The sequence below is a fragment of the Pelmatolapia mariae genome, linkage group LG5 (genome assembly GCF_036321145.2).
Source record: "Pelmatolapia mariae isolate MD_Pm_ZW linkage group LG5, Pm_UMD_F_2, whole genome shotgun sequence".
Taxonomy (NCBI): Eukaryota; Metazoa; Chordata; class Actinopteri; order Cichliformes; family Cichlidae; genus Pelmatolapia; species Pelmatolapia mariae.
In genome coordinates this window covers 14,991,475-15,052,422 of record NC_086231.1, presented here as the reverse complement: position 1 = coordinate 15,052,422, position 60,948 = coordinate 14,991,475, and the positions used below count along the sequence as shown (strand labels likewise).

General features: G+C 40.3%; 5 protein-coding genes across 5 annotated transcripts; 2 read left to right on the top strand and 3 right to left on the bottom strand.

Moving 5' to 3' along the window:
• Positions 1-7,766: 7,766 nt before the first annotated feature.
• Positions 7,767-13,823, bottom strand: pde12 (phosphodiesterase 12). The gene is made up of 8 exons (XM_063472944.1): positions 12,877-13,823; positions 12,121-12,548; positions 11,932-12,037; positions 11,086-11,230; positions 9,379-9,457; positions 9,157-9,279; positions 8,803-9,008; positions 7,767-8,278 (listed from the first exon to the last, which is right to left on the bottom strand). The coding sequence occupies exons 1-8, from the start codon at positions 13,446-13,448 to the stop codon at positions 8,159-8,161; spliced, it is 1,779 nt and encodes a 592-aa protein (XP_063329014.1). The 5' UTR covers positions 13,449-13,823; the 3' UTR covers positions 7,767-8,158.
• A 796-nt stretch (positions 13,824-14,619) lies between these two features.
• Positions 14,620-23,972, bottom strand: atp6ap1la (ATPase H+ transporting accessory protein 1 like a). Its single transcript, XM_063473791.1, has 8 exons — positions 23,841-23,972; positions 17,810-17,832; positions 17,348-17,421; positions 16,719-16,787; positions 16,457-16,611; positions 16,240-16,290; positions 15,907-16,144; positions 14,620-15,099 (listed from the first exon to the last, which is right to left on the bottom strand). The coding sequence occupies exons 1-8, from the start codon at positions 23,927-23,929 to the stop codon at positions 14,842-14,844; spliced, it is 957 nt and encodes a 318-aa protein (XP_063329861.1). The 5' UTR covers positions 23,930-23,972; the 3' UTR covers positions 14,620-14,841.
• Positions 23,973-26,044: 2,072 nt separating this feature from the next.
• Positions 26,045-28,078, top strand: rps23 (ribosomal protein S23). Its single transcript, XM_063472942.1, has 4 exons — positions 26,045-26,133; positions 27,164-27,323; positions 27,467-27,587; positions 27,890-28,078. Exons 1-4 carry the CDS (start codon positions 26,130-26,132, stop codon positions 28,034-28,036), a joined length of 432 nt encoding a protein of 143 aa, XP_063329012.1. The 5' UTR covers positions 26,045-26,129; the 3' UTR covers positions 28,037-28,078.
• Positions 28,079-32,853: 4,775 nt separating this feature from the next.
• Positions 32,854-39,320, top strand: LOC134627029 (dynein axonemal heavy chain 12-like). Its single transcript, XM_063472941.1, has 12 exons — positions 32,854-32,993; positions 33,292-33,341; positions 34,214-34,348; positions 34,435-34,593; positions 34,706-34,951; positions 35,107-35,278; positions 36,172-36,277; positions 36,568-36,747; positions 37,169-37,297; positions 37,385-37,513; positions 38,829-38,982; positions 39,069-39,320. Exons 1-12 carry the CDS (start codon positions 32,854-32,856, stop codon positions 39,245-39,247), a joined length of 1,779 nt encoding a protein of 592 aa, XP_063329011.1. The 3' UTR covers positions 39,248-39,320.
• Positions 39,321-44,146: 4,826 nt separating this feature from the next.
• ip6k1 (inositol hexakisphosphate kinase 1) lies at positions 44,147-60,318 on the bottom strand. Its single transcript, XM_063473789.2, has 8 exons — positions 60,214-60,318; positions 56,778-56,923; positions 56,378-56,504; positions 51,880-52,120; positions 51,400-51,581; positions 49,690-49,865; positions 49,041-49,274; positions 44,147-48,897 (listed from the first exon to the last, which is right to left on the bottom strand). Exons 2-8 carry the CDS (start codon positions 56,892-56,894, stop codon positions 48,418-48,420), a joined length of 1,557 nt encoding a protein of 518 aa, XP_063329859.2. The 5' UTR covers positions 56,895-56,923; positions 60,214-60,318; the 3' UTR covers positions 44,147-48,417.
• Between the last annotated feature and the right edge of the window lie 630 nt (positions 60,319-60,948).

Below are 60,948 nucleotides of genomic sequence, written 5' to 3'. Positions count from 1 at the left end.
GGTTGGTGGACGGCCACCATGTCGCAACAAGGTTGCGTCGTCAGCAAGGAGGTGGTGGAGTCATGTTTTGAGCCGGAATCACGGGGAGACAGCTGGTCGGCCCCTTTAGGCTCCTTGAAGGTGTGAAAATGACCTCTGCAAAGTATGTGGAGTTTCTGACTGACCACTTTCTTCTATGGTAGAAAGAGAAGAACTGTTCCTTCTGCAACACAACCATCTTCATGCAAGACAATGCACCATCTCATGCTACAAGGAATACCTCTGCATCCTTGGCTGCTATCGGCGTAAAAGGAGAGGAACTCATGGTGTGGTCCCCATTCTTCCCTGATTTCAATCCTACTGAGAACCTTTGGAGGATCCTCAAGCAAAAAAATATGAGGGTGGGAGGCAGTTCACATCCAAACAGCAGCTCTGGGAGGCTATTCTGACATCCTGCAAAGACATTCAAGTAGAAACTTTCCAAAAACTCACAAGTTCAATGGATGCAAGAATTGTAAAACTGCTATCAAATAAGGGGTCCTATGTTAATATGTAACTTGACCTGTTAAGATGTTTTTGATTGAAATAGCTTTTGATGTCAGTGAAATTGATCTACTAATGCTGCAAATTCAACAAATGACCAGTTTCAATTCTCTACAACCTATAAAATCTTTTGAAACTCTGTGTGCGTAATCATTTGGAACAGTGCATTTTAAGTTTTTTATTTTTGAAAAACATACTGTTTTCATTGGGAGTTTTGTTCAGTAACATTTGAATTATACTCTATTGGTCAATGACTCGAAAATTATTCCAACTCTCATGCGAATCGACTATTTAGGCAAAACAGAGAGAAATATCATTTGCATAATAATTTGGAATTCGGTGTAAAGTACAATGCTGTTAAAAGTGCTGTTTTGATATGTAGAACCAAGCAGGAGAAACAGCTAAATTTCCCTGTTTAAACTGTCCAAAAAAAACTCCTGAAGTTCATAAAAAGGTGAAATACCTCAGTCACTTTATTAATGATCAAATAAATGATGATGATGATACATATACAGACAACGGTGTAAGCTCTATGTGGAGGCAAATACTATTGCACCTAAATTCAGCTCTTGTGCACTTCCAGTTAAAGGGGGTTCTCAAACTGTGGTACGTGTACCACTGGTGGTACTTTTAAAGATTAAATGATATACCATTGTGGAGGTATGCAAAGACGACACAAGAGTTCCCGAGGCTCTTCTGGGAGCCGGAGTCGACCAGAGCGCGAGTCCTCTATGAAGAGCAGCCTTTCCTTATCGCGGCTGCTAGAGAGCACTGGTGGGGTCATTTCCCTGGGCAAAGGCGGCACAGTACTGTCACGCTGATGGTAAAAACACAGCCCTTTTCCGCGGTGCTGCTTTGCTGCGATCCCAGCCAGCATCGATGAGTTGGAGGCCCCCGGGGGCATCAGTGGGGGCGCGGGAGATGTCGTTGGTGAGTCGGGAACTATCGCCTGGATGTCAAAGCTCCTAGCCAAGAGAATGGGATCTGCTTCTTCTGTGAGTGAAAGGTAATCCTTCACGGCCAGCAGCGGGGAGTTGGCGGGGCCAGCTCACATCCGTTCCTAGCAAGGACAGCGTGCTCTCCATGAGCTTGAGAGTGGCCCGAGAGAGAGAGGAGTTATTCTGCGTCGGAGAGGGAGTAGCGCCACAGCAGCAGCGCCTTGAGAGCGGTGTGACTGTGTGACGACTGCATGGCTCTAGTAACAGTATAATTTTAGCACTCACAGATCCGACAGCGGGTGGTTCCCGTTAATTATCCAGTCCTAGAAAGCATTCGTTTAAGTGTTTGTGTATTTATTGATTTCTTCTAAGTAATTGTGTATTTTATGTATATTATGCTTTTGTATTTTTACAAATGTTTAATATTTTTAATATTTGTTATCAAAGTTTATATATTGAGTTTTGTCTTGTTTTTTATGGTCATAAGTCTGTCAATAAAGATTGAATTAAATTGAAAGATCTTTTTCATTTTTACCCCTCGACTGGAAAAAGGCTGATGAGGTGTTAGCATTACCCCACTATGCAGAACGGTGGTGATGACACCCAACTTTGTGAACACGATAACTCAAGAAAAGGAGATGTAGGATTTTCAAATGGATCTACTAAAAGTCTCTGACAAGTTTGAAAGTCTGTTACTTTGACATCAACCTGAAGGTGAAGGTCGAGGTTATAGATTTAGACTATATAGACTTTGTCGAGTTATTGTGTTTTAAATGTTATTGTGTTTTGACAATCTGGGAATGTTTTTTTTTTAATCAAAAGTGAACTTTCCCCAAACATCAGAAAAACTTTGTACACACACCGTTTAGAAAACGTTAGCTGAAGTGGGGTAGTGAACAATCACTGAACACTCCCTTGTTTGCTGGGATCTCACCTAGAATTAATACTGTAGGTCTATCTATTGAAAATCTCACATGAGTTGTCAGTGACTTTGACCTCACGGTCAATCTTGTGAATGTGATGTTTGAGAAAGATTTTTTTTAACTTGCTTTTTGTATCACTCAGCAGCTTTCACAATGTGAAAGAGAAAGCTGTGAGTGGAGTCACTCTGAAGTGAAGAGCAGTCGGATGGAGAAGTCTTCCACAAAGGGGAGAATGACGACAGAAAGAAAACTGACGTGTGAAACTTAAAGCCAGCTTTGCATCTGTTCATAAAAACACTTTAGTGTGATGTGTTGTGTAAATGAAGCTGCTGTTTAGTGCAGTCTGGCTCTGCTTCAACTTTCTGTTCATGTAAATGATGCTGCGAATAGTTCCTGCTTCAGTAAAAGGAAAAACAAATTTCCAAGAAAAAATTTCTTTGGCGCTTTGTTAGAAAGATTGCATACTCCTGATAACCCGACAGCTGAGAGGCAGATAAAGGTACTTTTAACTGCTCCTGTTTCACATCTGTTTGCCACAGCAGATAACTCCATGCGTTTTCTTTAGCAGATTTAACTTATACTTCCTGATGCAACCCAAAAGGGATTTGTGTCTCGTCTTGGTTTCAGACTTGGGATTTCACTTGTTTACATTGTTTAGATAGTTTAGATTCATACAGGTATTATTGTAAAATCAATCTAAGAACACATCTTTATTATAAAAGTTAATGTGGCCACTTGTCCTGAACCAGTCTGTCGTTAAGCTCGAATGTTTTAAGTGAATGTGGGAGGAGGGGTGGGAGTGGGAGTCCGAGCTTCAGACACTTCATAAACAACATTTAGTGAATTTTGCATTAATTTCTATAATTTCTGCATCCAATGCAATGCCTTTATCTATGGAAAGATGAGATGCTCTATAACAAGTAAGGCCAGAATATCTTGCTACATCTATCAACAGTGACATCATCTCCACACATTTTGGTTTCCATCATTGTGTTACAAATTATTCTTGGTTTCATCGGTGCAAGATCTGAGGAATTTTGAGGGGTTCTTTTAGATATTTCCTGGCAAAGTTTAATCTAGCCTTCCTGTTTTTTGGTTTACATCTTCTTGTAAACTTTCTGTATGAAGACAATTATACCTACTTCCCTAAGAGACTGAATGAGGGAACAGGCCTCTCTGGGCCATGATTTTACCCATAAATTGTCTAATTACTTTTGTGCCTCTGAAAATGACTGAATTCAAAAGTGACTGGTTTATGAAATTTGATCTTCGAAACCAGTGTCGTGAGCAGCAGTGGCACAGGTTTCTTGTCATGGATGAATCAAATGGGGGGAAAAGAAGGAGATCCAATATTAGGACTTTTATTTATTTATTTATTTGTTCAAAAAGACAAAGAAAAGGTTCGGTCACTAAACAAACAATGTCTGTGTTTAGAGGCATTGTTTAGGGGAATTTAGCTTCCAGAACAAACTTCAACTGATTACTGAAACTCATCTTTAAATACTGTAGATATGTGATATCAGTGCAGAAAGCTCCAACATGAGCACAGATCTTATTGAAACATGTTTGAGTTTTACTGAGAAATTCATCACCAGTTTGAAAACAAGAAAAAAAAACGTACTGAAAATCCTACAAATCACATTATTTTATGCTACAGTGGATACATCACAAGTAATTTGAGGTTAAGGCTCTTGCCCAAGGACACTTTGACAGATGTCGAGGATTGAACCACCAACCTTCTAACTGGCAGATGGCCTGCTCTATCAGCTGAACCATAACTGCCCTATAAGACAGTTAGGATGCACACAGTGAAGCGTCTGATGGTAAAATGTTAAAACATTTAACTTCATCTTTCTAACACCTTTTAAATGTGTCCTTTACCTGATTCATCAATCATATATATTGTTTTAGGTAATTCTTTGGTTCAATCATATATTTTTTTATTTTCATTATTTAACTTCAGTAAATCAATTAAATGCTTCTCATAATTTTTTCTCTGTTTAAAATCAAGCAGATTGGTATGGAAGCCCGTTTCCATCACAAAAAAAAAGTATCCATAACTCAAAATTTTGACTTATTAACTCAAAATTTTGAGAAAAGTAACTGGAAATTTCGAGTTAGCTCTGCCAATCAGTAATTTGTGCATTCATGACTGGCTGTAATACTGGTAGCTTAGCTGTAGCATTTGTAGCTGAGGGCTTCAGCTTACGGGTAACAAGAAAATGACGTCATTCAGGTAGATTACTGATTGGCAGGGCTAACTCAAAATTTCGGGTTATTAGCTCAAAATTTTGAGAAAAGTAAGTCAAGATTACGAGCTACTTTTCTCAAAATTTCCAGTTAATAAGTCAAATCGAAATTTCAAGTTATGGATACTTTTTTCTTTTTCTTTTTTTTTGCAGTGGCAGAAATGGGCTTCCATAGATGGGTCACTCCTGTGCAGTGTCATTAAAAACAATGGCTGAAATGAATAAAACTTCTTGAAATTTTAAGAAAAAAACACTGCAGTTGGAAATAAATGTCATTAAACACAAGATAAAACACTCATTTAAAATTATTTCTATTACTTTAAGCCTGAAATTTGAATTTTTAGCAGTTTTAAACAAACCTGGTTGATGTTGTTTCCATAAAGGAGTCTCTGTAACACATTTTGCATAAACTGATTCAACACACCCTTTACATTTCTCAGAAAAAGAAACAGGAAACAGGAGTGGGATTTCCCAGCATTTTTATTATTATAAAAGGTGAGTTTTCTTTCACAGTCCACAGAGCAGCATCATGACTCTAAAGATCCTGCTGGGTGTCCTCTGTCTCTCAGGTCAGTGAATTTTGCAGTGCTTATCAGTCTGATATGTTCTAATACATCCAGCTTTCATGTTCAAAGATGTTGATCAATCTTATTTCCTCACAGGGTGGCTCATCGTCTCCAGATGCCGTCAGTACCACTTTGTTAATAAGTCTTTAGATTGGGGTGCAGCTGTGAGCTACTGTAGAGAGAACTACACAAACCTGGCCAACTTTGAAAACGCTACAGAAATGAAACAATTTATCAAAACCGTTTCATCTGCTGGTTACAACTCTGAGGTCTGGATTGGTGCTTACCTATGGTTTGATTGGAGTTTTGTATCTCAGATCAATGATGATTTCTGGAAATGGGAAAATCAAACTAAAAATGAACCTTTCGTAGTTAACTATTTGTGTACAAAAGCTTTAGTGAATGCACCGTACTGGTCTTGGGATTACTATATCAACTGCTCATTGGAATACCCATTCATCTGTTACAATGGTAAGAAAATAGCAATTTCTTTTCTCATTAAGATTGTTTTGATTTGATTATTTTCATTCACAGAAAAATCAACATGACTTATTTAACCACAATTTCTAATTGCAGGAACTTACCAGAGTCGTGAATTTGTTTTTGTGAATAAAAGCATGGACTGGTTCAGCGCTTTGAGGTACTGCAGGGAGAACTTCACAGACCTGGCTGGCAGTTCGCTTTCTGTCAGTGATGCGCAGAGGCTGGTGTCGTATGGGACTGAAATATGGATAGGCTACATTAGACATCCTTACATTTACTGGAGTGATGGCAGAGACTCCTCATTCAGATACTGGGATGAATCAGAAAAAATATTTAGCATTTCAAATCCCCTGTTTAGTGTTGCAGATATGCAGAGATCAGGAAAATGGAGGTTCCTGCCCTATAATACACCACAACCATTTGTCTGCTATGACAACCTGCCAGCTCCTCAACCTGAAACCACAGAAGCTCCTAAAAAAGAAAATGTTCACAAAAAAGGTATGAAGTTACAGTTTTGATATCACGAAAATATAACTGAAAATTCATCATGACACCTTTTGTCCTCTCTGTCTCAGTAATAAAAATGAGGTTGAAGCTGAAGGACTCATCTGTGGCTCTGAATGACACAGCGGCCAAAGCAACACTCCTGAAAGAGGCAAGTCTCCACAATACTGCCTTAAAACTTCACCTCATCACTTTTGTACTTTGGTTTAGGTGCTGTGAGTTTTACCCATCTCTTTATGTGATTGCCTGTCCTCATCTCTTGTTCATATTCTATGAACAAGCTGCTATTTGATTAATTAAGGTTGTAAATTTGAATTTTTGAATGTTGAAAAGATTTCATAAAATTCTGACATCTACAAATGAAAAAAAACTTTTATAAATGACAGAAATAATGTTCATACTTTTCTCTGGAACAGCTGGTCCAATTTAAATGCAAAGGTATGAATTAATGTCAGAAAAAAAGCTGAGGGTTTTCATTTAATTTATTGATGTTTTGTTTTTCTAAAGCTGTCTTTTGTTTGTTTTTAGTCTCTGTTGAAACATGTGTGTAATGTTTGTATCTCTCAGCTGCAGGACAGACTGAAGGAGAAAGGAGTGAATGGAATCACTGTTCAGTGGAGAGAGCAGCCTGATGGAGCCGTCTTCCATAAAGACAGGGAAAGTACTCACAAAGAAGAAAAGTGAGCTGTGAATTTTAAAACCAACATTGCTGCGACTTATCTGAAACTCATGTTTAGTGTACATGAAACTGCTGTACAGTGTGGTTTTGCTCTGCATTTGTTTATGCAAATTATACCATTGAGAGTTGTCACCTTGGTGATATGAAAACAATCAGATATAATTATCACAGTTTTTATCATTTTTTATTATTATAGTTTTTAGTTTATGAACTGGATCAGGTGGCAATGGAGGTGCGCAGAGAGAGGCTGAGGACAATACAGAAAACAACAATGGAAATAATTTAAAATAAAATTAAATCACACTGTTCAGTGAAACATTTGTTATTGTCCTTTTTACCTACATTCAACACTTCTATGATTATTTAAAAATAAAATAATAAAAATTCAAAAAGCTGAATTGTATTGTTTGTTAGTTTCCATGGAGCGCTGCCTTTAAGTGCACGAACATCCTAAAACCAAGTGGCTCAAAACTGCTTTGTAAAGACATAAAACCAATCATTTTTCTGCTCTTCTAAAAAAAACAATGTAAAACTAAATGTGTGTTTATTTACTTTACTCATCTGAACTGTGAATGTGTGATATTGTTCATGTCTTGGATGCTAAATATAATTTGATGAATGAAAGACCTTTTGTGTTAACAGTGTCCCATTTTTACCCGTTTTTGTAAATAAGGCTTTAAGTTAAATTAAGAAGGTAAAAGTTGGACTACATTAAATTAAATCTAGATTTCGAGGATATTGTCACAATAATGAGCAAAGCATCACAGGATGTTCGCCTCTTTTAATGATGTCTGTAAGTACAAGTATATGACAATAAGCCAACAAGTGAGAGTCAGTATTGTAGACTTTATTTAAAAACTGAAAGGCCCACTGAGCAGCACCTTTGGCAACAATGATAATAAATACTTATTTAAAAGGTCAATATTTATCTATTAACCCAGAAATAAAGTGAATAACCTCAGAGTGACCATTAATCATCAAACTATTATGATGCAGTATGAATTTGTTTTTTCATTATTTAATGAATCCCCTTCTTAAATCCCTTCTCAAAATGTGCAGTTACTTACTTTTCTCATTCCAACACTGAATATAAATTATGAAAATAATTTATTGTCTAATAAGGACTTTGAATAATTTCACATGCACTTTCATTGTCTTGTGGTTTAAGTTCTTCTGTCTGATCCTCTGAGCTTCTGTTGACTTTGGTTCTTCTTGGTAAACCTGCAGGGACACAGTTTAAATCTCACACTCGTGTTTTTAAGCATCTCTGTCCATCATGGTTGGAGGTCAGGGGTCAGGGGTTCCACCGGAGGTCACAAACCAGAGCGATGTGGTCGGAGGGGTGAGCCACGCTGGGCAGAGCCTCGTAGGTGGTGACCTCCTCGAGGCTGGGCAGAGGGATCACCTGCTCCACCTGCACACAAACAATATATGTGTTACATCAGTTATTCACACAAAGAACACCTGACTCCATTTTTACCTTATCATCATTTTTTTTAAAATAACCAGTCTCCATTGAGTTTGTTTTCTGTTCTGTTCCTCATCTTTGACTTAGTGAAAATCTGAGAAATCTGTCGTTCTTCACACATTTTACAAACTCTTTTCTGATTTACTTCGAACTTAGCAAATGGGTCGCTCAAGTAATTAAAAAGACTGATTTCATTTGGTTGAGTGGTACTCATAGTTTGGCTAAAAGATGTTCTAAGCAGAGTAAGTAAAGCTGATGTATTGAGGGCTTTTTGTAGACAGTCACAAACCTGTGCACAAAAGAGAGTAAAATAAATATGAAAATTAAATAACATAACAGCCAACAAAAAGACAAAATAAGACAGTGAAATAAAAAATAGTTTAAAAATAAATAAATACTAATTCAGTAAGATTCCCATAAGAAAGCTTGTTAAAACAAAAATGTCTCTCTATATCCTCTGCCATCAGTACCTGCATGCAGTCCGGCTGTACGAAGATGTAATCCAGGCAGCCTTGAAACCCTCTCACATAGTTGGTGTAGGCCGGCAATCCGCAGGCGCTCAGCAGAGGGGGGATGTCAGAGAGCAGCTCCATGCTGCAGGACTCCTCCAGCCCCGAGCTGCTCCAGTCTGCATGCTGCGGAGGAACAGCAGCCTCACTGAGCAGCTGAAACACACCTGAGAGGGGACGAGATCAAGAAACAAACCTGGATAAAGACTGTGTTAAAAAAAACTCCAGACATGGTGAAGATGAACTTTGACCTGAGGGTCATTATGTTTTTGTAAACAGTCTCAGATTCAGCTGTAGGTACTATTCTGGAGTTACCTGCATTTGGGGTGGAGTTAAAGTCTCCACAAAACACCAGAGGGGTTCCAGGTGCGACCTTGCTGATCACATGACTCAGGTGTTTCAAAGCCACGCCCATCTGGACTAAGCGAACATTCCCCCCTTCAAAGGAGAATTAAATTCTCAGAAGTCTGTACTGACAATCTCTGCTGGTTAAAATGAGCAACTCAGGTGTTCATGGAAGTAAACAGGACACTTTACCTTTCGGGTGCCAGTACAGGTGAGTGTTGGCCACACAGACCTTCCTGCCGGGTTTATTCAGGTCCTCGAGGAAAGTGACCTGCAGGGAAACAAACAATTCAGTCATTAGACAAAGATTTCTTTTCATGACTGAATAAATTGCTGATTTTTAATTGTAGTGGGCATTTCTTTCACATATTTAAGAATCAAATTCCAGGACAAATCTCAAACAGACAACAGCCAACAATCAAACTTTAGCAAAACGTCCACGGACAATTCTGATTCATCTGCAGCAGCTGCACTCTCTCTTTCCTTTCTCTCCATTTGCTGTGTGAGCAAACAGCGACATCAAGAGTGACTGAGAGCAGAGATGATCTCCTGTTGTCTGTAACTCTCCCTGAATTATCATTTTACATGTAAATATAGCCAATTTGAGTACACCTTCACACACATACACAAGACAGGTAAGGTGAAATGTTAATGGCAATATGTGATGTTACCCTAAGCGCAATTAAAGTTTTCCAAGAAGTATTACACTGAACATAACAAGCCGCTGTTTGTGCTAAAATCTTTTTAAAAGTCTGAAAACATAGTATTGTGCAGAAGTCCTGAACCTCCTTAATTATTTATATTTTGCTAGGAAAATGACAAATATGTGCAGTAATGTATTGATACATGGAAATACAGTTAATTAAAAAAAAAAGTTTGTACAGTTTTAACAATCTTGAAAGTCAGCGTTTGGTATGGCCACCTGTATTCTTCAAAACAGCCTGAACAAGTATTCCTGTAATTTCTTTAGGAATAGCTCTCCAGACTTCTTGAAGGACATTCAAAGGACTTCTTTGGATGTTGGCTGTCTTTTCTAGTGTTCTCTGTCAAGATGATCCCACACTGCTTCAATAATGTTGAGGTCTAGGATCTGAGGATGCCAATCCATGAGCAACAATGCTCCAATGGGAATTTTTCTATCAAGGTACTTTTACTGCACTAGCAGTGTGTTTGGGATCATTATTAAACTGAAAAACTAAACTGTTAGCAATTGAATGCTTTCCAGACAGTATTGAACGCTGGATCAAATCCGATAGTACTTTTCTGTGCGCATGTTTACATGAATTTTTACAAAATCCCCAACACTGAAATGTATCCATCATATTTTACAAATGGCTGTAGATACTCTGTGTTGTACCTCTCTGCTGAACACCTCCATACATTTTTTCCATTTCTTAAATACGTGACTTTCAGTTACTGTAGACAGATTTTTAGACCTACCACTTCTTCTTTACTCCACTTGTCCAGTTTCCTCAGATTTTATGAACCACACACTGCACACCACATGGAGACATGCCAAGTTTTCAGCTAATGGACACTTTCAGAATCACCTTGTTCATGCAAAAATAGTATTTTTTGTCTGTCAAACAGTGTTATTGTCACAAATTTTCACTGACTAAAGAACTGTGAAGAAATTAATTTTTTGTGACAGTGGGTGTGTCTGCTGGTAACAAAAAGGAGCTATTTTAATGTATTTCTTTGACGCATTTTTCATGCTTGAAATGTCTTAAAACTACTTAAAAATTACAAGTAAGTCAAAACGTTGTGAGTGCAGTAGGTCTGAAAGACCTCCAGACTGCTGACCCAATATTTGGATGGGAGCAATAACAAAATGTCACATCACTGCTTCCCAAAGCTAAAATATAACAGTTAATCAGCCTTGATGGTGAGCAGCAGTACCTGCAGCGAGGTGGACCTCTGCAGGATCTTATTCTTCAGGGCACCGTTAGCAGAAACCTTCTCCAGAAGCTCAGCGTGCATGGGGTCAGAGGACAACGCCTCACTCAGCATGATGTCGTGACTGCTCAAGAGTCGAAACTTTGACCTACAGCACAACAGGATTCACTTCAATATCATAATCGTCATCCATCCACTTTTTCCGCTTATCCAATTCAGGGTCACATGGGGCTGAAGCCTATTCCAGATGTCATAGGACTAGAGGCGGGGTAAACTGTGGACTGTTGACCAGTTGCAGGGCTCATAATCATTATAGAATTAAAAGTAAATTTGTGATATTGCCATTAGGGCTATACATAAATAAAGAGGCCTTTCTGTTATGCTTCAGATATTCAATACTTTCTTCACAATCACTTATTTGTAGGTGCTTGCTACTCTATCAACACTGACTGTCACGTAAGACACACAATATACTAAAGTGCATTAAACAAAATTTATTTCATGTACTAAAAACTTTTTATTTCTGGCCTCTGTACAGACTGTAATGTATCTTAAAAAACTGAGACTTTATCCAACTCTCTTCATTACCTTTAACAGCCTGTGGAGTGAAACTGGGTTTGGCTTTTTACTCAAAAATCTAAAAAATGTGCTGCTTATGCTCGCTTCTAAGTGCATTAATGCCTCTCTCTTCTGCTCCAGGCATCAATAGTGAGCAACAGTATCTAACGTCCACTAATTATTAACTTCAACCAAACAAACACAGATGTGGCTCTGCATATTATTTTGCCAGTGATAAAGTTACCAAGCAAGATAAGGTTAATCCAGCTTCTGGCTGGTGATTGGCCTAACCTGCGGTAGAAGGTAGCAAGTCCTTCATGCTGCTTCTCTTTGACCTTGAAAACACCGTTCAGACCAAAGGCATCCAGCGCTGGAGTCAGACTGTCCACATACACTCCTGCAGAGGTCAGAGAGCACAACTAATGTCAAAGATTTATTTTTAAAAATCATCAGTATTTTTGTGTTTTTATCAGTGATTACCTTTATCGACCTCCTGCAGACAGATAATGTCGCTGTTGTACCCAGCAAGCTCCTTTTTGATCAGGTTCTGTCTGTAGTCCAGCTGCAGGGCGTAGGGGGCGCAGTACGGGTACAGCACCGTCTTGGAAAGGTCCGTTTGGGCGTAGATGTCGGCGAGGATGTTATACGACACCACTCTCAGAGTTGGCCAGTCCGTGACTTTGGCTGTGAAAGCGTGACGGTTGTCAAACAAGCACACGCCTGGTCCAGCCTCCACAGCTCCCACAGAAACCAGCTCCTTGGCCAGGCCACTGCGGCTTCCATCTTTGGGCGTGCAGCTCAGTTTGAGCCTGAAGCTGATGTCCTGATTGGATGGGATGTAAACTCTCTCACATCCAACCTGAGTCCAACCACTGTCCTGATCTGAGGCTTCACCAGGAGCTTCAGACCTGGAACAAGGGCAAAGAGAAGTAGATTGCAGGATGTCAAATCAATTTGATTATTAATGTGCCCAAACAATCACCTGATTTATAACAAAATCAGAAAAAGCAGCTGTACAGTTCTACACCCAGGGTGTTAAAAACACTTCAGTGTAAAGGTTTGTTTACCCTTATCTATGTTTTTGTGTCAATAAAACAGCTTGGTAGAGATGAGCAGACCTTCCTCAGACCCATCACTCCCCTGATAAGACCATGTAAGGCATGCAGTTCTTGAAACAGCTGGATTGCACCACACAATCTCTGCTTCACATTTACACCTTCTTTTCTGGGTATTTACCTCGTGTGTGGGCAGTTTTCTTTGAACCAGGTGAACTCGCAGTCCTGGACGTTCCCAAACTCCACCTCCAGTTTGGGGCAGACGGGGAAGCCGGCCAACAAGGACGCCGGTAGCTCCGCGGTGGTGAAGGTGGGCGCGTTCCTCTGCACTGAATATTTAACATCTCCCACCTGCAGCACGGAGCCGTCCTGCCAAGCCTCCGTGTTCAGTACCGTCTCCGGCACCTCTTCCCCGTCGTAGAACAGTTTCACCACGGTGGGCTCCGCAGCTTCATCCGGCTGCTCCTGACCCCGGTTCTTCTTGGATTTCTTTGCTTTTGATTGGTTCTTGGCTATCCCGTTGGAGATGCGGGCCAGGACCTTGCCCAGCGGCTCGTCCTGGTCCCGGAGCATGTGCTTGTGGCTGCCCTGCAGACAGAAGGAGATGGTCAGCTTGGGCTCCCCGGGGAGGCACCTCACCACGGCCGCTTCCATCCTGCAGAGGCGGCGGAGGACTCCGGAGAAAGTCCGTGGGGAGGAAGCGGGTAGTCGGCGGGTGAAGAGCGTTAGAGCAGTGGAGAGGTGGTTCAACATGAAGGCCCCGTCGGCAAGAACAGGAGAGCAGGGCTGAACGGGAGAGTACCTGGACAGGTAACGTTAACGGTTACCAGCAGGTAGAGCTGTCAGTAACTACACCGGTTAGCCCGATGCTAATCAGCTGGAAGCCAACCCCAACAGGAAACCGTTAAAATTACGTGTTTATTCAGCTCCGGCTCTGTTGATTAAAACTAAACATGACACGTGGTTCGTAGATAAAGCTGCTGGTTCAGATACGAGTTTCAATATTTACAATTCATCTGTAAGTTCAGTAACCGGCAGCACTTTCCTCAGCTCAGCGTGAAATTCTTCTTCTTTGGCTGGATGTTTCGTCTCACAGGCTTCAGAGCGCCCCCACTGGACAGAATCAGAATTACTTCAGTGCAGAGACTCGTTTACTTTACTGTAATTGTGATACTTCTGCTTCACCTCTAAGAAACATAAGCTATATATTTTTAAGGTCATATTATTTAGGGAATATGACAGAGGCAAGATTTAGGAAAATCTGCATAGGTCTTACAATGAAAACTAATTTTTTGACAAAGTCTTGTGTCATGTCCATCAAAGCCACATTTTACCCAAAGTAACAAATGCAAAAACTAATGGGATTTCCTAAAAAAAAAAAAATATTAAAGCTACAGAAGAGAATTTCAGCCTTTAACCAAATATATTTAGCTATTTAGTTATTAAAATATACATATAATTGCAGTTAATAATTAATTAGGTCTACATTCCTTATGTATTTAGTTCAGAGCACTTTATAATTGTGCATATATACCACTGAATTATAAACAAATGTAAATACTTTGGCATTTAAACTAACATGAAAATAAAGTATTAAAATAGTAGAAGAGTTAAAGTCTATATTTACTGGCAACATCGTACTATAATGATCTTGCATGTTTATATTTGTATTTTCCCTACACGTGGCAAGGGCGGTTGCTAGCTTATTAAATAATTTCTGTTGTTTTTAGCTGTCTTCGTGGTTCTTTTAAGTCTCGGTCTGCTCCTTCAGTACTTAGATCCTCTAACCAAATTTAAATTTTCTTTTTGTATTTCACTGAAGAGACTAGTACTTATAGCTGACATACAGCTAGCTTTATAAACAATTATTCTGCTACGTCTTCAAACTGAAAAGCAATAAATTTAATCAAACACTACAAATATAAAAGAAACCAGAATTTTTATTTTATATTTTTATTAAGACAAAAACAGAAATCCTCTCATGGGTAAATTACAAAAGTTTAGAAATGTCCGTTTAAAAAAAATTATCCTGGGCTGAGAGTATGTCACACCAGGTTTGGTGCCAGCTATCAGATCAGCTGCATTTCACTTTTTTTTTTTCAAAACTGTAACTGCTAAAAGTCTGTCCATCACCTCACTGCCTAACCTACATAACATTTTTCTCAGTGAAGTTTTCCACGCAGTACTGTTCCAAGTGTTCAGGGCTTTTTGGGAAGTAGACGTCGGCTTTGTGCTCCTCGTCATGCTCAATGTGTTTCAAGTGGATGAGCATGTGCAGGGCATAGGCCAGCACCAGCAGCAGGATGAGGGAGGTGACGAGGCCCATCAGGATGGCTGGCGTCAAGAAGGTGGTACAGTCGCTCGCAGGAGAAAACTTTCCTGAGGTGACGCTGAAGGCTTGAATCTGAGGAGAGCACAGAAACATTATAAAAAATAAAAAAAAATACCACAGGTAATATTCTCAATATGTTTCTGGCTTTATATCACATCACAGAGAGCAGGTACCCTTAATACCATCATCTCAGAACCTCCTGCTGGTCTAACTTTATCTTTATGAGGGGCACGAAATTTGCCTTAAACCGAGAGGAGCTAAAACAGCTTCTGTGAACTGAGGGGCTGCACTGTGGTCCAGGATAAGTCAAATAAGCCTATTCTGAACTGTGAATCATGCAAAGCAATTCTAGTAGCCCAAGTAGTCTGAGAGTAAAAACCCAGAGGTAGAATTTATTATGAACTCATTAACATGATACAACTAGCTATAACCTCAGGAGGGGGTGATTGCTTTTTTCGCTGTGGTGATTTAAATATTGGAAAACCGTTTCAAAACCCTTTAAAACTTGCATTTTTCATTAAATTTTGTTTGTTTCTATTTTTGCATTTGTCCAATTAGAAGCTGTTACTGGTCATTTTTAAACTGTATTGTGTCCTCTCCCCGCTCACCTGTGTAAATCTTGTATTCTGCCAGTCTCTGGGTCTGTGAGCTGACAGTATACCGCTGTTTTCCCAGCTTTGTGTTTGCTCATTTCGACATTTAAGTTCAAGATGTGTTAACAAAGTATTGAACTAGAGAGAAAATGACCCTTAACCACAAAATACACTGAAAAATTAATAAATGCTCTAACAAGACTTTGTTATGTCTTCCAGACACCATACAAGAAATGAAACACCGTCTTTGAAGAATCAGTCAAAGAGAGGGTAAAGAGACGGGTACCTGGAAGTCTGTAAAGGTGATGGACCAGCGGCGGGCTTGGTCAGTGCCAGGTAGCAGCAGGGCACTGTATCGCTCCAGGCTGCTGACGTGGATGCAGCGGTAGGAGGAGGAAGCTGGAGCGTACACCTCGCTGGCATTGAACACAGCCTCTTCAGAAATGTTGTAGAGCAGCGAGACGCTGTCCACCGAGAACCACCACTGCCCCGAAGACTCATAAAAGGTGTTGGACAGCTGCAGTCTGATGAAAGAGAGGCAAGAGGAGACAGTCAGAGCAAATGTTCATGTATTGTGTACAAACCGCTTAGCGTGATCATGTCTGGTGGCATAGCTAACCTGATGGACAGGCCTTTCAAATCCTCCACATCTCCAAACCTCATGACCAGCCTACAGAGGAACAAAGAGACAAGACTCTCATATGTACAGCACAACTGGACCTTTCCTTACAGGACACACTGCATTGTTCTTGTCTCTAAATTGGGATTAAAAGCTTCGTGTTAGACCCTCTGACATTTCTCATACAAGTAGAGAGACAAGTAGGAGGTGCACTTACGTGGCTTTGTCCTTGCGACAGACAGACTGACTGGTGTCGACAGGTTTCTGAGGAGAAAAGGCTCGCTCTGTGAGGTCCAGGTGTTTCTGCTTATCATAGCGGAGAGACAGTTTCCTGGCCTGGAACAAGAGGCACGGCTGCCCATCGGACAACACCTGGTGGGCAGGTACAACCGGTTAGAAAGCAGTAAATTTAAAAACCTTCTTTCGAAATTGAATATAACTGATTGTGTTGGAGAAAATGTTACTCATGCTCACTGAACCTTTAGAGGAGGGAGGGGAACTGCAGCTCCTGGTGTCTGAAGTAATTTCCTGCGTGATGCATCTGAAGACTGGAGGCAGGAAGAAGCAAACTTCAATCATGTGAAACAACTTCTGAAAGCCAAACTTTCAATTTTTATGTAAAGGCATTAACTGTTCTGCAGTTTCATGTCTGTCTGTTTTTTTTGTTGTTGCTTTTTTTTAATAAAACGTGTGTTTTTAATGAGAATTTTGTGCTTCATAAATTCCAGCATTTTCCTGGTATGCTTCTGAAAACAGGAATCATCAATTTCTCAGAGAGGACATGATTTTTCTCCCACTCTTACAACCTTGTTTCCAAAAAACTGGGAGGTTTGTTAAATTTAAACGAAGATTTTTCTTTTTTGATTTGTTGGAAAAGCAAGTTAATCTGCCAATATATACACTATGAACCTAACACAAAAATTTAAGTCATGTTTCAAGCTGGTACAGTTGAGATATGTGACATTGTGGCCGCACATTTTTAGATTAGGATTAAATTGTGAAACGTCTTCCATTTATTTACATTCTCAGCACCTAAATGGTTAAAAATCAGTAACACTTTAATAGAAAATTGTGGCGTTACGTTTTTCCCTCCCCACTCATATTTTACCTGCAGTTGTCCAAATCCTCTCTCTGCTGGTATCAAATATTGCTCTGCCTTCACCCTCTCATTGCTCCCAATGTCTGCAGAGACAACAGGATTTGTTTAACAAAATAAGCCATAAGAATATACATGTTATACCTTTAACCTTTTATACTAAAATATGAGAAATATAAACAAATCAAAACAGACTTCCAAACACAATGCTGCACTAGAGGGTAGCTTTTCAGATCTTCCTACACCCCTTTTCACAATGACCACTTCGTACACAGAGGTGTAGGAAATAGTTTACACCCCTGTTTCACATTGGTGTAGGAAGTGCGGTCACTGGCTTATCGGGTGGGGCTATTGTCCTTTTGTTCCCCCTATTCCCGCCCCCCTTAGACATCATCATTATTACATATAATGTTATAACTGAAATAAGGAGGAAGAAGTAAAGGAAGTCTTAGCAGATTGATAAATAGATCTCACCGTATTCCAGAGAAACAGCAGCACTGCAAAAAGAATTGAAAGAAGAATCAGTAAAATATTTATTGTTGTCATTTCTTCATATTTGTCATCAGCACAGTTTTTTTTCCACTAGTTATTTTTCTTCTGTAACTTTATTTTTAAGTAATGATTTCAATACATGAAATAAATTCATCATCTTATGGGGAAAAAATAAATCTTTATAACATGATTGTGAAATATTAAATAATTGTCTCATACGAATTGTGTTTATTCTGAACAAAAAAAAAATCAAAGAAAGTGAAAGTATGTTTAAAAGAGTCTGATTCACTCATATTTAACTGGTTGAGATACTTAAGCAACCATTAGCAACTTTTATACACCAAATAAAATATACACATGACATTGACATTAAACTAGTTTGTGCTCACAAAGGTACAGGACCGTCATAAAACCTTAATTAATGTGTCTAATGTGGACCATCAGCCACATCTAAACCACCAGCTGTCCTTCTCTGCCCACTTTGGTAGCCTAACACCTGCAGGCACCTTTTTGCCCCTTTTTGCTGATATGATGCCAGTGCCCAATCGAAAACCAGTTTTAAAGATTTGCACCAGTGTGACACTAGAAAACTGTTGGGTTACCTCATTAAATTCATCAGTGACCGATAGATGTAACCAGTGAATTCTGTTTCAGTTTCTCAGACTTCTGCTGGGAACATTGCATCATAATAAATTTTCAGGCCCGTCAAAATGTGGCCTGGTTCTCAAAAGGCACCCTGGCAGAACTGGTTCGGCTCCAGCTTAGGTGTGCTTACATTTTGCAGTTGAACTGGATTCAGAAAGTTTGAAAGAAGTCACAAATACACATCAGACACATTCAAGATAAAATATTCTTGATTTCACAAACTGATCTAGCTGCCGATTGTTTTGCATCTGACTCTATTCACGCAGAGTGTGTGGAGGGACTTATCAGACGGCTCTTGCTCCTTCTTGTAAAACATCAACTTTAAAAGCAAACTGATGATTGGTGTTATTCACCTTCATTTCTCAGATGCTGATTTGTGCATAATGCAAGAATGACACCATTCCAAATCACCCAATAGAAATCCAAGCTAAAGAAGGGAGGAACCTGTGAGAGTGTAAGTGCACCTGAGTGACCCGGCTGCTGACCTGCTGGATTAGTTAAGATAACAGTGATCAGTCTGGCACAGAGGTGGGTAGTTGTTGAGAGGATACACTCTGACCCAGATTACACACAGAGTCTTGTAGCAGAAACATAATGGATTGAGATCTAATGCTAGAATCAAATTAGCATCAGGTCTGATTGACGGTTTTCTTTGTAAAAATTGAAGGTTTTATATGATGACTCCCCAGCTGGTTCAGATCGATGTGCTGGATCAGGAAACAATAACAAGGTTAAAGCTACAGCTCATCCTCTTTTTAATCTGGAATTACAGAAAATATGTATCGTTACAATAAAAACTTAAAATAATAAAGAGAGAGTGGAACCAATCTGATTGATGTTAATGATTCATTTGCTGCCTAATAATGACCACTGAGAAAACTACACAAAGGTCATCACCCAGGGTTTAGTGGACAGCGGGAGAGATGTCAAAACATTGTCTTGAACCACATATACAACCACCTGCTGTGCCACCTGTCAAAGGACAACTGAGCAACTCCACCTGTATAAAGAAATCCTGAGATGCTGTTAAGAGCAGCAGAGAGGCGTGACCCTGTGCAGGCTGACCACAGCCTGTTTTAAACAGTGAAAGGAGCACAGGTGGAAAAAAATAACAAAGAAACCATTTTAGAACTGTTTTACATTTTTTTACATGAATAATTAGAAAACACATGAGGCCAAAAAAAGGCCCAGATTGAACTTTTCTATGTCACTTTACTGCTTTGCACTTTGACCATATTTGGTCAAAGTTAAGCAACTTACTTTGGGATTCAACCACAGAAACTATTTTATCACATTTTGATTTTTCCCATTAATATGTTATTACTGCTAGTAGTAGTATTGTTGCTGACACATGTATAACAACAATCGAGTACACTGTGGTCATAAAGGGATGGACACGTTTGGCTGTGGCATCTAAACAGTGCTCAATTGGTACTAAGGGGCCAAATGTGTGCCAAGAAAATATCCTATAAACCATTAGACCACTAGGAAGTTGAACAATTGATACAAGGGATGATGGATCCATACTTTCATGTTGTTTACACCAGATTTTGACCCTACCATCTAAATGTTGCCACAGAAATTGGGACTCAATGACTCAAACAATGTTTTTCCAGGCTACCGTTCTCCAGTTTTTGTGAATTCTAGCCTCAGTTTTCTTTTCTTTTCTGAGAGGAGTGGCACCCAGTGTGCTTTTCCTCTGATGGCCCATCTGCTTTAAGGTTTGATGTGTTCTTCAGTCACAGATGCGCTGCTGCATGCCTCGGTTGTAATAAATGGTTATTTGAGTTGCTGTTGGCTTCCTATCAGAACGAAGCAGTCCATTCATTCCCTTCTAACATCAGCAAAGCATAAAAAACTGTTCATTCTCTGTAAACTCGAGATATGGTTGCCATTCCAGGTTCAAAGTCATGCAAAGCACCTTTCTTTCTCGCTGTGATGCCTGGTTGTGTTGAGTTGCTACCATGTGATTGGCTAATTAGATATTTGCTTTAAGGAGCAGCAGAACAGGTATACCTAATAAAGTGCCTGGTGAGTGTAGTTGCTTCCTCATTCATGATTTAAAAAAGGAAAATACCAGGTTAATCAGTCTTGCTTAATGCTAACTATTTTAGTTAGCCGATCAATAGCTGTTATCTATATAGACCTTCCATGATTTATTGATTAGTTTTAAATAACACGTCTAAATATGCAATATGTAAGAATATATATATTTGAAGATTAATGATTAATAGTCAAAAGCTCTCAAATTAAGGTTTTACAGCTCAGCCACAAGCCTTTAATCTTTAAATCCTACTCCTTACTGATGCTGTAAAGCAGTGGTCAGAATATATGAGCAGAAAGTACAAGACAGCTACCAACAAATTAAAGTTTTGAAGTTGTATTTAGATTTTTTACATTTTCTGTAGATTTACAGTTTCACAGGCTTGTACTGCTTAACATGATTTGTTTGACTATTACAGGTACTGATGAGATTTTTCACACACAAGAGGACAGAACATTGCTGCTCTACATTAAGTGCTCTTAAGTGTCCTACAGTCAGGACTGCTAAAAAATTCTACTATATTAGTGTGGTACCAGTACTTAAGTAAAATACATACATAAGTGCTGCTTCTACCCATGAGTATGTTTAACTTCTCGGTCTGTTTGCCATCACTGTACACAGGCTAATAAATCTGCACAAATTTTCTGCTCAATGATTTTGTAATTTTAGTTTCTCTTTTAGTAAAAGTATGTGTATGTTTAGTAGTCGTTTCACATTATTTAACAGCCGGTATGTACAATACAAGCATGCATTTACTCTGGGCAGTGATTTTGTTTCTTTAAAGCTGCAGCCTGATTTCTGAATAATCTGCTAAAATTGTCCAGCTATGGATAATCTAATCTAAATGAGCCAAAATCACAGTGGATCTCTGTATGGGCACGCTCAAGATCAAAATCCTCTCAGAGAATGGAAAAAAAATGCAGCACATACTGAATGTATTTTAAATGTACATCAGATCAGAGAATCAGACAATAGAGCGATCAAATCCCCTTCACTCAAAGAGCCTCTTCAGCCACAAACAAGGTTTAGCTGCTCTCTTGTGCTGGGTCAGGGCACTGGGCTGTGGATTGTGGGATTGCACTGTTTGCATAATCATACAATCACAAGCACACAGACCCCGAGGATGAAGGATGGGGTGGCTTGCAGCCAGAGAAGACTTTACAGCTTCTCAATCCTTTACCATCAACAGCTGCACACTGTGAAACGCAATAAACAGCTGCTGATGCACACACTCAAAAGACACGGGGCAACGTAATCATCCTATTGGGGTCGAGTTTAAGGCAAGTATCGCCAGACGAAAGCAGACACTGAATGATTTCGTAAACATCTGCCATATGTTTAATGGCTTACAGGAGAGAAAATAACAGTTAAATCACTACATATGGCTGGCATGATTCTACACATTAGTTGTACTAAAACACAGATTAAAAACAAAGAAACAATCTGAAATAGATGAAACGGAGGTGCCTGAGTCTCCTCTGGCTTTTAGCCTCAACTAGGAATTACTAACAGACTTCTGCTGGATGAGCTGGAGCTCGTTAGCGTGTCAGAGATATAATAAGTAAGCTGGCAGGTAGAAGGAACAAAGAGGATTAAACAAACAAGAGTCAGGATAAAATCTCTGTGAGCAAGAGGCAGAAAACAAAGGCATGATTGCTGGTTTGTATTAAGAGGTGTTGTGAGGTCACTGGAAGCAAGTGAGGTGGATGACTGCTGACCATCGACTGATAGACTTGAATTAAAGCATTAGTGGAGGTGTCTTAAACATTTTGTTCTTTCTAATGGTCGACTCTGGCTGCAAAAGGGTATGAAGGGAAAACAGGGTAACAGTGACTTTGGCCATCTTTCATATACAGTCTATGGTATCGACTGAAAGGGATGAAAGGTTAAATAAGCCGAAATAAAAACAGGATATAAATAATTAAATATTTAGGATGTGCAGGAAGGAAGATTGAACAAATGTGTATAACGTGAGCTCCAACCCCTGTTCAGCTGACATAATACCCACTCTGTATACTATGTACTATGTACAGTTTAAAAACCAGAAAATAGCCATGTATAACATACTGAAAAAAATGTATTCATTTCACTCCATGTGACCACAGACTGTATAGAAAAGATGGACATGCACACCGTGATGTCACACACTGTAATGTCACTCATTGGCTCTAGAAACCACTTTTTAAAGTTTCGGCATTAGCGTTTTGGTCACCATGCTTTATTTTGGTAGCCAGAAGTGACCAGCATGACATCAGTGTTAAGAGGTTTGTTTAGAGACAGGCATCAATAAAACTATACGTTTGTGACATATACAAACTAATACCTGTTAATCAGTGTTGGACAGACTGTGGCACACAGTGGCACTGTATTATTTGCCATATAATTTCATTAAAAATGCTCCAAATGCTCAGTTTTTAGCACTTGTGCATTGCCTTCATTTTTACTTTACTTGTATTTGATGCAGTAAAAAAAAGAGTCTGTTACCATCAACGGCAAAGAAGAAGAGTAATAGAAACTGAAAATAAACAAACCGTGACCATCGGTTTGGAAATTCAAGTAATAGAGAGAGTGCCATGATTAAATGTGGTCCATTCAATCAGCATCACTTTTGCTAGATCAGTACTTAAACAACTTCCATATTTATTATCATTTAAAAATCTGTGTATTTTAAATTAATGGAGCTGAAAAAAACTTTTCCCACTTTAAAGAAACCAGGGGCTTTTAAATGTGAATTTAAATGATTCTGCTGAAAATGACTCCTGTTTTACTGCTGATGGTATCTCAAAGAAACATTATATGTCATTAGACAGTGTCATCATGCTTTATTGAAGTAATTGGGGACTTTGTTTGGCCACAAAGAATTCTTCCAAGCTCTGCACATCACCAAAGCGTTCCAGCCTGTTTTAGGTCCTGATTTTGGTTTGATAATGGCATGCTAACTCTCTGCTCAAGGCTCATTGTCTCCAGATTAAGCAGGTATCTCATTCTCAGGCTTTGGTGGAGCTAAAAGGAGAGTGAATGTGGGGCTTAGTTTAATCACATGGAGACACACACACACACACATTAGTACAAAAGGATGATAATGTTACTCTGTGTGTGCTAGATGTGAAAGTAGGTATCTGTTTACAGGAAAAGTTGCCGAGCTTGTTCCTCTGAGCTCAAATTAAAAATAAATAAATAAATGCTATACCATAGCACCACATGAGGTGTAGTGAGTAGAAAGTTGTGGGTGAGCATAGCACAAATCAAAGATTAGACAGTTAGGAGAGGTCAAAAACAAACATAAAGATACTACACCTGCTCTGTTTGTGTTTGTCCACATACCTGTCTGCTGGTTGTCGGTGGAGGCAAGCAGACGCCTGCAGATGGAGGAAGAGGAGGAGGATGCAGCAATGTTTCCCTGGTGAAGCCATCGCCGTGGTGACCAGAGTCTGATGCCAGCATGCGCTCTCTCTCCCTCCCTGCCCATCCTAATCTACTTTAATCTGCCCCATGCCTTTAAACCCCCCTGACAGATGGCAGAATTAGCCAATCACAGGACACAGCAGTGGCGAGCAGTGACAGGAGCCCCGCCCACAGGTCAAACATACTGTTGTTCCCTCAGTTTGTCATTTTCAGGTCAGCTCAGTCAAAATATATTTAATGTCTGGAGATTAAAGGCAGCAAAATGATGATTACATAAAACAAAGCACTGGTCAGCTGTCCGTCTGTAAATATGTTTGTCGTGTATGAAAGGTGTTCAGATGCACTGTTACAGGGATACCAGTGAATGAAATGTACACAATACAGTTACAATAACAATGCATTACCGGCAGGGAAACAGTGGCTTGTGGATCACATCTGGCCTTTCCGATTTTATTGGATTTGTTGCTGTATGTACCAGATTTAGTTTTATATCAACAGTACTTTAGTAAACAGTGTAGTAAAGTAAAGACAGAATGAAGTTTAAGCCTCTTATAAATAAACAAAAAATAGGTTTTGCGTTCGACTCATTTGTTGCAGATGCATTTTATCTGTATTTTTAAGATTCAACATTATTTATTTAAAGCTTAGAAGCTTAAACTTAATTCTGTCTTTACTTCACTACACTATTTACCAAAGTATTTACAGTATATCTGTAGCTACAGTTTATACAGTATTAATAATAACTGGATGAGTTTCACTGGCGGTCTAGTGTTTAGGATTTAGGCAGGCACATGCACAGGGTTTGTGTGGCAGAAGAGGATGCAAGAGATAGGATGAGATGCAGGAAGACGATGTGTGGTGGTGATGACTAAATGGGGCAGCTGATACAAGAATATTCACACATTCTATGGGTGAATCAGAAAAACTCAGGTATCTGTGAATTGGTGCTAATAAAATGCTAGAATTTCACTCACCAAAATCTTTACCTCACAGCAAGTGATTTTATTTGTCAGATAACGGCATATAATCCCCCAAATGGGACTAACAAGGTCACGATGTTCATACTTTTGTGTTATTGCCTGGTGATTATCTTCATGCATCGTTTTTTAAATCAGACTGACCTCTCTAAGGACATTTCCAGCTTTTCCTGGTAAATCTCACACCCAGCATTCTTGGTTTTAATCAACAGCCTGATCGTGTCCTGCACTGACCTTCTCAGTCACCTGCTTATCTCAGTAATACAGAAACATCATTGTCCTAACTGTTCACATAGAGCTAAATTTTGCTGCTGAGCAGACATTGTGAGTGAAGGTCTTGTCATCAGTGCACCAGAGATGCAAGGATCAGAGGTAGTAACAGTAGAAGAGTTTAAATACCTGGTGTCAACCATCCAAAGCAATGAACTGTGCAGAGAAAAGTGGAAGAAGAGAGTGCGACAGAGAGATTGAAAGGGGAGGTTTATAGGATGATAAGAGGCCTGATATTTTGTATGTTTTGAAGGTGAAGATGCTAAGATTTTTGCTGCAAGTTACTAGAATAATCCGGATTAGAAATAAGTTTATCAGAGGGATACCTCAGATACTTTGGACATGTAGAGGAGGGTAGTGGGTATATTGGACAAAAGTGGGGAAAGGAAGACCACAGTGAAGATTCATGGAATTCATGAATTGTGAAGGAGCCATTTGCTGAATTTGTCACTCATACCTAGACTCAAGGTTTTCCTTTAATTTGTCACATTTGTGAACTACATACTCTGTCCGCCAGAGGGCACTAACAAGACATCCATTAGCCGTTAATTGCAGGTTTAGATATCCAATTATTTGGTTTCGCTCTAATTTCAGTTTTTAAATAAAAACAATACAGTAAATTACTCAAAAACTGAGAAAACGGGAGGGTCGGGAGTGAAATATGATGAATAATAATAGTGTGACTGACTGAAAGGGAGATAAAACAGTGAAGACAAAAATAAGAGAAGGAAATTAGCGGCTCTCAATAATAAAACTACACTGGTTGTATGTATAATTACCAAATTCTAAAATGAGTCCAAATTCTTTGTTTTGCAAGAATTAAATATGAAAACATTGGCGTGAAATGGCATAATTTTAATCAGGCATATATCGTGGCAACGCCCGCCCGGGGGCCTCGGTGTAGACATCGCCGCGGTGCATCCTGGTTCCTTCCTTTCCATCCCAGGCTCGCTCAGCAATCATGGGTACGTCTGAAAGTTCATCTCAAATACCCCAAAAATGTGACGTCTGTGGGGGGTTTTCACAACAGTGCCGCGTATAAAGGTCTTACGAACAGATTTAAACTCGTTTGTGTCGGTAAAATTCTGCAGATTATTAATAAAAATCCGTTTTTATGCTTCTTTGAAACCGCAACGTGGAGCGGCCATAACATGTCTGAGCTGCTAGCGGCGTGTTAGCGGCATTAGCTCAGCACACCAAAGATTCCCGTTACAGTTTAAGCTACCTGTGCCGTATTTTTGTTTTGTACTTAAATAGAAGGTTTGCAAATGCCGTTAAAGTGACACCCGGTGGGGGTTAAGTGTCATTTTGAAAGCCGGAGGTTGTCTTTGTGAGAGCACCGAGCTTTAGCTGTTCTCTGCGGTTTTAGCCCAGCGCTTATCCAGCTCTCATTAATTTTGATATGTTGGCAAAATTCTATTAAGTAAAGCTTAACTGAAGCCCTGTCCTCACACCACGAGGTGGGTCTCGTGGGAATGATGCCTGACAAATCAGATTTCTGTTGAATAGGGATAGTGAAATGTTTCTGCCCTGCGAACAGCGGGCTGAACAGTTTTGAATGTACCCACCGAAGAGAAGCATCTGGGTTCCTTTTTGTCTTTCTCGTTAAGGAGTCCGTTTAATTGATCTGCAGCATCACTGTGTTTGATGTTTATCTCTTTTTCTCCACAAAGACACTTGTTGTATATTAAAGAGGTGGTTTGATGTTTATTAGAACAGCTTTCTGGGTTTACAAGGGTGGCCCTAGTAAGTTGTAATGAAGGGGTGTCCAGACTGGCTGCAATCTGTCCCTGGGCCAGACTTTAGACATGCCTGCTGTATAGGTTAATCCTCATTACCTGATGCACAAATGGGGATATTCTTAAATTACCCCTAGTAGGTGTCCAAGGGGGAAAGAGTTAAGCATGACTCAGGAAGGTCTGAAGTGCCATCTTAATGGTCGTACCTGACTGTGCTGACTTTGGCTTTTTTCGTCTTCTTTTTTCCCTCTTTCAGGAAAGTGTCGTGGTCTGCGTACTGCCAGAAAGCTCCGCAATCACCGGCGTGAGCAGAAATGGCACGACAAACAGTACAAGAAGGCCCACCTGGGCACTGCCCTGAAGGCTAACCCCTTCGGAGGAGCCTCTCACGCCAAGGGGATCGTACTTGAGAAAGTGTAAGTATTACAACAGCAGCTAACACGTGTAATTTAGGAAGATATAAAGCAGTTTTTTGGTCTTTTGAGTTCCTCTTTATTAAATCCATAATCAAGGGTGTTTGGGTTTAACTTGAAGAGCTTTGTACTTTTCCTCTGTGCAGTGGTGTGGAGGCCAAGCAGCCCAACTCTGCCATTAGGAAGTGTGTGAGAGTTCAGCTCATCAAGAACGGCAAGAAGATCACCGCCTTCGTCCCCAATGACGGTTGCCTCAACTTCATCGAGGTAAACGGCAGTGGCGAGTTTATTCTTTAGAGGATTGTTTATGTAGATTCTACAACAGAAACATCGAGCCATTGTGTCTGTAATAGTCGTGTTTATGTGGAGTTGAGTGTCTGTGTCTATGAAATGTCTAAGTTGCAGTAAACTACAGATTTTAACTTGCTCCAGTTTTTGATCTGTACATGTATCTACAGATCTCATTGTAATTTTCTTTTGGGTCCTTAAAAGTTCTTAAATGTATAATTTAGTTCTGTTCTCAATTTTCGCTCTTCTAACCTCTTTCGCTTCTATTTCTTGACCTACAGGAGAACGACGAGGTTCTGGTGGCAGGTTTCGGACGTAAGGGTCACGCCGTCGGTGACATTCCCGGAGTTCGTTTCAAGGTGGTCAAAGTGGCCAACGTGTCTCTGCTGGCACTCTACAAAGGCAAGAAGGAGAGACCAAGATCATAAACAGTCAACGAATAAAATAAAATAAACACATTTTCAATTTCAGCCTGTTTGCTTCGTGTTTTCATTTCACTGTGTTTTTAAGGCAGAGTTGTTAGTGAGTTAAATTGTTTTTGTTACTGTTAAGCAGTGAATCATGCAAACTGTTTTTGCTTGAATTTCAGGTTAAACTACATCAATATACCAGAAACTGGCTTACGTTTAACATTTAATTCAGGCTAATTATGTCAGTCTTTTCTGTATATATCCTCAAAATAAGGACTTCACGTAATTTTGTAAAATCTCATTAATGTGAACAGTAGCAAAAACAAGTTTCACATGAACACATTTTTGCGGTTTGGTCATTTTGCACTCATCCTTTCATGTGACATAAATGATTTAAAATATGTGGGCGACTCAACACACATACAGTCATTAAGTGCAGGGCTGGGATAATATAAAGATTCTGACACTGGTTTTGAATGTAGACAGTTATACCTGATCTCAGATCAGAAAGCTGGGTCATAATACTGTGGATCAAAAACAAGTGAAGACATACAGACCTGCCATTGATGTAAAAAGAACATGTTTTTGGGTTATACCGAGCAAAGTCCTCCGGTGGTTTATCCCCCAAAAGGAGCTTTTGAGTTCACCAGAAGAAGAAAAAATCAAAAAGTGCTGCTGACCTGGTTGTAGTCCAGTTTCACAAAATGATGGCATTTTGTGGCCCAACCTGTGTTATTATTATTTTTAAGTTTAAAAAAAGAGTTTTCCAGTTACTTTGGTACTATCAATCAATCAATCAATCTTTATTTATAAAGCACTTTTCATACAAACTGTAGCATAAAGTGCTTTACATGGTTAAAAGCAGCCCACCTCACCCTCCCACTCATTCCCCGCACTGTCATTAACAGAAGCGGTCATGATACACACATCCCCCTACCCCCCCACCCCCACACACACACATACACACACACACACCTAAAGAGTAAAATTGGGCTGGGTACGTATTAGCCAAGTGAGGAAACACTATCACAGGGAGCTGTCTGCACCGGGAGCCGGTCACAGACCGCAGCCTCCAGGCTGGGCACACAGCAGGAGGGAGGCTAAGAAGCCCCCCCAGCCAGGCTCAGAGGACCCACAGGGCCCCAGCAGCCACGGTCGATCACAGCCCCGGTGCAGAGAACCCCCTCCGAGGAAACACTGGAGATACGAATGTTACACAATTAATACAAACAAATCAAAATTATTTTAAGAAGTGAAATAAAAAAAACTACACTTAAAGGTACTTATTCTTTTAAAAATGGTATAAAAGCTGCCTCTATGACTTAATTTACAAGGAGATAAACTAAAGCTGTCTCTGTGCTGTCTGTGGTTTTAGTCTGATACCACTTTGTAACAGCAGATGCTGCAGTGAGTGTGTAATTTTTATTTAAGGAGGTCATTAAAAACACACGTTCATTGATGGTGGTGCCCTGGAGAAATGAAATACCTCTTGAGAGAACGAGCTTCAAGCTAAAACAGAAATAAAATTAAAAAAAAGAAATGCCTAACAGTAACAGCTGATAAGGTCTCAGTAAACACGGTAAAACGCTGCCCTCTGGTGGAAAAAGGTCGAATTACATTTTGCACTGATTAAAATAAATAAAAGTCACAGTATGACACCAAGTCGTTTAAACTTCATGGATAACAAGTTGGTTCCAGAAACCATTTTGAATCCATGACCACCGCTCTCTCCTTGTCCTTCCTGACTGATTTGTCTGTTTTGCTTTATGCTTGTGTCCTTGGCACTGATAGTGTGAGGTGGTGCCTGCAGGCTAGTCCAGCTCCTCCAGTGCCCTCAGAATGTTTACTCTGTCTTCCAGCTGAGTTTTAAGAGTGTGGAGGAGTTGCAAGGAGAGCCGGACAGGGCCATAGAAGGTCATCAGCCCAGCAGCGGGACCAGTATCTGCTCCTTTGTGCCAGGTCCAAAAGCAGGAGCACTGCCAGAGCCCTACAAACTGACCTCCAGCTGACAACCTTTAGTGAGGTCTGTGCTCACTGCTCAGCGTCGTGAAGCTTGCCAGGCAGGTCCACAGCTGGAGCCCAGCCACAGTACCAGATATTTGCTCTAAACAATTTGAAGAACACAGCTTAGAATGTTGTCTTCAAAAAAAAACTAAAAACCTAAAAACAGTCATATGACAGTAAGGACCTGAAATTTGGGATAATCCCTAGCTATTAGCAAAACCTTTCAGGCAAATCTGAGGTGTGTTTTTTTTTAAACTGGGACAATCTGATGACAAAATTCAGGCGAACTCTGATGACTGTGTCAACAGACTCTGATTGTGTCAACAGTTTCTTTTTAAATTCTAAATTGTCAACAAAATCAGGCAGACGAGCTGACAATGAGAAGCAGACACCAAACAGACTGGAGGGTGGAGGTGTGTCAGGGTAAACAGCTCTAACCACCCTGCAGTGTCACGCTGTCTGTCTACAGCAGGTAAATATAGTAACTGGTGTCAGATCCCCGTCCTCTCAGCCAGAGTGTTGTAGCTGCACAGAGGAAACATGACAGGCCCTGAGCCTGAGCTTTGCAGGATTGTCACACATGTGAGACGTCTCTGATGCAGATGTGTTAATCTGGTGAGTAAATCGCATGTGTGTATTTGGAGTCATGCTGTATGAACATATTGTTGAAGGACACAGGAGCTGTGGAGCTTTATTGAGAGAACCCGTGTGGACATAAAGCTCTGGTTTCACAGACCTCCTCCTCCTTCTGCCAGCTTTCAGCAACAACAACTTTGAATCTGCAGGGACTCCTCAGCCAACCCAACACCAAACCACAAGGTAAAGGAAACAGGTGACATCTGATCTGTCAGCTCCGAAACCTACAATGAGATGATGGTTTTATTTTAAAGTTTTAAACTGGTCTGGTGAACTCAGGCTTCCTGTCTCCTGAACATGGACCTATTCTGCTTTGCATTATTTCCTAACACATATATACTGTTACGTTGGTGGGTACTCATATTAAACATGACCACAGTTTCAACTAATAAGGTCCAAGTAATGTACAAGCAATCCCTGTGAGCCAAGAACGCTTGTTTCACACTGTAGTACACACTCAGTTCCAGGCTGTTGTTTCAACTCTTGGCTCTCTATGATGTCACAGAGAGCGGGCATTCCTAATATGCTCATCACAGACACTTCAGCCCTCAGTCACCTGCTGTGGCTTTTAAACGTAACATTAATAAGGGGCAGCCAATCAGTAGAAACGTGGATTAAAAGGGGGAAGAGCTAAAACAACTTTCAGTCAGGTGATGACAGGAGGGGATGCACTAAGGCCCAGAAAAGGATAAATAAAGATTATTTTGATCTGTGAGTAGAGTCCAGAAATAACAGTGTGTCTGAAAATGAGCATAATATGTTGAGTAGCACCAATTTTCAGCTCTCAGGTGACTCAGAAACAAACAAATAAGAAGGAAGGAAATCTGTGTTCCTGAGGACACAGAGGATTATTTTGAACTTTCAAGAACTTCCAAGAATAAAAACACAGACCTGGAACAATCACTCCACAGCACGTCCTGCTGCATTTTGTTCTGAGTATTTTTCTTAGATAAGAACCTTTAATTTTAGACCACATCAGTGGTCCCACCTTGTAGCTTTATGACTATAATGTTTTTTCTCCCATATTTTAACACTTTAATCACTGAAACTCTGAATATTTTTTCTTGGAATATTAGCCTCCACAGCTCCAATATTATTTTCTTTTACCTGCAATGACCTCCAAAAAATTCCATTGTATCACGTCATTGAATCTCAGTGTTCCTGGGCTCAGGCATATTTTTGCCTTTTACAAACAAAACACAAAAAACTGGGACTAACAAAGGGTGAAGACAATAATAAAACATAAGAAACTTAGCTGTGCCTCAGGTGGTAGAGTGGGTCATCTACCAATTGGAAGGTCAGTGGTTCAGTGGTTCCTCCAGCTGTGTACCAAAGTGTCCCTGGGCAAGATGCTGAACCCTAAGTTGCCCTGATGCATTAATCAGACAATTAGAAAGCACTCAGGCATAGATAAAAGTGCTGTATGATCGGATGAATGAGCGCTCCAGTAAAAAGTGCATTGAGTGCTCCGCTGAGTAGAAAGGTACTATATAAATACCATAAACTCCATTTAGCTCACAGACAGACAAAAGCAGGATTCTCAGAAGACAAAATCAATAATTAAACTGAACATTGAGGCCAAACAAAACAAGAAAAATGTAAAGAAAAGCTGAGTTAAAACAACTTTTTGTGGAGAAAAACTCCAGATCAGCAACAGCAGTCGTACCATAACATCACTGAGATTTATCAGTTTCTCCTTGTGCTGCCACATGCTGCATGAATAAGCAAGCATACACCTGTTGCTAATAAACAGAAAGGTGAGTGTATGTGAAAGGTTAACACTGTGAAAAAGCTTTAATTTGACAGTAGACAGATGGATGACCTTCAATAAAAGGTCCACAGCTTGAGTCGAATCTTGCATGTTTTAAATGTAAATGATGATATTTTTTTTTGGATTATTTTACAAAATCAAAGAGCAAAGTGTTTGCTTCTAAATTTCTTGCACTAGTTTCACAGATTAAGTAATCTGATTAAGTTCTCAGAAAAGTAAGCTAGATCCAAGGTTTCCTTAGAGCCTTGGCCACAGGCTCGTCTTTGGTGTCTGGAATGACCTGTGTAGGTTTCTTTCCATTAACATGACCTCTTTAACTCAGCAGCCCGGTTTCAACATCAGGAAGTAGAAATTGACTAAACGCTGACCCGATTTAAATATGCAGGTTTCACCTGGTCTGACCGTGATCATTTATTCTGGCATCATGGAGCTTGATCGGTTCGGCATTCACGATGAGGATGATGAAGACGATGCAGCCACTCAGTACATGATTGAACAGAGTCTGCTGGAGAGCAGCAAGCAGAAGGAGACGCACAGAAACGCCACAACGCGGGACGACAGGAGGTCAGTCCAGCAGATACCTGGAAAAATCAGATGTTTGCCATGTTTTAAGGAACTTGTTATGCTCATATTCAGCTTCAGTTTTTTATTTTTGGAATCCTTTATAGCAACTTTGCATGATTCACTCTTTAAAATAATACTGAACCATTGTTCAACCCCTCAGCAGCTTTCTTGTGATTGATGTGACCATATTCAAGATCTGCTCTCTTTGACATCACATAGCGCCAGTAAAAGAAAAAACAGATGGAAACCGAGTGTGGTGGGAGTTTTTGTTTTGTTTTGTTCTGTTTTTTCTTTCCAGCAGCTCAGAATCTGCAGACATCAGCAAGATCTTCACTGCTATTAGACAAGGTGAGACAAGATGAACACTTGTGATTTTATTGTTAAATAATAAAAATAAGCTAAAGCTTTGTTTTCTTTTTCAGAACTGGACTAAGAAAAAGACTTTGACATAATGCAGTCTAGCATGTGACTGCTTGAACAACATCAGTGAGCTTAGTTTTTATGCTAAGAATTTCCATCTTCTTCCCTGGCACATAAAAAAACATGTGCCACATCCTCTCTTCCTCCCTCCTCTCCTCACCTCCTGCCTACAGGCCATCACCACTTGGATGACGCTCAATTAGCCCAGACTCAGTCGCAATAAAAGTCAAGTTATTCTCATTAGCTCTGAGGTCTCACTTTCCAACATACACCCTTTTGTTGTCTGTATGGATTGTTGTCAGTTCCAAATTTCCCATAATGTTAAAAGTCTCTGAATCATCTTGTCTGCTGATCATTTTACACCTATCCATCCTATCCAGCTTCATGGACTCCCCATTCCCCAACATACCAAGTATCCACCTTTCAGTGATTTGGGTCCTGCATATCTTCATCCTTAAACTCCTTTCTGTTTCCTACGCTCAGCTTCAGCTCTTCTCCTTACTCCTCCTTCTTGCTTCAGACCCAACACAACCTTCTGCACGTCGTCTTTAGAACTTATTACCACTTCACCTTCTTCAGCAAGACCGTGACACCCATCTGTTCTTGTTGTTAATTTGGTGCTGCAGATGACTTTGAGGCACCAACATTGTTGTTGTTTTGTTCTTCATCTTTTCCTTCTTCTTAATTTTTCTTTCTATGAGGACATATATTTGTTGAACCACTGTATGCTTCACATTAAACAACAAAAAGTGGTTCTGATGTTTACATGCTGCAGACTGTACCAATGTTCATACCTGCAGGTAATGAGAAGCTCCTGAAGGATCTGTGTGTCAGACATAAAGAGAGCTTTTCACTGGCAGACAGCAGAGGCTGGACACCTCTCCACGAAGCAGCATCTCAGAGCAACCAGAGCATCCTGGAGCTCACATACAAAGGTTTGTGTCAGCTTCAGTGTTTCTGTGCAGATGTGTGGTAAGTGATGATGGCCTTTATTTAAACTAATCTGACACCTGTTTTCCAGCTTCAGGCCCAGACTCAGTGAAGTGTTGCACGCTACGAGGTCAGACTCCACTCTTCCTCGCAGTAGAACATGGTCTTATAGAAAATGCCTCCTTCCTCCTCAAACATGGAGCCAGCCCAGACATCCAGGATGACAACCAGGACTCCCCGCTATTTGTGGGTAAGATGCATGGCATTTCCAGACTTCAATACCAAGAGCTGACACTGATCCAGACTCTAACTCACAGCTTTTTCTGTGATGTTTGTTGTTGTCCGATTCTGCCTGTCTGCAGCGATCCGCTTAGACCGCCTTGACTTGGTGAAGCTGCTGCTCCTGCGTGGCTCCAACGTGCACCAGGAGGGTTGCCACGGCCGTCGGCCCCTCCACGAGGCCTCACGGTTCGGCAGAACGGAGATGGTAAAGGTACTGCTGGAGGCCGGAGCGAGGCCCGACCCCCGCAGCCACTATGGCCTCACGCCGCTGGCTCTTGCAGCTCAGGAAGGTCACCTAGAGGTGGTGCAGATTCTGCTGAAGAAAGGTGATAGAAGCTTCAACTAGTTAATGGTCCATTAGATGCTGGAAAGTCACTGTCAGAGTTAGATTCAGCTGAGAAAGAAACTAATCTTGGGTTAAAGAGAAGAAAACACACCATGACTTTAAAAGCATGTTGCTGGCATGTTGTTTGTCCTGCAGGTGCTGACGTCTTCTCTCAGGCACAGGACGAGGCATCCATCATGTATGAAGCATCAGCGTCTGGTAATCCAGCCGTCATCAGCCTCCTGCTGGAATATGGTGCCGATGCCAACGTTGCCAAACACACGGGACACATGCCAATCCACCGTGTGGCTCACCGAGGACACCTGGAGTAAGTGTTCAAACGTCTTCTGAAAACATTTAATAAAGCATGCATTTATGATTATGTAAGCAAAAATCATCTCAGGGTTTCCACATTACAAAGAAATGCTGCTATAAATTATCATAGAAACGACACCTAAGATATAAATCCTTAAAACTATAGAAAAAGTACTGGCACCTCATTGTCTCATAATTGAAAAAAATAAAATAATTTATTAATTCACAGAAAAACAAAAACAAGAAACACAGGAAAGTAGAACCAAACTCACATGAGACAAAAGACTATCAAAATAAGACAGGAAATAACACAGAGACAAGACTGGAGGGACAGAATGGGAAAACCTAAGGGGGTTATTAAAAACGTATTATCAACTGAAGCAATCAGGCAACTAAAGGAACAGAAACGGGATCAACACAAACCCCAGGAATGTAAACAGAACACCATAAACAGAAGACTAAATAACACAGGATACAGAACCAAAATACAAGATTATGAAAAATACAAAACAAGACAATCCATAAACATCCCCAAAACTCATAACCACGGGTCCAAGACCCAAGGGGGTAGTCTTATTTTACTCAGACTGAAGGTTAATGCAGTCATCAGCAAGGGTCAGAGAACAGAACAAAAGGCATCCAACATCCAAAGAAGAACTCTTCTCCATATCAAATTCTGACTTTCAAGCTCATTGGAGTTGTACGAACAGAGTTTTTACCATATTTGCATGTGTGTTTAGACATGTTTCAGTAAATCGCTGCACCTGTTTCCCATTTTCCCAGGTTATGGTAAAGAAGTGGAGGTGGCTCAAGTCTTTTGCACAGTACTGAATGTCACCTTAATTTGAACTTGGCGAATAAATCAACAAGCATGAAAAATGTGTATCTTTGTGTGTTTGCTGTCAGAGCTCTGCAACTGCTGCTTCCTGTCACCTCTATGAGGGATATAAATGACAGTGGGATGAGTCCCCTTCACTCAGCTGCTGCGGGAGGACACACAAACTGCATCAAGGTGTGTGTGTGTGTGTGTGGGTGTGGGTGTTTCTATAATCAATAAAAGTAGGTTTAAACAGCACGTGTTGGTTGCTCTACCATTTAAATAGAGAGATTTCTCCTAAATGAGAGATTGTTGGTGACAGTATAACATTTTTTGCACAAGAACTTGACTCAAAGCAACTTCATTTCATACTGTGAAATGTCTGGGTCTGTTGGGGCTAAATCATCATGTTAGAATGACTTCTTTTTATTACTCGTGCAGAAGTTCCCAGTTTAGATGTTCCCTCATCTTCAAACTCCTATCAGGTATTGCTGGACGCAGGATATGACCCCAACTACATGCTCCACCCCTGGGTTCGCCGCAGCTACGATGATGAGAGGAAGTCAGCTCTCTTCTTTGCCGTCTCTAATAATGATATGCCGTCAGCAAAATTGCTGCTGGAGGCCGGAGCCATGACCAACCAGGACCCGGTCAAATGTCTGCAGGTACAAATGCGAGCACAGGTGCTGATCTCAGGGGTGGGGTGGGGGGCATGTGCCCTCTACATTCTTCTTTCTCAAATTAAAACATCAAAGAAGCAGCAGAATATCAGTGTGTGTTTATCATGTGGTTTCTTTACATTAGAAAAGGCATTTCCATCATAAATTTATGCAGAAAATGAACACATTTGCCAGAAATTTATGACACTGACTGTCTGAGGATTAAAATTTCCTCAGGGATGACACCCAGATATCTCACCTAATGTTCTTCCCTAATATGCAAGCAAAACCTCAATTTCTGGATGTGGGCGTGGCTTCCTTAAAGGTTTGGTACAATGTCCTGAGCTGGGTGGTTGAATCTGGGTCTGTTCATCAGGAAAAAAAAATAACACCACCGTTTATGAATCAGCGTTCTGTTTTTTTTTAGGTTGCACTGCGCATGGGCAACTATGAGTTGATGGACCTGTTGCTGCGGTTCGGAGCCAACGTCAACTATTACGCCAGGATAAACACGACTCACTTCCCGTCAGCACTGCAGTACGCTTTCAAAGACGAGGTGAGCAGCCGTCTTTATTCAGTACATCTCTACTGCAGATTCAACAGCTTCACTCATGTTATTGTGTTTTCATGTCATGTGTGTCAGGTGATTCTCAGGATGCTGTGTAACTATGGTTACAATGTGGAGCGCTGCTTTGACTGTCCCTATGGAAACAAACCCCACATCCCTGAAGACTATGAGGGATGGAGCGACAGCGTGATCAAAGACACTATGGTAATATAAAAGGTGACATGTAGGCTGTACATAAAAGATGGAAGTAAAACCTGCATGTTTCTCTAGGTGACCCAAGATATTTAAAAATCTCACCACCAAAATAGTTCTATGATCAGTCGAAGTCATCACCAGTGATAAATGAGATAAAGATTTCTGACACAACTTCACCTACTAGTTGTGAGAAGTTTATACACACACATCATGGGAATGAATGCCATGGTAATTTCAAGCTTTTCATGATTTCTTTGAACTGTTGTTTTTCCAGGGTGGAATGATTGTGCAGCATAAGTCTTTAATGACGTAAAAAAAAAAAAAAAAAAAAAACCTGAATTAGGTGCACAAGTTTGAATTCATTTTGGATTTTCTCTTATCCACACAGGGTCAAAGTGCACATACAGATTTGAAGCTTAATGTTAACCCACTTCATCCATCCCAAAACCAGTTCTGATGTGTGTTTGGGATTATTGTCCTTTTGGAAGACTCAGTTATGCCCAATTTTCAACCATCTAGCTCTGTATTAGAGATGGAGTTAAAGAGTGTGAAAGTATTTTTCCCTCTTTATTATTCTATCCAACAGTCCCAGACCATAAAACTTTTCTCCACAAGGTATTTAGCTTGTCCATGTGGGTAGATACAAATTTCAGTTGAGCTTGAAAGTGTCAATTTTGGCGTGAACACATTTAATGATGACTATTTAAATTACCATGATTTTTGCAATCTACAGTAGTTCGTTAACACAATAAAACAAGGCTTTCAGCTTTTCGTGTATTTTAAAACTTTTTTTTTTTTAGAGAACTGGAATGTAAATGTGCCTGTCTCTAAGCCACTTTGGTCAAGTTTTGTTAAATGAGCTCTAGACTATAAATAAAATAGATGTGACACTTATCTCTAAAAGGACAGACATTTTAAGGTATATTTTAAAGTATACCCCACACATGTCGTTTTTAAGTGCCGTCTGCAATATATTGCTGATGACCTAAGGCAATAGGCTAAAACGCATGTCAATCAATAAAGTTGTTCTTTATACTACAAGCTGCTGGAACTTCAGCCTCTTTATTATCAGTGAAAACCCCAAGCCCAAGCAACTACTAGGTCTATATGTAGATTTTTGTTGTTGTTGTTGTTGTTTAATTGTTCTCCAAGGACACATAAAACGATCAGGAACATGTTACTTTCCACAAAAAGCCAATTTTTCCTTTCTCCAGATCACAGGTTTAAGGTTCATCACCACTAATGACTCAGACTCAGAAGGCAAACCTTCTCTGTTTGTTTTCAGTGATAAAATAAAAGCTCTTCCGTTTGTCCGTCAGCGCAGTTCTGCGAGGTGATCACAGTATCCTGGCTGAAACACCTGTCGGGCCACGTGGTTCGTGTCCTGCTGGACTACGTGGATCACGTGACCATGTGCTCCAAACTGAAGGCGGTTCTGATGGAGCAGAAGCAGTGGCCGGACATCTGCAGACTGCAAGGTGACTGAAATTAGATGTTGTCTCTTAGCTCAGAGGGAAAATCCTGAACTCACCGATGGCCTTCACTTCCTCCGCTGCTCTCTCAGAAAACACCCGCTGCCTGCAGCATCTCTGCCGCCTGCGGATCCGCCGGAGTCTCGGCCGCCTCCGTCTCCGGTCCCAGGTCTTCATGAGCTTCGTGCCGCTGCCGGAGCGGCTGAAGGACTACATCCTGTACCGGGAGTACGACCTGCTGCGGGGCCGGTGGGGTGGCAATCCGGGCTGATAATTTAGGGGCTAAAAGAGGAGCGTGTTAGGCTGACATACACATGTGCCTAGTTAGTTACAAATATAATGCAGTAGGGGAGACCGGGGATAGTTGTAACATTTTTGACATTTCTGTCTGTAAATTGGAGCTCTTTTAAGGTAGTGGATTCAAAATGTAATGCAAAGTATTTACATGTCTCTGCTATTAAATAGTGCAGCTATTTTCTCTGCAGCACAATTACCCATTGGATGGTATGGTCTCAAACACATAGAGTGAAATGTTACAATTAACCCCATAGCCTGGGTTAGTTGTAACATATCCTGGGGTGAAATGTAACACAATGAAATAAGGGTACTGACAAAACATTAACATGTAATCTTTTTTATTCAACACATGAATGCACTTAGAGCCATTTATGTAGCTATGTGTGTGTGTGACAGAATGCAGAAATCTAGCTTTTGAACATATTCCAACCCCCCCAAAAAAAGACAAATGATGGAATTTTCTGCAACTGAATATTTCATTAATTTTGGTTGGTCTTCCTTGAGTTTGGCCTCATTGGCTCAGTGGGCATTGTAACCTACAACTCTTGCACCAACTTTTGAACATAACAATGAAGCTGAAAAAATGTAGTTGTGCACCAGCATCGCAATTCCATTACTTTTTATCATGGCTTACCTTGGTGTGGTTTGCAAAGTGCTTCAGAAAGATGAGGAAATCTGTTTCTTGCACCCATCCTGATTTATTTCCACTACCAATACTTCCTACTGGTCCATCTCTGACACAGTGGTCTGCATAATGTATGTGTGGGAACACAAACAGTGGAGGAATTGTGTTGCCAATGGCATTAACCGGATATACAAAGGTGACCAGTGAACCTCTCTCTGCTGATGTCGTTGTCCCAACTTGTTTAATATAAGTTAAAGTAATAGTCTGGTAAGTTGTAACATCTGCATTATTGTTACAACTAACCCAGACTGTTGCTGTTACAACTGACCCAGACTCCTAGCCATGAACTAGCTAAGATTACAGCCAACGGCTAAAACATTAGCACTAAAGACCTACACAGAATACATCCCCATAGACATACAAATAACATAATTTAAGTTTGATGAGTTTAACTGCAAAGCAGATAATGCTATTAGAAATTGAAATAAAGTAGAAAAACTTACTTTTTGGCATACAAATTACTTTTTTTCGTGTTAAATTCTCTGTGTTTGACAAAATGTGCTGATTTTTCACATGTGATAGCAGAACTGAATTGGGCATGCACAGGATGAATCACATAATTTGAAACTTAGCCCTGACTGGAGAAATTGGAAGTGTTACAACTGACCCACGTTACAACTATCCCCGGTCTCCCCTATAATATTATATAATAAGCTCGAGTTATTCATGACAAGTCATTTACAAATCAATACCAATCATCCATTACCAACTGATGCATAATGTTTTGTTTAATCATTTACATTTAAAAACAACAAACAAACTGAAGATGTAGAACATACTATACTATTCCCTTAAAAGTAAATACTGCCCCGAGAGCCAACTGTGCGAATATGTTATTGTACACATGCATATTTTTTAAACAAAACAAAACAAAACATTTGCAGATTTAAAAATACAAATAATAAAAAAAATAAATGTTTTCTATATCAAAGAAACTATAATATATTATTAAGTCATTTTAGAATTATTGTATTTAAGTTTACGTTAGAAAAAAATCTAGCACCATCTTGTTTTTGTAAGTTTATTTATTTAGAAAACAACACGTGGTATCTGCTAAAGCAAGGTGTGATACGGGTCCCCATTGTCTTTACTGATGCTACATAGGTGTACAGTAAGGTTAGAGATCTGTTTATATTGTATTGATAAAACAGCAGTTTCCACAGTGTTTTTAATTAGTTTTAATATTTTTGAATATCAAAATAATGTGCGGGACTATACGAACATATTACCACATGTCCTGGATATTTATGTTATAATAGCCCGTCAATATAAGATTACATGTTTTATATACATATTGCTTAAATTGCTAGGTGTACATTTATAAAATGTGATGTAACAGTATAAAATTGATGTCAGGTAGTCCTCACACGTCCTACCACAGCTTGTCTCAAAACTAGCTTTTTATGTTTCCTCATACCAATTTATTTTAAAGCTTTTAAAATATTAGAAAACACCACTACCAACTAATACGGGAACTTAATTTACAATTTGTAAATACAACAAAAGAATTACTTACCTGGTGGAGGGAGGTGGAGGACAGAGAGAGATGGAGAAGAGTGGTGACCCAATGACCATAACAGATATCAAGCAACAAGTGACATAAATGCAGTGGGTAGGTGGAAAGAATTCACCTGATCTTAGATCACAGGTCCCTGGAGGCAGTACACAATGATTTTCTGTATTCAACATGATGATGTATGACAATGACAGCAAAAATAAACATAATAATGCTGTAATTTGAAAATAAAATTAAAATTAAAATAAACTGAGTCAGAGATTATATTTTGAAACGTTTGAGAAAAGACTTGATAAAAAATTTCCATAAGCAGTCTGACGTCTGCTGAAGGACCTTATGTAACAGCAGATGTGGAGTAGAGGTGACAGGATGTCTCAGAGGTCACAGAGACCAGCACCTGGGATAACCCCTGCTGAGGTGCTTTGATAAGAAGTCTCCCACTTCAGTTAAGAGATTTTTCCCCCCTTTTTTGGGAAATTCTATGTCACACCAGGAAAGAAAAAGTCTCATCTAAAGACTGCTGCAGAGTTTGAAACATCAACGCAGGTTTAACTGTAAAAGTTTGGCTGCACAGAAGTGAAGACAAAGTACCCTAAAACTAAAGCTTCTTGATGTGGTCAATTCTGCTGGCTGAGGCGCACACACAGTTGGTGCTGTTATGTAAATCATCAATCCTCACACCTACAATCTGATGACAAAATTTAAATCATGCAGGTCAAGCGGGCCTTTGCGTACTTGTGGATGTGTAAAGTACAAGCTTCAGGGTGTGGCTATCTCGAGCATAACAGACCTGATGACATGCTTATGGGTGAATTACATATCTGTATATATATTTTTCCTTGTATTATTGCTGGCTGTAAGCAATTTTAGTGTTTTGAATAGAAACAGTGCATGAAAATATATTTTAAGGGTTATGTATGGAATCGCATGTGTCACATCACAATGGCTATGTCCAGCTTTTACAGCTTATATAAATGCAATTGAATATAATATCGAATTAAAAAAGAAAATATTTCTAAATATTAAACTACAAATATGTGAAATTTAAATTTTCTGAGTGCTACTATTTGATTACATTTTATTTTTTAAGTTAAAGCTCAAAACGGTCACCTCAGGGTGTTTTATTCATATCCAACAATATTAGAGACTACTTTAATTTGACAACATTTTTATCACATTGGAGCAACGTTTTTCCATGTGCGGCTCACTTTCCTGGAGTGGAAGCCGATGTGGTCTTCTGCTACTGCAGCCCATCTGCTTCAAAGTTTGGCATTTGCACTCAGAGATGCTCTTCTGCATACCTTGGTTGAAATGAGTGATTATTTGAGTTAATTTTGCTTTGCTAGCAGTGCCACAATTCTCGGTTTTCCTTTCATCAACAAGACATTTTCTCCCAGAGGACAGTCGCTCACTGGATATTTTCTCTTTTTTGGCCCATTCTCTGTAAACCCTGCAGATCAGAAGTTTCTGAAATACTTAGACCAGCCTGTCTAGCATCAACAACTATACCATGTTCAAAGTCACTTACATCACCTTTCGTCCTGATTTTACCTTCAGTGGGTAGTCTGGAGCATGTCTACATGCCTCTGACTGGTTAGAGGCTAAACAGGTGTAACTAATTAAGTGGCCAGTGAGTATGTAAATGGAGAAATTTTGCTTTCAGTTGTGGTACATTTGTTTTGGGGGGGAGCGGTTCTCTGATGTTTGCAGAGAATTTGAAGGTTTCTCTTGTTTCTCCATTTCATGCCTTCTTACCCGCTCTGCCCTTCTGCCTGTGACCTGAAAATCTATCTCAAGTACATAATTTTAAAGCAAGTTTCAGCTTCTAAAATGCACCAATAGACGAGAAGATGCACAGGTGCATCTTTTGCTGGAGTGTTTTTACCCTCCATGTTTACAAGAGCAGTGGCACAGCTGGAATGTACAAAGCATGATGAAAGGAGGACTCTTACCCTGCATTTTATTCTACTTACAAATTTAATTAAAAGCAGGGCTAAATATAAGAGAGTTATATAGGAACATTGTTGCACTCACACACTGTAGTTTGGCTGCACTAAACACCATTATTTGACATAATTTTAAAAAGGGCTTCAAAGCAAGGATTTCGCTTCACTAGAAAAATTAAAGGAAACTCCAAGAAAGTGTTGTAGCAAGGTGTTAGGCCTTACTGTAGTTGTGGAGATTTTTCCTTTAATTTGTCATTTTTGTGTGTAAATCAGACAGAATATTGCTTTTCAGCCACGTCAGCCTGCCCAATTCTCTATTTTCCATGACTATCAACAGACTCAACACTGGCAGTAAAATTTTTCTTTACCACCCTTTTCATTAAATCCCCACTTTTGATTGTTTTTCTTTTTTGGGTCTCATTTATTTAAAGCACCTGTTGCCTCAACCCCTGTTTTCTTTTTACTCTTCCTCCCCTGCTTTCAAGTCCAGGCGGAGGAAATAAGATTTGAGAGGATGAATTGTGGATAAACTGTGACTGGAAGGCATGAAAGCGTGTTTGTTTAGTTGGATCCTGGTCCCAAATGCCCAGAGGTGAATTTTTTCCTTGATTGTTCACTCTGAACTCAGACACTGGATGACGTGAGTGAGTCTTTACTTTACTGAGTCTTTTAATTCTGACCCCCTCCCTCCCCGAGTGTGCTTTCAAGAATCACAACACAAGCCCAAAAGCTTCTGGAAAGATTTAATCTCACTTATTTTCACTGTTCTAAACAAACAGTCAGGACGATGGCAGAGGCAGAGAATGCTGCTAAACAAGTCCAATCAATCACTGAGGCTAATATCCATGATGAAATCTCATGATCTGAGAGGACGCGTGGACCCATCGCCGCTTGAGACTCAGAGACGACTGGAACGAGGGCGGTCTGATGTGGTGGTGAAAACAGACTCAAACAGGAGGGCGTTAATGTGCATGCAGTTCTTCACCAGCTCCCTTAACATGAAGTGAAACAAACCGAAGACTGAAGAGGACTCTAACTCTTTCTCTCTCTCTCACACACACACACACACGCACACAGCTGAGCGTCCCAGCAAACAGCTCAGGAGCTCAGCGAGCCGACTCGAGTCTGGAATCTGGTAAATAAATCAGACTTCAGCTGGCTCCAAAAACACTGTTAACAATGCTCCCAACATCTCTCTTACACACACCATGTCTCAGAGTCACTAAATTTCTTTAAACTTTTATACATTGAGAGGGGGTGGGGGAGCCATGTAAAAGACAAGATCATGTACCCACAGATTTTAGGTAAAGGCAGGATAAAAAAATAAATTATCACCTTCATAAACCAAAAATAAAATATTCATATTTGCTCACTCTCTCTCTCTCTCTCTTTTTCCAGCTCCTGGGGTTAAGTTCCTGTGGCCGTCCAGCAGGGGGCAGTGCTGCATCAAGCCCAGCCTCAGGTACCAGTTGGAGAAGCATAAATGGACAAATACGATTGGCTATCGGTAGACCAATCAAAGGGAATAAATATATATATGTGTATATTTTTTAATATTATTTTTGAGGCAGAGCTGGGTGATAATTCAGTGTTTTCATTTATAAAAATATTTTTTATAGAATAAAAGATTCAAAAATAAAAGTTGAAAAAACTAATAGCTCAATGAACATGAATTTAATACTTCCGTGTGATTTTGCCTGTTTTCTGTGTTATGAAATACAGAAGGGTGACAAATTAAAGGAAAACCTCACTAAACCTCACTCACCAGATCTTGTAGGTGTGCAGATTTTTCCTTTTATATGTCACTCATCTGTGTATAATATATGCTGAATATGGTTATTCAGCCACATCACCCAGCCCTAACTTAAAGAATTAGGCTGTTGTCATTCTTTATTTTTCATTATTGTCAACAAATTAGCGAGATTTGTGAAGTTTCTCTTTTTAGAGCAACCAAGCCCATGAGCATTAGTTTTTTATTTTGCTTTAGCATGTTCAGGCCATCTTAAGTGTTATGTGTTATGAGTAAAAGTTCAAGTCTTGACCCCTTACACACAAGACTGGACCCTGTGGGGACATCATTTTAGGCAATCAAAAGGTTGTAGGTTCGTATTTAAAACATCAATGAAAAGTTCTTAAAATGAGAAATCAGCAACCCCATCGTCTGAGGAAGCTCAAGAATAGCCACTAAACTACTACTACTACTCCCACATTTACTATGTTTTTAAGGGGAGGCGTGCAGACACTTGAGTTCCTTCTAAATGTTACTGTAACTGGTGTAAACAGCGCTGTTGCTGGGGACGACTTTCAGCAGCATGTTAATGCTCATTTCTAGCTGTAGCTGCAAGGGTGTCAAACATGCAGCCCGGAGGCCAGAACAAGTCCGCCAGAAGGTGCAATCTACCCCAATTTTACTGCTTTTCCATTGAAACGATAAATAAATCATCTACTCCTGGAGTTCTGATGACATGATGTCTGGAAAGTGAAAAATGTGTTTTTGTTTACAAAAAAAAAAAAAAATCTCTAAAACTTTTTTTTGTGTAAAGAAGTAAAATTTTAAAACCAAAAATCACTTATTTTGCTTAAAACATCTCATCTGTTGTCAGAATTGACTTCTCTTGCACTTAAAAAAAGGGGGGGGGGGCCTGCAGAAGAGCATGTATGGTCTAAACTGTTTGGCCCCAGTTGAGATCAAACTGGGCTTTATGTGACCCATGAACTAAAATGAGTTTGACACACCTGCTGTCGCGAGTATCTACAGGATGAGGAAGGTGTGTCTCAGTGTTTTGGGTATTTTTTTCATGACATTTGTTGACAATAATAAATTAAGAATACAGATCTGAAGCCCCCTTTCAGACACTCACAGACGAAGCGCTGAGAAAGTCCTGTATGTGACTTTCTTAGCGCTCAACAGAATAACTTAAACAGCTCTGACATGTAGATAATGTCTCAGTTTATATAATGTAGTAAGGTTAAAGAGGGCCAGGGACAGCTTTCTCAGCAGTGCTCACAGATGCACAGAGAGATGCTGCTCTTATGGAAGACGGCAGTTCAAAGTGCGATTACACTGCTCACAATACTGGGTTTTTCAATGATGCAGTAAACATTGTGTGTGTACTTTTAGCTCTCGCCATCATTCTAGTGGGAGTGTTGTAAAGAAACCGTGAGGAACACTCATGTTAAAGCGACACGTGTCTGAAAGGGGCTCAAGCATCACCAACACCAGATTTGGAAAAGTGACACTTATGCTTCCAATAACCCCGAGGATGATTTCACAGGACACCAACTATTTGTGTTTTTCCTGATTCAATCTCCCAAAAAACAAAAACGAAAACGAAACAAAAAAAATAATACAAAAATAAAACAAAAATTAAAAGAAAAACAAAAAAAATGGCCATACAACATTTTGAAATGCATCTATGCTCTCTCCCTGAAGCCTACTTCTATGTCTCTTTTATTTGTGGGGGGTGTTTGCCATCTATTGCTTTCACAGATTCTTGGGTGTTTTTCTGAGCATGAGGTCTGTTCACCTGTCTAGATTTGGTTTCTGTAGAGAAAGAGGAGTGAAGACAAGGAGGTGATGGGAGGTCAGGGAGTGAGGGAAAAAAATGTGTTCAGTGGGAGGGCTGTGGGATTCAGCTGATTGGTCAATCAGACAGGACGCTGTGTCCTGGGACGCTGTCAAGCAGCTCCAAAGACAACTGTTCCCAGGATGTGTGTCTGTGAGCGTGTGTGTCCCTCTATCTTTGTGAGGACATCCTTCACATTTTGTTATGGTTAAAGAGCGACTTTGGTTTATTATTTCACTGTGCAGAACGTGTGAGAAGGCAGTTTCAAAACTGAAAGGAGGAAAGAGGAACGTTTCTCGTGTTTAGGGGTGTCAAACATCTGTTCCGCACAGAGGATGGACTGCTGTTTAGGTCCGAAATCCTCTACATATGAAGGTTGTTTGTTTAAAAAAACACTACTGTTAAACTGTAATGCAAATGTAATGACATGAAAGACGAAAAACTGATACACACTGCTTAAATTGCACTTATTGTTTAGCTGTAAATGCACAGTTTGAAAAATGTGAGATAAAACTGGGTTGAGCGAACTAAAATGAGTTTGACGCCCCTGCTCTAGTTTCCAGATTTGTACCAAAGGACATTAAGTACTCCGCTCTGATCTGGTTTTACCTGTTTCCCCTTTTTTTGTTTTTCAAACTAGTTCACTTACAGATTTTAGGCGAACACAGAGAAACCGTCCTCTTCCAACTATGCACACTCATCATTCTGAAAGTGATGGTAAAATAAACAAAGCTCTATTCAGACTTGACTGTTCTGTAATTTGAATCTTTCCCAGAAAGACGTTCCTGTATTTTAAAGTGGATCTCATCCACAACTTCATTCCTTTTAACTTATTTTTAGCCTCCTGAATGACTGAAATGAGACAGACATGTTCCTGCTGACAGAAACTTGTGAATGTCTTTAAAAAAAAAAAAAAAAGTAAAGCCACCAGGAGAAAGCTCAGGAGGAGCTCCACCACATCCTGTAATTTCAGAATGATTAAAATGGCGCCCAGAAAGACAAAAGTTACTTTAAAGATGAGCATGGCGACTACAGGGTTGTCATTTAGCTGTGGTTACGTTCAGGGAATGCATTATGTCAAAGGTCCTCACAAGAATAGAAGCACAAGCTGTGAGTGTATGTGTTGGTTCTCCGTATCATCTTTATTTGGCAGCCATTTTGGCTCCAATGTCCCACTTCCCTGCAGTTGCACGGCGATGTCCTGGAGAATCATGTTCCATATTTACAGCCGATTGTTGCTGGAAACACGGCTAGACAAACTGCACTGACAGCACAACCTGAACTATCTCACAACCAGCTGTGTGTGTGTGTGTGTGTTTGTGTGCGCCTCTATCTTTGTGAGGACCAGTTATACTTTGGGTGTGAGGGTGGTCCGCACTGTGGGACAAACCTTCTCAGGTCCTTACAAAGATACAGAAGTGAGTGATGGAGCTACAGGTTGTCGTCCCGCAGGCTTTCCAGGATCTGGACAAGGCTCTCCAGTCCAAACATGTAGCCCCTGTCTGGCCCATCATGTACAGCTGTGTCGCCACGGAAACCCTTGAAGGTGGAGTGGGCGAAGTCGATCATGCGAACGTCCACCAAGGGGGGCTGCTGGGGCAGGGGAGCGGGAGAGGGGAAGGAACCTAAACTGGGAGCCAAGGAGGTGGAGTCTGGATGAGGATGAGGCGATAGGGGGCGTGGGAGGAAGGAGTGGCAGTCTGACTTAGGGGGCGGGGCTTGTGTGGGAGGATGAGGGGAAGGTGATGGGGAGGCCGGAGCCATCAGTCCAGACCCCTGAGAGGGCAGGGATCCTGTGTCTGGCTTCTGGCTCATGTCCGTTTCACAGGGTGCATCGGGGGCCGGGCCACAGTGGGGCTCTGCGGGTGGCACGGAGGTCTTCGGTTGCCAGGCAGAGGGGCTCTCGGGTTCCTGCAGACGGAAAAAAAAAAAAAAAAAAAAAAAAATTATATATGTGTATCAGGTCAAACAAAGGGAATCAGTTGGAATCAGAACGCTTCCAAAATCGAAAAAAATTTGAAGTATAACAATAGTTATTTCAACATCAGGCGCACCTTTCCCTCATAGATGATGAGCAGTGAGGAAGAGTAGAAGCGATAGGATGCCTGCCTCTCCAGCACCGCTTTCAGGGTGCGAAGCTTATTCAGGATTGGCTCAAAGAGGTCCCGCCTCACGCCCTTTCCGTTGTGCAGGTACTGGTAGAGGGCCTGGCGGAAGCCTTCGATCGACAGGCCGCGGCCGTAGTACTTGTTCCTGCACAGGTAGTGACCGGTGTTCAGCTGGTACACCTGCAGGGACAGGTGGGCAACAGCTCAGTACAACGTGAGTCTAGATTAGATGTTCCCTTTGATTCAATTTAATCATTATAGTTGGAAAAATATGCATACAACCATTTATAATATTTATTTACATATTTATTCCTTTCCCTCTAAGTACTGCCACTAATTTGTGAAATTATTAATATCAGGATTATTATTAGTAGGACAATTAGAACTAGTGCTCTTTGTTGTCCTAATAACAGCAGACACGTGAGCTTATCTTGCAGAGGTGGTAGCAGATTGCGATGATATTGCACCCGCTTCTCCTGCAGCATTCGGTTTGTTGCAGGATCAAACAATAAACTAGTGTGTGTTTATCTTTTTGTTCAGGCCCCTGATGGACCACTGCTCTCATGTGTTCAGCGGTGCGAGTCGTCCTTTGTACCTGCATGCCACACACTCTGACTCCCAGCGTCGCTGAGGTGCTTTGTTCGCATTTCCTTATCTGCCTGGCTGCCTTCTCCTCCGAGGCGTCGTCTCCGTGCTGCCGGGTGCCCATCTTCAGGTCCAGGATGCAGGGGTAAGAGAAGTGGTGCACCACGTTCTCTAACAACAGGAACTCTGGTTAAAAAGCTGCAGTTAAGGAGCCAACTGTCCTTGACCTCCACCCTTTTTTATGTTTGATCTCTTGTGCAAAAAGATCAAACAACTACTAAATCTAAAAGAAAAACTAAATGTATGCAAACAAAATACTGTGCACAAACTCAACTGAAAGTTAAAGTCAGTGGGATATGACTGACATTAAGAACCCACCCAGGAAGGGAGAGATTTCCTCTCCTTTCAATCTTGATTTTTCTTCTCCCCAACAGCGCCTTTAATGATTAAAACTAAAACAAAGGCTTTCTGAAAACCTCACTCTTAACAAAAGAAAAGCCTGTCACACTCAAAGATGACAGGCCTGGACACTGATCATTTTGGTTATGCGAGTGTTGTTTGTGTCTGTACAGTAAATATGGAGAACCTCTGAGGTGACAGCAGCGTGCTGAATCTGCTTTGACAGAAGACAGATGGAGCTTGTTGAGGACAAAGTGTGTGCTGCTCATTCACTCCCCTCAGCTCTAATATCCAGACAGCTGCAGGCTGCTCTCTTTGAAGCTGCAGATCAAAACATGACCTCTAACCTGATAACCTCCTCCTTTATTCCCACTCTGGTCTGCACAGACTCTCTCTCACATTTACATTCGGCGCTTCCCATTATCTGATGGCCCACAGCTGGTCATTTGTTGTGTGTCATTGCCCCTTTTCTTCTTTTCTACAATGTCTCTGATACATGAAGATGTAAAAAAACAAAAGTAAATCAGCATTTTAAAAATAAAAACAAAACAATAGCTAACAGGCAAAAAAAGGTATTTGTGTGGAATGAGTATGCGGCCATGTTCTCCAGGTTTAACCAATCAGCATCAAGACCCATCTGGGTAATTTTCAGGGATGCTAGGAAGTACTTCCTCTGGCAGACCTCTAAATCATGAGAAAGGTGCCTTTAAAAACGTGACAATGTTATTCACTTCACCAATCAGTGTTTTTAATATGCTGTGATTGGTTAAATGTACCTTAAGGTACATTCATTACCTTTTTTTATCACCACTTAAATGTCAAGTAGTGCTTCCCACCTGTTGGTTTCACCACCCTGGATGGCCAGAAAAAACAATACTAGAAGAGTTTGGGTCACTGGGAGAAAATATGACATGAAATGAAACTTGAATGAAGTTGAATGAACATCAGTTTTCAGTTTTCATACTGACCTCTGCTTCAATAAAACCTATTGTGGATCACAAATAACTGATAAAACTGCAAAAACTATCAGATCCAAAGAGTATGTTTGAGTTACTAATGATGAGATGTAGAATGAGACGTTTCATACACCCAACTTAAAAATAAACTATGCAGGCATCGATCATATGAAAAACTAACATACGGTATTTTATCTTAATGTAATTTTTGTACACTGGTTTATTCCCATTTCCTATGATCATCTTTGAAAACTAGGGCCAATTAAAATTTAATATATTGTCTTAATACACAGATCAGCAGGATAAACAGCAGGACCCTTGGTTACATGGTGTAAATGGACGTCAACATTTTTGGGGAAGGATACTGAAGAGCTTTCGGTCCTTGGACTCAGATCTCATGCGGCTGAGCTGCTGTTTGTGGCAGCGAAGGCTCCAGGGATTGTGGCTGATCTTCTCTGACGTCAAACCGCTGTTCCAGTCCAGCATCTGGAAGGGAACATCTGAGAGGACCTTTGGGTCGAGTCTCGGGCTCTTCAGCTCTGCCAGACTGCAGAGAGGAGAAAGAGGAGGAGAGGGGATCGTTAAAAGCACTGCATGTGACCCTCTGCTCTGACTGCTGCATCTACAGTGGGTTTCAAGGTTCTGTTATAAATGTGAGCACTGGACTGTTTGATGCCAAATGACCCAATATAAAAATAAACTACAAGTTCTCTTGTTATCTGCCTTCAGCTTCTCTCCTTTGTCGTCAAATTTATGACATAGTTCAATAAAATATTTTCACACGAACCGTCCTACATCAAGTGAAATCAGTCCACGAGTTCACTGTCTCCTCGAGTATATCTTACTTATCCGAGGTCTCTGTGTCGTGCACCTCCCTCCGATCGGGCCGCTCCTCCTTGTGTTCAGAGGTGGATGAGGAGCGATGCAGGCTGCGGCGGGAGTGTTTCCTCCTCGGCTGCTCCCTCTCTGGGGGGTCACGCTCCTCATGCTCGCCGGCTCCTCCCTCCATGTTGCTCTCCACATAGGGGTAGGCCACCAGGTTGATGTAACCGTCAGAGTCACCTTCAAAGCACACCAGCACCACACCTGACAGGACGGAGCCAAACACAGAAAGGATGTTGGGAATTATTAAAAACATTTCAGAGCAGAAGAGAAAAAACAGACTATTGAAATACTCTGAAATGCCAAAGGGGAAACATTGCATTTTTAAAGGTCAGTATTTTTTGTACCAGTGACCCACAGAAGAGTCAGGCTGAGTCCAAAACAGATCCAGTTTTATTATTTTGTATGTATTTTTGTTTTTATTTTTATTAATCTGTCAGAGGTATACCCTCCCCAACGCCCTCAGGAGCATTTAGAGCAGTCTAAAACCTGAACTTTTGGCTCACAGGGATTTATTGTACATACACTAAAGTCAGTATTTGAAACATTGGTAAAGTTTAATGTCAATACCTATCTATCCATCTATCAAAAAAAACATATGCATCAAGATGTACAGAGTGCTTCTAAAATTTGATTGAACAACGATTTATGGATAAAATAAGCAGACAGTAATGTTTTTGTATAACAGATGTACGTTTGAACATCTGTTATATTTAGCTTTATAAATAGACCAGAGCATGTCATCCCTGCTAAGCCAGACACTCAACATCATCCATCTTAGTCCTAATTTAATTTAGCTGTCAGTTTGCTCATCAGTGGAGAAGCCAACCCCAAATATGAATTTCAAACTTCCCTCAACAGCACAGAGCGAGTTCTCCATCCTCAGAAAACTTCACCTCCTCCTTACCCGCATCATAAGAAGTAATTTGATTTGACGGTGCCAAGCTGCGGTGGATGAAACAACCTTGACAGATACAGAAAGTCGTGCCTGGGCAGCTGTCCGTCTGTCAGTCTGTCTGCTGTTATTTAATCAGCAGGACAATGGGTAGTGGGCAGACATCCAGAGATAAATTTAGACTCCTTATGGAGCACACTTGTCATGGCACTGGGAGCCAGAACACCAGCAGGGTGGACTAGTGGGAGTACAAGCCTCCGATCAACTGCAGTACAGAACCCTTGGAATACGTCCATCATATCTCTTGTAAAGGAGGCAAGTGTGCCAGAGACATGGATAACCACAACAAGAAAATTTTGAAGAAATCTGTGGCATGGTTGTCCTGCCACTCCCCTCACAGAGCCAATCAGCAGCAGACGAAGCAGGAATGTGTTCAGTCCCTGATGGCCAGAGACAAACACCGTCAGAGCCATCATGAAATCACACACTGGTTTGGTAAATCTCATTTTGAAGCATTGAGATAAGCATTTTCACTGATGCCGTTTTAGTGTTTTCAAACCAGATGTGACAAGTGAGGGGCGAGTCTGAATGTGAAACCACATGCTCAGTGGCTAATGAGTAGTCAATCACAAGTCACAAGCCAACTGACCGGATTACGTTCACACCATAAACAAATGTCTATGAAGACTATTTGACACTGGACAGTGACCACCTTCTCCAAAGGGTGCCCGTTCTGGTCTGCACCTGAGTCCAATTACCATGTTCACACCTGCACAAGCAAACCACAAAAGGGACACCAAACCAGAGCTCAATTTAAACAGACTAAATGCCACAGGATTGAAAAGTGGAACATTCTCTTTATAATGTTGGTGCCTTAGTGTTGGCCTGAGAGTAAGTCTTTTCTAAGGCATTCAAATATTTGGTGTCTAAGAGAGTGTGAGTGCATGGCCTGCAGTCTAAAAAGTTTCTAAAAACTGCACGTAACTAGTGCCAAAAAAACAAAACACACAAAAAAAACAAAGGCTACAGATGCGACTTAATAGTTTTAGGGGCTTATGTCTGTTAAAACAAAAAAAGACAAATCACTGCAGTTTAAAAGAACACCTTTTCCAAAGCAGGAAATGCTTGGATAATGTCTCAATTAATAAGAGAATAGTATATAATCTGACCTGACTATGAGCTCAAACCTGCTAAGAGTCAGTAAGCAGTGCTCAACTGAGACGCTGCTGTTTAGTCTCGTCTGCCTTCCTTTTGGCAGACATTTTGATATCACAGAAATGAAACTAATGCTTCATAATGAAGCCTGCGTTTCATTTGCGTTTTAGTGGTCTTTGACATTTGCTTGGGTCTGTTACTACAGCAAAATCAAGTAGAAACAGTCAGACTCTATGCTTGGTGATGATGAGCAGAGCAGCTAAACCTCTCCTCTTCCATTAAACATCCGTACTTCCTTCCTTCTCTCCTGTCAGTCTGCCTCTCCATTCACCACCAAACATAAGAAAATAAGGAATATAGAGCATGAGTGTTTGATGCTGAACCAATGAGGGTTTAGCTCCCCTAAAAGAGACCTTGCTGCTGTGAAATCAATAAAATTCAACTGTCTTTTACTACTGGCTTATTCAGGCTAACAGGAGGTTCAGGAAATGTCACAAAGACATTAAAAGACCTTTTCAGACCTCTTTGATGAGATTTAAGAGCGCACACAGTTTTGCAGGGTACTGACTGCTAATACAGGGACTTATTTTAGATTTCTCAACTACAAACAGCAGTGCCTTACCCAAAACCTTACAGCTAGTGGTGTAGTGGTGCGGGAACTTTCAACGAGATTTTGTGTTTCTACACGCTTTTCTTTGAAGCCTATAAACAATCTACCATAGTTAATGTGACTTTACATTCACTCCATTTAATAATACAGTGCTTTCATTTTCTTTCACCACAGCAGCTTGTTAACTGATCTCATTAACTGATACCCTCATGCTGCCGTCATTGTTCGCTTCTCTCTCTATTAGGGTCTGTTCAGGTCCACTGTATTTTGGATCCTGTACAATTAGCATTCGGTGGGATGTGGCTATGCCTGCTTGCCTTTGGGATCAAGTATCAGGCAGGTTTTCCATGATTCGTTTATAGATATGACACATATAAAAAAAACAATGTATGTAGGCCAAAGTGCTGAACAGCTAAAAACAACCTAATAAAATTCTAAGATGTTTTCAAGATTAGAGTTTTATTGGCCCACAAAAGATAGGCAAACTAATTTAAATTAGTCGAAACTAAAGCTGTAAATGTAGTGGAGAACACTATATGTCCCCCTTTTAAATTTGCTTTTGTGTTGCGCAGGTATCACTATGACAGAGAGAGAGCAAGAGAGAGCAGTTTAACTGAATACAACTAGTTTAAGTTTTTTCTTTATAGCTTTGTTGCTGTGGATTAGAGCAGCTGGAAAAAGAGTTTTTTTTAATATTTATACTTGTTGATCAGGTTACTGGAAAAAGGCCTCTAACTAGCTTTTAATCCTTTAAGTTTTTCTTTCTTCCATGATGACGACGACATCACTTTACCTTTAATGATGAGTTTTGACACATCAGTATATATCAATAAAGATGTGGTCTGCCGACCATGGGAACAGTTTCTGGGTTTTTCCAAAGGTAGGTACATAGGCACAGACTAACCTCACTAACGTTTGATGCACACCCAGTCATTTTGTTTTATAAGCAGGCCTGAAATATGACAAAAACCTCCCACTTCATAAAAGAGGTTCAAGGGTTACTCTTCGTTACTGTCAAGAGGTAAAGAGATAATAACATTTACAGCAGCAAGCACTGTTATTGTTGCTCCGAGAAAAATGTTTTTTTTTTTGTTTTGTTTTTTACCCTGGGTCGTGAGGTAGCAGCCTTGAATTTGCTGGGTGTATCAGAGAAAAGAGGCTCCACCATTCCCATAAACTACAGGCTTTTCTCATTTCTGTAAATTGTTCCTCCTCATGTGCTCCAACCTACAGCCTACAACCAGAACACAATACACCATGATGACGGATGTCCTAATTCCTAAAAGCAGGGGAGGCCGGCTGGAGGAACAAAAAAAATTGAAAATGCACAGATGATCTGCCCTTCACTGTTTCTGTGTGAGGTTTATTATCTTGTTACATTGGAAATTGTTATGAATTTAATTAAACGTGGCCCTAAATATAAACATGTCACGCACACTGTCTGATATCATAAAGTCCTCGCCATCTCCGACAGGAGAGGACTAAGACCCAAAGAGAAACGAGATACCACAGCGTCATCCTAACTGCTGCTATGTTATCAACCAGTTATTTGCATATAAGCACTCTCTTGAGTCAGTTTGCTTAACAAAACTGATTGCTCGCTGAATAGGCAAACAGCCAGAAAATTTATTTACTCGTTTTATTTATTTATTTTTTTAAACTAGCCATTGTTTATGTCAGTCACTGCCTGCATTTAAGCACATCCCATAATGGAGCTGTAGAAGTGTCGACTATAAATCAACAACTCCAGCTATCTCCCGCCTGCTGCTCTGGTACCTGACATCAGTGAGCAGTCACCAACCTTTATACTCTGGAGTGAACTCTTTCATCTCAGGAGGAAGGGACTCGTAGAAGCGCTGCTCTCTACTGATGAGAGGCTTACACACTGTGTGGTCATCATAACGCATCATACTGGTGTGACCGCCCACCTGAAAACACAAACACACGCAGAACGCATACATAAAAAGAGCTAACAGGCAAAACAAAAAGCTAAATGTCTTAACAAAGAGACGATATTTACAACTGCTGCCTCTAAAAAAAATTATTATTATACCACAATTATACCAGTAAGTGCATTAAATTTACATGTAGTATGAACAACCTCTTAATATTTATGTTTCTGAATGTTTGGCAGTTTTCCTAATGCAAACGTTCCTTTTTTAGATAAAGACTTTTCACCGTCACCGACTGTTAGCACTCACCTGGTGTATAAAAGGCTCCAGTGGAACGCCTCCTGCTCGTGGTCGTAGTGAAGCCCCTCCCCCTGTGCCCGCCCCCTGTAGCTTGCTGTCCATGTTGTTGGTGTGAGGGAGGCACATGGCTCCTGGCGGACGCACCGCGCCTCCTCCTGTAGATAAGAGGGAGATTTAACCACGAGGAAACACCCGAAAAGTCCTGAACTCCTGCTGTAGTTTCAATACTGATAAAGCGAATTAATTTATCTTTGGAGTAATAAAGTTTAATATTGCACTATATTGAATATTGAACTCCACATTTTAAAAAAAAGTCATGTTTTGCATATAAAAGTGAGTTCCTTGTGCTTTTTTCAGGACTGTCTCAGTAAAACCCAAAATGAAACTGCTTTGTGGAAAATTTGTACTTCATGTCCATCAGTTTGTACAAGTTTTTACATGTTTCATTAAGTCAACTGCTTTTGGTATACCGAGGAATTCCTGACTCAGAATTAGCCTTCAGAGGTGACTCCACGTAACAGTAAATGCAACTGTGTTATTTGACAGAAGCTTTGTAATTGGTGACTCAGCAAGTCGTCTTTGGCAGGGAAGATGTTTCACTACCAGTACTTTACACAAGTTATAGGGTAAAAATATACATCTGCATAGTTGCATTTAAAATTACAAAGTTAAGTTTTAGAGACATTCTTGTCAGCCAAAACCTTTCACAATTTTCTCACCTGGGTGGGCCTTTTAATATCTGGCATCTGGCAAACTGGCCGTTTATGAGCTCATTAATTTTATTTTGTGGGGTGACCAGAACAACAACAACAACAAAAAAAACCATTCTCTTATAGTGTGCATTGTTACAGCATGTCCTTTCACCCTCTGTGGGAAGCCTGTCTCCCCTCTTAGAAAGCTGACAGATCGAAAGTGAGGTAACATTAGTTAATTACATAACAAGCACAGTCCTCTAAAGAGCTGACTATGAACCATTAGTTTAACTCTGAACAACACGCTTTAGCCTCAGCTGTCTCTGGGCTGTGAGTTTACACGTGAATATACAGCCAAGACTTGAAGTGACAGGAAATTTCAGTCAGACAACCTCTTTGTTATAAAATCAAAGCTTTGGCAGGAAAGAAAGGCGAGTTAGAAAATTACTTGAAGGTAAAGACTGATTTACTTCAGATTTATTGTCAATTCGGCTGCATTAAAACACCATTGAATAGAGGGCATAAAGCAGGACAGACACAAACCTATTTAATGCTTGCTACATACCACTCATAAACTAAACACAAACCAGTTTCCTCATTTATGGGGACACTGTTATTGGAAATTAAAGTGTGCATGATATGGACCAGCACTGATCCTGAAATATAAAGATGTGCCACACACAAGAGAATGTTGACAACTATACATTAAAACTACAAGTAAAAAGAACAAAAAAATTGTAAAACAGAATTAAAGTCAAATCCAATAAATACCAGAACACTGCAGTTGATCCAGCACCTGTGCAAAACACACTGGCTGTGGATGGGAGGAGAGCTGACTGCTTGAACCTAGAAAACATCTGCGGAGTGGCTGAAGTTTTTTTTTTGTTTGTTTGTTTTTTAATTATCATCATCATCATCATCATCAGTAGCAGCAGTGGCAGTAGTAGTATTTAAACTGGTTTGAAGGGTGCCAAAATGTAAAAACACCCCATAAATATTAAAGAACTGATAATAAAGGGCAAAGGACAAGAAACAAGATGAGATTTAAGACAGGTGGGAGGAGTTTAGAAATGTCATTGTAATGACCTGAATGAATGAGCAAATTTTTCTAATACGTCCATCTGACACCATTTATAAAAAAAAAATAGCTACACACGCTGACGAGTTGGAGAAAGATGAGGATATCCCAAAGGTTACTGCTGTATTTTTCTTCAGCAGTTAGGAAAAGGGTGGAGAGGACTGACTAGAGTTGGTGTTGGGCTTGTGCTGCAGTTATTGTTTAAACGTGTTAAGATTTACTGGGAAGAGCCCATAACTCCAATACTCAAATAAAGATAAGCAACAAATTCACATTCCTTTGCATCTTTGCCAGTGCTACCCCTCAGCGTCCTAGTAGATACACCTATGGTATCAATTTGAAAATCCTAAGCCACCTTTATTCTCCAGTTATTGCAGTCACAAGATTTTAAGAACATCTTCCTCGTTTCCTCTGACCTTGAGGTCAAGGTCTCTGAGATTTGAATGTCCGAGATTTGTAGTAGATGGACCTATGGTATTAATTTCAAAATCCTAGGCAACTTCCTCAAGTTCTCGCATTCACAAACATTGCCTCATCAGCCTTTTATGGCTCAGGGTTAAAAACAACTTATTCTGCTTTTCCTTATTTCCTAAATAAACAAAACAAAATATGTGTAGTAGTTTAAATAACGTGTAGATATGAGTAATTCCAAAAGCCGCAGCTTCAGACTGCTCTAAGCACCCAGTTTCAAACAGTTTTCTTCTGCTCTTGGCTCTGTATGATGTCACTCAGAGGGGATATCCCTAATATGGTCACCTCATGTACACAGCTGTGACTCGGAGCAAGGGAGCCTCATGACAAACAGCAGGCCTCAGTACAAGATACAGGTTATTTTGACTTGTGAATCACCCAAAGCTACTCTTTTCTCTTTCTGACATCATATAGTGTACTTAGATTGACTAGAAATAGTAAATGGATCACTGTTATAGCATATATATATATATATATATATATTTTTTTTTTAGTATCAACTCCATCAACTTTGCCAAGAGGACTGAAGGAGATGGTCTACTGTCTGAGCAACAGCTACCTCAAATCAATTTAGAGAAGGACCCAGTCTCCATAAATTTATTATAAACATGTAACAAAGTTTAATATAAAATGTTAAGAACATGACACCATAAAAGCAGCAGGTTTGGTTAAAATATTGGGTAATACATCGGCTCTGATATCAAACTTTGAGACTGATGGGCTCCTAATAGAAGGAGTTTTTGCAGAAAGAGCCGAGTAATAGGCGGATAATTCAGTAATTAGATCCTTCAGTGATTACATTGGTGTGGTTTAACTGGTTGCTAGGGTAACACAGTGAACCATAACACTGGAAAAAAGGTTTAATCAACCTTCATTAACTCAGACAGCCGTGGCAAATAGCCAAGAGAGACACCCACCTCTTGTCCTTGCTGCTTACATGAACATCAGGGGCCACATTTATACTGAAACAGTCTGAATGGGCTAAAACGTTTTAGTCATTTCTACTGCGGTATACATTTGTGCTTTTTATTTTAAATGGTTCACATTTTTTCGTTGTGTTTAATTTTTCAGTCTACACTGGTGAATTCATCTTCAATATAGGGGCAAAAACAAGGAAGTGGTTTTGATGAGATGTCTGCTTTGGTACACAGAGAGGAAACTGAACTACAGGTGTGAATGCTGAAAACTCATCCTTTGATCGTACCCTGGGCATGGGCTCGGGTGTGCAGTGACGGGGACGGGGGGGCGCAGGGCACCACGGGCTGCTGGGAGCGCACGCCGGCCCCGGGGGGAGGCGGCGCCAGACCGAAAAACCACCTCGCAAAGCCTCCAATCAGAGTGCTCCAATCCACCGCCGGCACCACGGAGATCCAATCAGGACAGGGGGCTGGGGGGCAGAGATGGGGGGACGGCAGGGAAAGCAGGGTGTCAGTTAGGCAGGGTCACCACTTCCTGAAAGACAGGAAATGACACAATGTCAGTTGTAATAGTTTAGCATTCATTTAAGGTGTACAGTGTTATTTTGTGTGGGGAAAATTGGCTTTCTTTAATGTGATGAATCAACCTGGAAAAAAAAACAAAAAACAAAAAAAACTACTGTAAGTGACAGTTCTCTTCAAATATTTCACTTCTTCACATCATTTCTGTGACTAATAAAAACATGACATCAGCTCTAATGGGTCAGAAGATGGGGTGTGAACTTGCACAATATACTTTTTCACTGGCCCCGGCTCATCAGCTTTTGTCACACCCTATGAATAGCTTTTATATCTTTAAACATGGAGTTCATTGGAAGTGGAGGACTGGGAGTATCCTTCTAGGAAGACAAAAAAAGAAAAAAAAATCCCATAAACAATGTATTAGATTGTTCTTGAGGGAAAAAAAACCCCAATGTTCTCATTTACAACAACTCCAAGTGAATCTGAACTCGCCTTATAAA

What these genes read in the sequence shown, in the direction of transcription:
- pde12 (XM_063472944.1), bottom strand. Translation starts at nt 13,448, where the DNA reads ATGTTGAACCACCTCTCCACTGCTCTAACGCTCTTCACCCGCCGACTA. An exon ending in TCTGCAGGAGGTCGATAAAG is followed by an intron (nt 12,038 to 12,120) that starts GTAATCACTGAT and finishes TGACCTCTGCAG; the next exon opens with GAGTGTATGTGGACAGTCTG. An exon ending in TAACTCCACCCCAAATGCAG is followed by an intron (nt 9,009 to 9,156) that starts GTAACTCCAGAA and finishes GTCCCCTCTCAG; the next exon opens with GTGTGTTTCAGCTGCTCAGT.
- atp6ap1la (XM_063473791.1), bottom strand. Translation starts at nt 23,929, where the DNA reads ATGGCTTCACCAGGGAAACATTGCTGCATCCTCCTCCTCTTCCTCCAT. An exon ending in CACCGACAACCAGCAGACAG is followed by an intron (nt 17,833 to 23,840) that starts GTATGTGGACAA and finishes TTCTTTTTGCAG; the next exon opens with TGCTGCTGTTTCTCTGGAAT. An exon ending in TGCTGTTTCTCTGGAATACG is followed by an intron (nt 17,422 to 17,809) that starts GTGAGATCTATT and finishes TTGTCTCTGCAG; the next exon opens with ACATTGGGAGCAATGAGAGG.
- rps23 (XM_063472942.1), top strand. An exon ending in GGGATCGTACTTGAGAAAGT is followed by an intron (nt 27,324 to 27,466) that starts GTAAGTATTACA and finishes TCCTCTGTGCAG; the next exon opens with TGGTGTGGAGGCCAAGCAGC. An exon ending in GTTGCCTCAACTTCATCGAG is followed by an intron (nt 27,588 to 27,889) that starts GTAAACGGCAGT and finishes CTTGACCTACAG; the next exon opens with GAGAACGACGAGGTTCTGGT.
- LOC134627029 (XM_063472941.1), top strand. Translation starts at nt 32,854, where the DNA reads ATGGAGCTTGATCGGTTCGGCATTCACGATGAGGATGATGAAGACGAT. An exon ending in CTTCACTGCTATTAGACAAG is followed by an intron (nt 33,342 to 34,213) that starts GTGAGACAAGAT and finishes TCATACCTGCAG; the next exon opens with GTAATGAGAAGCTCCTGAAG. An exon ending in GGACTCCCCGCTATTTGTGG is followed by an intron (nt 34,594 to 34,705) that starts GTAAGATGCATG and finishes GCCTGTCTGCAG; the next exon opens with CGATCCGCTTAGACCGCCTT.
- ip6k1 (XM_063473789.2), bottom strand. Translation starts at nt 56,894, where the DNA reads ATGTGCCTCCCTCACACCAACAACATGGACAGCAAGCTACAGGGGGCG. An exon ending in GTTCACTCCAGAGTATAAAG is followed by an intron (nt 52,121 to 56,377) that starts GTTGGTGACTGC and finishes CCGTCCTGTCAG; the next exon opens with GTGTGGTGCTGGTGTGCTTT. An exon ending in GACACAGAGACCTCGGATAA is followed by an intron (nt 51,582 to 51,879) that starts GTAAGATATACT and finishes TCCTCTCTGCAG; the next exon opens with TCTGGCAGAGCTGAAGAGCC.